This window comes from Rana temporaria, chromosome 13 (genome assembly GCF_905171775.1).
Source record: "Rana temporaria chromosome 13, aRanTem1.1, whole genome shotgun sequence".
Taxonomy (NCBI): Eukaryota; Metazoa; Chordata; class Amphibia; order Anura; family Ranidae; genus Rana; species Rana temporaria.
The window spans coordinates 88,974,396-89,046,484 of record NC_053501.1 but is presented as its reverse complement, the minus strand read 5'-3'; positions in this window follow the sequence as shown (position 1 = coordinate 89,046,484).

The window sequence follows — 72,089 nt, the reverse complement described above, 5'->3', positions numbered from 1 at the left end:
TTTATAATGAGTGTGTGGGAAGACCTCATGGCTCCCAGTTGGAGACAGCTCCTGGAAGAGACAGGAGGTCTCCAGGAATCAGAGAGGCTGTAGGAGACAGCCAGAACGGTGACTGCAAGAGGCAGAGCTGTAGACGCTGAAGGGAAGCGGTCTGTGTTGAGGAGTCTGCTGGTCTGGGTGACCAGGACAACAAGCAGAAGTACTGCTACAGAGAGACAGGTGCGCTAGCATTTTTCTGTTGTGTATTCCATGGAGAAGAACCCCTGCGTGGGAAAACATTTGTTTGGACTTATTTTTGCCTTTTTAATAAAAATGGGCTACCATGCCCTTAAACATAGTTCCTGGCTGGAGTGAATCGCTTAAAAATCGCATATCCCACTTGAGCTAACAACCCCCAACCTTACACTATATAGATATCAAATTTATTCATCGTTTTTCTAGGGGCACACTTTAAACCCGTGTTAAGGATATTGAGCTCTTTTGGGCTCAATATCACCTGACTTGGATTGTAAATTCCTGTGTTTATACATCCCTCATCCGTTTTTTGGGATTGTTGCCGTCTGCCTGCCCTGCATCCCTGTCTTCTCTTCGGTATGTTTCTGGTTCTCTGCATGGGGGATTCTGGGTGACATATTTGTCTCCTCCTTTGTTGTTCCTGGTATGTGGATTCCTCTTCGGAGTACCCCCTCTCCCTCCCCTCCCCCGATGTCCTAAAAAAGGCTGTTGAGAATAGTATCCATTGTGATAATCCTCTGCCAGGGGTTGAAATCTATTACTCATGTGCCCATAATCTGGACCTGGATAATATCCGGGAGGGGGGGATGGTGGGACCATTGTTGGTAATTATGTTGTGGAGGATAATTAAATTGGTCCTTTCTACCATAGAATTGGGGAGTCCGAGGAGACTGATACTGGTGGCCGTATTGTTGACCATTTCTCTCCTGTCGTGAAGGCCCAGGAGATGCCTGCTGAGAGACATATTGATCTTTTTTACCAATGTTAGCTCCACCTCCGCGGGCCTGATTAGATGAGCTCTGTTCAAGCTTCGCTTTCTTGTTGCTTTGTTTATTCGTTTCTTTCTTGGGTATGGCATCCAGGATCCTCGGTGGTTGTTGTGAATCCACAGCAATATCCACATCAGTGTCATCATTAATGATTAATGAAGCATAAATTCTATTATTTTTAAAATCATCAGAATCCCGATTATACTTTTTGACTTTCCTTTTCTGGGTTTCTCTGTCGATTTTTTTCCAGTTTCTTTTTCATGTTTAAATTAAAATCCTTTATCAAACTGGTTTCCTTAATTGGTTCCAATTTAGTCTGTAAAGCCTGAATTTTCTCATTCAGTATACCTAATTTAATTTCTTTCCTCTTAAGCACCAAATTCTGCAACTCATTCCCTACCCTATTAAAAAAGTTTAACCAATCGGTCATGTACTTAGTATCGGTTAGACCACCTCAAGCTTCTGAAAATGAGTCCCTCCTTGTTATAATGTTCAAAAGTGAACACATCCCACCAGGCCTTGACCTGTTTTTCTAGTATAAATATCCCTAAGGGACAATTTTTAAGAGTCCGTCGGAACTGTTCAGATGTCACTGACTATTTCTCACAAGCACAGACGCTGAAGGCGAAATTTGTTCAGAAGGGATATGATGAGCCAGCAATGAACACAATAATTGAAGAAATTGCTGTTATCCCCAGAGAACAGTGCTTTGAGAAAAAGGATGAACAACCTAATAGCAATCAACACCAATGGGGGTTCCTGTCGGGGTTTCACGCCCAGTATAGGGAAATAGAGTCAATCTTCAAAAACCATTGGCACATCTTGGGTAAGGATAGACACTTTGCTGAGATACTTCCTAGCCAGCCACGGTTTATTTATAGGAGGGCTCCAAACTTTGGCGACAAGGTGGTATGTAAAATTCTAGATCCTCCAGATCAGCAGGCCCTTAAAATAGTTTTTAAGGGCTTTTACTCGTGCAGGAAATGCATTTGTTGTAGAACTGTACAGATTAGCAATAGAGGTAAACAACAGGTTATGAGTAGTGATGGGAACATCTTTTCTGTTAAAGAATTCATCTCCTGTAACTCTTCTTATGTAGTCTATCTGATCTTTTTTTTTTTTTTTTTTTTAACCACCTCAGCTTTTGCCAAATTCTAGAGACCAGCTCATGATTTGATGCTTCTTACGTCTCTGTTTGCAGTTTGCATCATATGTGGTGTTTTTTTTCCTTTCTTTTTTTTACCCTTCATTTTTTATTTTATTTTTTTATGTATACTTATGGAAAAAGTTTGTATGTGTCGCCTTCCCACTAGGGTACTAAGAACTTGTCCACACACCTTTATATTCTCCACCCAACAAGGATGGCTGAGACATGCTTTCCCGTAATACATTCCCCCCGCGCCCCCCCCCCCCCCCCCCCCCCCCCCCCGTGGCTCCCAGGAGTCTAATGCTTATCCAAAAAAAAAAAAAAAAAAAAAATTTCACCAAAGTGAGTAAGATTTTGCAAATGACAGTCGGGAAATCGAACTTCGATCCGGGGCAGCATATATGTACTGTGTTATCCGGAATATATAAATTAGGGACCTCTTAATCTCTCTACATAGCTCCATGTTTTTTTGTATTCCTTCCACTTTTCCCATTTGACCTTAATGTCCCTATTTGTCTCCAAGAGGCTGTCCTTTAGCTCTTCTAACCTATAGGTTTCCTCCACTGCATCAACCCAATTCCACAAATGTGGGCTTTCCGTTTCGTGCCACCTTTTTGGGATCAGTCTCTTGGCTGCGTTCAGCAGATGAGGAATAAGGGATTGCTTGTATTTTTTTATACCCTCTTGACTCCCATGAAAGAGCACTACCCAAGGGTCTTTCTTTAACTCCTTGCCTGTGATCTCCTTTATTTGCTTTAAAATTGTGTCCCAGAAAATTTGTATTTTAGGGCATGTCCACCATAAATGGGCCATAGTTCCCCTATCAGGGCATCCACGCCAGCACTCAGCGGGCTGGTCGGCATTAATTTTGTTAGCTTTATCGGGTGTGATATACCACCCCGAAATGCACTTATAGTTTGCCTCGGCGGTTTGTATGTCTATTGCTGAGGAATGTATTAATTGCATAGTCCTCTGAAAAGTGTTAGTCCCTCTCGTGATTTTTAGCTCCCTTTCCCATTTTTCCAGAAACGGTGCCTCCCCCCGTGACCCTATCTTGACCAGTATCCCGTATAATTTCGTGATCGTGCCCTTAGAAATCTTAGATTTACATATTTTCTCCAGTTGTGTCAGCTCCGCCACCGTCCGCAGAGGGCAGGGGAGGCTCCGTGTAAAGTGAGACAGCTGAGAGTAATGCCACCTATCAAGATCCCAAAAATCTGTTCTAGACTTAAGATCTTCATAGGTCATTATCTCCCCGTCTTTTATAATATCCCCTAAGTGAACCGTGTCCTTCCTAATCCAGTTCCCTCCTATTTTTTTTTCCCCAGGTGCAAAGTAAGCGTTTTCTTTCAAGTTAATTAGTGGAGAATTGAATTCCCTTTCGAGTAGTGTCTGGGTCCGATCCCACATTCGTAAAGTGTCCCGTGTTATGTCGTATGCTTTGTGATCCAGTGCTCTGTATTGTGCAGGAATCCAAATAGAGTTGCTCAGCTGTGTGTTAGCTTGTGCGTTTTCAATTTGCACCCATCTTTTTTCTTTCCTATCACGCGCCCATTCCACCGCACGAGACAGAACCGCCGCCTTATGATAACTTTTAATATCTGGCAGTGCCATCCCTCCCTGAAGATTACCCTGTTTTAGGATAGATAGAGATATTCTGTGCTTTTTCTTTTTCCATACATAGTTTAGTAAGAGGGAATTGAGAATTCTCAAAAATTGCTGAGGCAAGGCAATTGGGATTAATAGAAATTTATATAGTATTTTTGGAACTACAACCATCTTCAGCATATTAATGCGTCCGATCCATGATATAGGTTTATTTTCCGTTCTTTTTAATTCATTTTTAATCTCATTTAATAGTGGCACATAATTTAGTTTATATATCTTCTGTACTGTGTTGGCAAGTTTAATACCAAGGTATTTTAATTATTTTTTCCATGGGTAAATACAAATTTCTTCGAGCTTCTTCGCTTTTACTTAGGTTTATGTTTAAGATTTCAGATTTTGTAGCATTGACTCTAAAGTTGGAGATAGCGCCATATTGTTGTAGTATCTTAGAGAGCTTGGCGATGGATTTAACCGGATTGGTTAAATAAAATAAAATATCGTCGGCGAAAGCCGAGAGCTTATGTTCCTCCTCTTTTATTCTAACCCCGTTGATTTCTGGGTCGTTTCGAATGGTGGCCAGAAGAGACTCCAAGGACAGGATAAACAAAAGGGGGGACAAAGGGCAGCCCTGTCTTGTCCCATTTTTCATCTCGAAGGAATCTGATAGCGTGCCGTTTATTTTAATTTTAGCAGAGGGATGATAATATAGTGTGTTAATCCAGCGGGTCATCCTATTCCCTATTCCCATAGCTGTAAGAGTCTCCATCATAAGCCCCCAGTCTACCCTATCGAATGCTTTTTCGGCATCCACTGATAGGAAAAGACCTGGGGGCGCATTCTGCCTTATGTTCTGGAGCAGGAGAATCACTCTTATGCTGTTATCTTTGCCCTCTCTGTTGGGGATAAAACCTACCTGATCGGGGTGCACCAAGAAGTGCATCACCCCTTTCAGGCGTTCTGCAAGGATTTTGGCAAAAAGCTTGGTGTCTGCATTGAGCAACGAGATTGGTCTATATCCCGAACAGAGAGAGCTATCTTTCCCCTCCTTCAGAATTATCGCCACCGTGGCCGCTATTGCTTCCCTACTGGCTTCGAATTCGGACCCTAGACCGTTGAAATATTTACACATCTTCGGTATTAAGATGTTGCTGAATCTCTTATAGTATAGGACCGAAAATCCGTCCGGACCAGGACTTTTCCCGCTCGTCGTGTTTTTCAGAGCAATTTTAATTTCTTCTTCAGTTATTGGAAAGTCCATATTTAAACTTTCTGCCCTCTCCAATCTAGGAAGACCTGCTTTCTCCAGAAAATCGTGAGTTTTAGCCTCTTTTTCACCTATCTGCCACCCTGACTGTTTTATTGTATATAATTCCTCATAGTAGTTTTTAAAGGTATCTGCAATTTCTCTAGTTGTATGTACCAATTTCCCATCTTTCCTTTTAATTTTTTCAATGTAGTTTCTGGTTTTCTTTTTTTGGGCCATTTTGGCTAAATGCTTACTGGATTTGTTACCCCATAGATACCTCTCTCTGGCAATTCAGTTTAGTTTGTTCCTTGCTTCTTGTTCCATAATCTCCTTGAGCGCATCTCTTTTCACAATTAGATTATGGTAATTCTCTTTTTGCCCCTGTTCCTTGTGTTTACGTTCTAATATCACTATCTCTTTGATCAGGGTGTCAGATTTGCGTTTTCTCTCTTTTTTTACCCTGGCACCCTCAGCGATTAGTATCCCTCTAATGTATGCTTTGTGTGTCTCCCAAAGAGTTGCACTTGAAATCCCATCAGTATCATTAAAGAGGAAAAATTGTTTTAGTTCCGCCTCCACCCTACTTGCCCCATCTTCATCGCGAATCAGACTATCATTTAGGTGCCACACTGACCGTTGGCTCTTTTGTATGGAGAGTTTAATTTTCATGGTCACTGGCGCATGGTCTGAGACAGTCATAATTCCAATGTCCGTCTCAGTAATCATGTCAAGCAGCCTGTGATCTACCAAAATGTAGTCTATTCTGGTGTACGTTCCGTGGGGAGGAGAAAAGAACGTGTAATCCTTTGTATTTGGATGGAATATCCTCCAAGCATCCACTAATTGACTGTCATGGATCTTGTGCTTAATTTTTTGTAACTGCACGTTCGTTGTCTCCTTCCCCCGGGACGTACTGTCTTCTTTCGGGTTCATAGCAAAATTAAGATCCCCCATCATGATTGTGTACCCCTCTGCAAAATTTTTCAATTTGCCCAGGATTCTGCTTAAATAATGGGTTGGATGTACATTCGGGGCATAGATGTTTGCTAAAGTGTAGGCGGTGTCACCAAATCTTCCTTTTAAAAATAAAAATCTCCCTTCCGGGTCTGTCAGCCTCGCCTCCAGAGTAAACGCAGTCTCTTTTGCGAAACCAATTGCTACGCCTCTAGAACGTTTAGAGATGGAATCCCCATAGAACCAGGAAGGATACCTAGGTGAATATAACTTTACGTTTGAATTTATCGACAGGTGAGATTCCTGGAGAAAGACTACATCCGCTCTGTATAGTTCAATCTCTGCTAGCACCTTCAATCTTTTAGTAGGCGAGTTCAATCCCTTCACATTGTAAGTTAAAAATTTTATTTCTGTCATTTCCTACCACTGAATCCTTTCCCTAAACTTTCTAAGAGATCTACTGGGAGCCACGTTCCCTGTCCCAACCCCTTTTTGAAAGGGGAGAGTGCCCTCTCTCCTTCCAAACCTCCCCTCCCCAACCCTCCCGTCTCCCCTCCCCCCCCTGCCCAGGCCTAAACATTGCCTCTGAACCGTAGGGGTTTTCACACCCCACTACCCGTCGGTTCTTCAGGAATGAGGTGAGGCCTCCCAGCGCCCAACCCTCCCATTTACCCTCTAGGAATAATCCCTAGGGGTTGTTCTTATCTGGGTAGGGTTGTGGACCTGCTCTCCTAACCCTCCTCTCTAGTCCCCCCCCCTCTAACCTCCCCCACTTCCCACAGATCCCACCCCTCCTACCCCCCTCTGATGAGAACTGGAAGGAAGGAAAAAAAAAAAAACAAGGAACAAAAGGAAAAGACAAAACAGAGGGCGAAATAGAGGGAGAAATGCCAGAGCAATCCGAGGCTATTCCACCCATCCGGGTAATTCCAGAGCGGGCATATCAAATTTGCGGCAAAAAGATGGCAAGTCCTCTGAGAATATTAATTTTGCTGATACCCCATCTTTGTAGCCAATCAGACATGCCGGGAACCCCCATTGATAGTTAATATTAAACTGGCGCATCTGTTCAAGAAGGGGTTTCAGGTGTCTTCTTCTGGCTAAAGTTTCCCAGGCTAGATCAGGAAAAATCTGGATCTCAGCTCCATCATGACTCAGGGGTGGCTTCCTTCTCAGTTTTGACCATACCTCAGCTTTGTCTTCAAAATATCTGAACCTTACTATAATATCCCTAGGCCATTTCCCTCCCCCCTCTCTAATTCTTCCTATGCGGTGGACCCGTTCAATTTTTAGGGGTTCCTCCGCACCGTTTTCCAACAGGGGGAGGAACAGATTGTTGAGAATTTTTCTCAGATCTTCACCTTTCTCCTCCTTGATAGATCGTATTCTTAAATTTTTCCTTCTATTTCGATTCTCTTGGTCTTCTAATCGATATTGTAGTTGCCTCTGATTTTGTTTCAGTGTATGGTATTGATTTTTTAATTCATTTAATTCTGAGTCCTGTTGTTCAATTTTTGCCTCAGCTTTCTCCACTCGCTCCAACATATAAGTTATGTCCGTTCTTAATGCGCTAATTTCTTCTCGTATTACATTTTCCAGTCTCTTTAACATCCCCTCCAATTCCACCTTTGTGGGAATATGGGTGTCTGTACGGGGGTCCTCGATTTGGCTGATTTCCTGTTCACCCTCAGTTGACGTATCTACTATTGGAGGGATCCCCCCCCCCACGCCCTTTTTAATTCCACCCGTTTTTTCTACCTTTTTTCCCAATGCTGGGCTTTTGGAGCTCCCATCCGGGGTCATGTAGTGTCTAATGGTGGAAGTAGGAGGGTTGTCTTTGGGAATTTTCGGGGCGTTTCCCCTTGTTGATTTATTCATATTGTATTTTTTTGTTACTCTGATACGTTTCCCCAGTTTGGACGGCGGGTATTACCCCTTTTGATTTTTAATGTCCGACCGTGACCCACCGTATTAAGTATACTGGGGTATAATTTATGAGCCTCCAGTGATTGTGATGTATCATAAAAAATGGTGGGTGTTTTGTGTGCGATTACCCTCCGCTAGTTTCTCTGCAGGGGCACCGCCACCAAATCACAAATTAACCTCCCTTACTGCGTTCTATTGCCGGGCTCTCTAGTCACCCCAAATACAGCTATCGTATTACAATGAGCTTGCCCAACAGTACATGCCCAGACAAACCGCGTGCGATGGTCCAGGGTAGGTTAAGGGTAGGTGTAGTATCTCTATTTAAAGTCTAAAATTCCCCACGGTAGGCCGAGCCTCCCCCGACCAGCGCCCTCCACGCGCACTGGACAATAACCCCCGGGCCGCGAAAAACCAACACCGCCAGAGAGCATAAAAAGGTATAGTCAATTTTATGCCTTTGCATGGGGGCTTGTCATCTGTGCCAGTTTATTGGAGGAATACTCTGGTATTCTCTGACATTCTGGTATGTTTATTTTCCTATTTAATTTATACTTGCAAAGTATCGCTGTGCTAGTTGCGGGGTTGGGATGCTTACCCTCTTGCCATACGCCTGAAATCCAGTCTCAAAACAAATTTCACAGCAGTAGACCAATTGCTGAGTGCTGTTCAGGGACTGGGGTGACAGGGGGGAGCGTTGCGATCCACAGGAGTAGGCACAGTACAAAGATAGGGGGTCATAAAACGAATCCTGCGATGTATTCCATCCATCAATTGCTCCCTTCTCAATAATAACCCGTCATCATTGTATCAGTGTATCAATCCTATTTCAAATACCCAATCTGTGGTGTATTTCAATTCCAAAGTATTTAGGAGGAGCACTATACAGTAAGCGATGATTTATACAACAGAAAAAGTTCTTACCGGTCCCATGTTGTTTACCTTGTTGGTCGTTCTGGATTTAAGCCTTCCCCGCAGCTGGAGCTAGTAAGGCATGAATATTACCTGACTGAGGCCGTGCTTCCTAAGAACAGAGGGGGGTATCGGCATCCGCGGGGGGGGCGAGGGACAGGGCACCCTCGAACACGTCCGCACTAAGCGGCGCTTCCTCGCTATGGCTTCCCAATCAGCTGGTGAGCGGGGGTAAGAGAGAGCGAGGGGGGGCCTCGGCTGGACGGCAGGAGGAAGACAGGAGAGAGGCACGCATGGGGTGTACCGTCAGCGGTCTAACGGCTCAGCAGTCTCACACCCTGCTTCGTAGCCATCACCGCTGGGACACCCTTGGATCCTCCGGCGTCCTCCATCTCCCGTCAGCTGGCTAGGTCCGTGGCGTGGGCTGCTCCTCCCTCAGCGTGCGGACCTCACGTACGCCGCGTCATGACCACGCGTGCCACGCTTAGTCTATCTGATCTGGTTCCCCTGTGGGTTACTTTATGTAGGGAGAACTAAGAGACTATTGCGGATACGAGTGGCTGAACACCTGGCAAACATGAAGAAGGGTTTTGACTATCACAGTTTGTCAGTCCACTTTAAAGAGAAACACAACAAAGATCCCTCGTTAGCCCAATTCTGTGGCATCGACTGTGTTCACCCTTCGTGGAGAGGGTCAAATAGGGTGAGAGACTTGTCGCAGCAAGAAACTCAATGGATCTTCCTTTTAAAAAGTCAATTTCCGAGGGGCCTTAATATAGAATTGGACGTAAACTGCTTTATTAGCAATGCGTAGTTTATGACAAGTATACTTTAAATTTATATAGATGTAGTATGTGATTGATCCTGATATGTGTTCACACAGGGGTGCCGGACAGCTGGGCCACCTATCATGATCACTAATTTTACATGACATCAGTTTTATTCTATGCATACAGGGATGATGAGGTTCACCCGCTTTTTCTGAACTCCTGCATGTTTAATTAATATATACATGTATACATGTCTTTCATACAGTCCATTTTCTAGCTAGAATTTTTGCCAGTTTTCATAGTATCATTTTTAATAATGGTTTTAATGAATTTATACATCTTTTTTATGGAATCGTATATTAGTATGCTTGCAACCTTTTAATTTTTGATATTTTTAATTATATATATAAATAATTTTTTTGTATATATTTTTTAAGATTTAAAGATTATAATCTTATATAACCATTCAGCATGCTCTCGTTAAAGAACAGTGAGCATTTTGTACTTTGTGTCTCTGATTTGTTATTGTTATAGTTTGTATTTATGCACCTAGAGGTGACTCGTGGTCATGGGGACACCCGATAATCTGATAGATAGAGCTTTGAGGCATGTGTCCCTTCAGCATGTAATGCAATCTATTTGGCACAGGTGCTGTTCACCAGCGTAACCACTGGGGACTGACGCTGTGTATCTAATACAGGCAGTGGGATCAGGTGTAGTACACCTACGTCACCACTGGGGACATTCGCCGCGCAGGCACGCAAGGGGAACGCCAGCTGATGTGTCACGTGGGTTGGTGCGGCTCTAATTGGAGAGCGCTGACCACACTCACGTCAGCATGGCTGAGGGAGACGCACGTCTACCCAGCTGTTGATAGTAAATATCAGAGGGCGCGCTCCAACCTGTGAGCGAATGGAACTTCTGGCAATTATATAAGGCAGTACCTGGCACCTAGTGACCAACCCCATGACTAAGTCCTTGTGACGAAACATGTCGGGGCGTGGTCACTAGGTCACTACCGCAATCTAAACCTGAACTAGCTGGACGTGGGACGGTCTGATCTGTTACCAGCTTCCATCCTAGCAGCTGCTCCAGCATACCATCACAGGGCTGTGAGTACACTTGGGCTGTTCGTTGGTCCGCCATGACCACTAGTTCAACTGGAGGAATTATTTTTGTTTTTGTGCCAACACCGTGATTCTTTGGATTTATTCACTGCTTGTTACAAGAGAGTGTTTTGTGAGTGCATTATTTGGAATATTTTTAGTGTTTTATTAAAGTTGTGTTGCAATATCACACTATTGTGCTCTTTCTCTTCATCATTTATGTGGCTATCATCTTGGAGTTTTTTTTCTCTAATACGGATTTCCATCTACTAAGCTGAGTGTTCCAGTTTAAAAGCCTTGTTGCCTAAACACGAGAGGGTCAGGCCATTTGTTGCGGTGAGTGCGCATTTCTGATGGGTGGTGGAATCACGCAGACACTGTGGTGTGGTGGAAGCACATCTTAAGGATCCTGAAAGAATTTTTTTTTCTACTCATGAACTTTATTTATGTCCACATATTCAGTTCACGGATTTAGATATTTTTTGCCATTTTGCTGATTTGGGTGTGAATTTATTGCACTTATATATTGTTTCACATATAGGGTGGATTATTCACTTATTTCACTGTGTTATTTATTTAACCATATGTTGATTTCAATTTTTTTTATTGTTCACTGATGTGAGTGCTGCTTAATATCACAATTGACACTTGATTCACATTAGGTAGCATTGTACATGTATATTTTATTTTCAGATCAGACATAGGGGCTGATTTACTATGCTCTGTGCGCTGCGCTGGTTCATGCCTTAATTAGTGCGCCGGGTGGAGGCTTAATTAGGCGCATGAACCAGCGTAGCAGCCGGCGCATTGAAAGTAATATAGCTCCCTATAGAAGTCTATGGGAGAATTCAAAAGTGTTATTATTAAAGGCTAATCTGCAAGTTTTGTCCTAAAAAGTGTTTGGGGACCTCAGTCCTGCCCCAGGGGACATGTATCAATGTTTTTTTTTTTTTTTAAAACTGCCGTTTTTTCGGGAGCAGTGAAATTAATAATTCTTAAAGTGAAACAATAAAAGTGAAATATTCCTTTAAATTTCGTACCTAGGGGGGGTGTAATGTCAGCATGTGAAATAGCGCATTTTTTCCGCACTTAGAACTGCCCCTGCACAAAGTGACATTCAGAAGGAAAAAAAGCCATTTAAAATTCACACGCGGCTATAATGAATTGTCGGCTCTGACAATTCTGACAGGATTAATTCATAAAACAAACAAAAAAATGTGTAGGGGTTCCACCAAATTAAATTACCAGGCCCTTCAGGTCTGGAATGGATATTAAGGGGAACCCCGCCGTAAAAAAAAAAAAAAAAAGACGCGCGGTTCCCGGCAAATATCCATTCCAGGCCCTTCAGGTCTGGTGTGGATTTTAAGGGGAACTCCACCCCAAATTTAAAAAAAAAATGGCGTGGAGTCCCCCTAAAAATCCACACCAGACCCTTATCCAAGCACGTTAACCTGGCCGGCCGCAGAAAAGAGGGGGGGGGGACAGAGTGCGGCCCCCCCCCTCTCCTGAACCGCACCAGGCCACATGCCCTCAACATGGGGAGGATGTCCCCATGTTGATGGGGACAAGGGCCTCATCCCCACAACCCTTGCCCGGTGGTTGTGGGGGTCTGCGGGGGGGGGCTTATCAGAATCTGGAAGACCCCTTTAACAAAGGGGTCCCCCAGATCCCGGCCCCCCCCCTGTGTGAAATGGTAATGGGGTACATTGTACCTCTACCATTTCACCCCCAAAAAAATGTCAAAGTGTTAAAAATGACAGTAGCCGGTTTTTGACAAATCTTTTAATAAAATCTTCTTTTCTTCTTCCATTCGGGTTTCTTCCGCTGCTTCTTTCTTGGGTCTTCTCGTCTACATCTTGCCCGACGTGTTCTTCTTCTATCTTCTCCGTCCGTCCTTCAGCCTTCTGGTCCCGCATCTTGCCCGTTGTCTTCTCCTGTCTTCTTCTCCGTCCGTCCGCCAGCCTCCTCGTCTGCCCGGTGTCTTCTCCTATCTTCTTCTCCTTCAGCCTCCTCGTCTGCCCGGTGTCTTCTCCTGTCTTCTCCGTCCTTCAGCCTTGTCGTCTGCCCGGTGTCTTCTCCTATCTTCTTCTCCTTCCGTCGGCCTCCTCGTCCGCATCTTGTGTGTTCTCCTGTCTTCTTCTCGGTCCGCCAGCGCTTGAATTTGAATTGGCCGCCGTGTTCCGCTCCTGGGACCCGCCCCCCTCTGACGCCACAAGTAAACTCCTTAGAAGGTCATGTGCGTCAGAGGGGGGCGGGGTCACAGAGCGTCACACGGCGGGGGAATTTGATTTGAAGCGCGACGTCCGGAGAAGAAAAACCCGCCGCAGCTTCCAATTGAAGTTCCCGCCGTGTCACACTATTGTGACCCGCCCCCCTCTGACGCACATATGCCACACGCGGACTTTCAGATGAGTTAACCTGTGGCGTCAGAGGGGGGCGGGTCCCAGGAGCGGGAACACGGCGGGATCTTCAATTTCAAGCGCAGCACCCAGAAGATCAAGAAGATGTGGACGTGAAGGTCGAGGGACAGAGAAGAAGATGGGAGAAGACGGCAAGACGGCAAGATGTGGACGAGAAGACCCAAGAAAGAAGCAGAGGAAGAACCCCGAATGAAAGAAGAAGAAGGAACCGCGGAAAGAAGATTTTATTAAAGGAATTGTCAAAAACCGGCTACTGTCATTTTTCACACTTTTGTCACTTTTTTTTGTAAAATGGTAGGGGTACAGTGTACCCCATTACCATTTCACACAGGGGGGGGGGCCGGGATCTGGGGGTCCCCTTTGTTAAAGGGGTCTTCCAGATTCTGATAAGCCCCCCGCCCGCAGACCCCCACAACCACCGGGCAAGGGTTGTGGGGATGAGGACCTTGTCCCCATCAACATGGGGTAGGGGTGTAACGGATCAGAAAACTCACGGATCGGATCGATCCTCGGATCAGGAGTCACGGATCGGATCATTTTTCGGATCAGCAAAAAAAAATACTAAACTTGTTACACCCAACAGAGTTTTAGATTCAGTTATTTTCAACACAAAACGGAGCTTAAATACAGAATATGTAAATCTGACGGACTGTTTACATGTTACATTTTAAAATCTGCAGCAAACCTTACATGCGTGCTAATGTGACAGAACACCTCCGATTTTCACATTAAGTTAAATATTAATATCAGAGAAGTTCTGTCACATTAGCAAGCATGTAAGGTGCCATTAAACGCAGCTATTCACAAAAAAAACTATTTGTTTTTTTACCAAAAAACATTTATCAGAGTACATATTGGCCTAAATATATGAGCGACACAGTACCGTATCGCAAAAAAATGCTCTGGTCAGGAAGGGGGGGGGGGGGGGAAATCTTCAGAGGCTGAAGTGGTTAAACAGGGACCTGGACAATGCCATACACAGTGTGTGAAGCAAAGGAACGGTGTACTGTGACATGCTGTGTATACAGTGGGGGAAGTGTCTCAGTGTAGCACACACACAGACAGTAGCGATGTACAAGCACACACTGACAGGTTAAGCCCTCTCCACCCCTCCTAAGGACTCTCATGATCCCCTCACAGCCCGGTGTGATTGTTCCAGCACGGCATTCCAAGCAGGCAGGTTAGGGAGAGGAGAAAGTGAGTGAGAGGAAGTAACAAGCTGAACACACACTGCTGGCTTAGTTTCTCACCTCTCTATACAGTGCACTTGTTCCCGATCCCTCACCTAACATTATCTTATCTGCAGAGCAGAGGCTGGCCGTTCCCCCTTCCAGACACTTACAGATTACTGTGTAATCACGGGTGAGTCGGTGACATCCATCGCTTCTGTCGGAGCAGCCAGGGGAATTCAGTCCCATGCTGTGAAGGGTCACTGGCAAGCACACGCTCTCCACTGGGCTGGAGCAAGATGGCCGCCAGCTCCGGAGCTAGGCCGAAGCCGGGGACTTTCCTACGGCCGAGGCTCCGGAGCGATCCGCGGATCGTGTGGTGTGCCGATCCGAACGGGGTGGCCCGTTCGGATCACGGATCGGTGACGATCCGTTACACCCCTAACATGGGGACATCCTCCCCATGTTGAGGGCATGTGGCCTGGTGCGGTTCAGGAGAGGGGGGGGCCGCACTCTGTCCCCCCCTCTTTTCTGCGGCCGGCCAGGTCAACGTGCTCGGATAAGGGTCTGGTGTGGATTTTTAGGGGGACTCCACGCCATTTATTTTTTAAATTTGGGGTGGAGTTCCCCTTAATATACATTCCAGACCTGAAGGGCCTGGTAATTTAATTTGGGGGGACCCCCATACATTTTTTTTTTGTTTTTTTTTTTTTTGTTTTAATGAGCAATGACTGTAATCTTTATAGTCATGAGTACTTTAAACTTCCTTTTTTTTCACTTCAGAAATGACATCTTGTACAGGGACAGTTCTAAGCACGGGAAACATGCGTGTAAACCCCCTCCCCCCCTGTATGAAATTTAAAGGAATATTTCACTTTTATTATTTCACTTTAACCACTTGTAAACATCCCTTGTAATAGGACTAGTGTGTGACAGGTCCTCTTTATGGAGAGAGGCGGGGTCAATAAGGCTGGAAAGCATGGTATTGGAGAAAAAAAAAGATCTCATGCTTTCAGCTGCAATCATTTTCGTTCAGCACAGTGGTGTAGTGTATAGCACTTTGACCTAGCAGCAAAAGGGTCGCTGGTTCGAATCCCGCCCGTGACACCATCTGCATGGAGTTTGCATGTTCTCCCTGTGCCTGCGTGGGTTTCCTCCCACACTATAAAAACATGCTGTAAATCGGATCCGGTCTAAATAAGCCCTAATATGCAGTAGTATATTTAGGTTTTGTGCTGCCCTAGGCCTGACTACATTTCTGCACCTCCTAATAGAAAAATGACCCACCCCTTCCTGTCAAAGCCACACCCTGTTTTTGTATCACCCGCCCAGGAATTTTCAGGGCACACACTAGTTCTGGGGGGGGGGGGGGGGGTTACTGGGGGGGGGGTTACTGGGGGCGGAGGGGGTTACTTCACCTCTGCACTGCCTCCTGGCGTGGTGGCCATCTGTAAGCCAGAGGGGCCCCATAATCTTCTATTGCCCGGGGGCCCCATGAGTTGTCAGTCCGCCCCTGGTTCTAGCTTAAGCATAAATTTCATAGAGTTTTATTGAGAGGCCTAAGAAAATATAACCATGCCAATAGGCCAGGATACAGCGTGGCTAATATGTATGAATGTGTGTGTTAGAGCACCCCACCCAATGTTAACTAAAAAATTATTAATTTGCAAATAAGTATTATCTGCTCATTTTTTTGGGGATGTCTGCACCCCTGATAGTGACAACATTTGTGAGGTGTCTTCACCCTTTCTAATTCATTCACTTCCTGTCACATAGCCAAACAGGAAGTGAGGGTAAAACCTTACTAATATCTTTTCTTGGGGACACAGAGATCAATCTAAATAGTTTCCCATTATGTAAATTGCACTCTAGCATTTTGCTGTGTACACCCCAAATTATTAGGGATCTTGGACTTTGGGGTCCATTTACTAAAGGCAAATCCACTTTGCACTACAAGTGCAAAGCAAGGAAGAAAACAAAACAACTTTGCTTCTACAGGATTGGATGTTAAAACCATCAGTGCTTCCTCTCTGATTTTCAGCAACTATGCTTGTACTGCAGAGTGGCTTTGCCTTTACTAAACCCCAAACTAAATAATCATTTGGGGCAGGGATCCTCAAACTACGGCCCTCCAGCTGTTGTAGAACTACACATCCCATGAGGCCTTGTAATGCATTGACATTCACAGACATGACTAGGCATGATGGGAATTGTAGTTCCTGAACAACTGGAGGGCCGTAGTTTGAAGACCCATGATTTGGGGTGTACACAGCAGTGCTGGAGTGCAATTTGCTTAATGGGGACACTAGTTAGATTGACCTGTGTCCCCAAGAAATGACACTGGTAGGGTTTTAACCTCACGTCCTGTTCAGCTGTGTGACAGGAAGTGAAGCCAATTTTAAGAAAAGGGACACAAAGCTCAACCCAAAAAAAAAAAAAAACACAAAGCAGGGGTTCTAACACTCACTTGGCTTCCCTCAAACACCCACAATTTGAATAGGATTGCCTTGCGCTAGATTTAAGCACAGTGCTGTAAATCAGCACGTCAAGCCTGTCCACCAATAGCAAACCCCCCCCCCCCACAGGCCATGTTTGCAGGTTTTCCTTCATCTTGCACATGTGCTTTAAAAGACAGTCTGGACAGCAATTCTTGTTAAGAGAAATCCACAAAACATGTCCTGTCGGGGGTACTTGAGGGCTGAGGACCACTGCAGAAAAAAGAAAATACTTACCACTTTGTCTTTAAAGTCATGGAGAATAAACATGGCAAACATTTCATGATTACACACCAGGAAAGAAGCTTAGACAAAAATCACACATAATTTGTTAGGCCCAAACCGATTTCAGCTGCAGCTGTCAACATATGTAGCATGAAAAAGTAACAAAAGACAAACTTAAAAATTTTAAAGTAATTTTTATTGGTCAACAAAACAAGGAAAGCAAAAAAAGACAAACAAACAAACAAAAATACATTTCAAAAATCTAAATAACCATAGCTTTAACATCTTCACACATTTTTCATAAAATAAGGCCACATAGACAAATACATCAAAGTGAACATCATTTAAAAATAAACCAAAACCATTGGCAAAATAAAACAAAAACCATGCAACAAACCACATTTGTGTTTAGCAACAGCATTTCTGCCAGCCTGCCCCTTCTGAGGGCAGCTGAGGAATGATCGATCCCTGCTTTTTATAACAGTGCTAGTAATGAAGCAATTGAAATCACATGAACAAATTGCAGTCTCTAGTTTGGGTGAGCTTGTAATTGCGCACACCTGGTATTAACCCAAACCACGCTCTATGAGCATCCAAGTGTTTTTCACCTTTTAAAAAGAAAGGATAATTTTTTTCTAAGTGTTTGAGCATGCTCAGTTCATCACACATGTAGGAACCAAGCTGCAATGGCATGAGAGCTTTTTTTTTCCCCCTGATCTGATGCTTTCCAGCCTGAAGGGGAGGTGTTAAAGACAGAAGTAAACACGCACATTTAATAATCTATTTGTGGGAAAAAAAAGGTTGCCAGTTTTGTTTGGGAGCCACGTCGCACGACTGCGCAATTGTCAGTTAAAGCGACGCCGTGCCGAATCACAAAAACTGGCCCGGTCATTGACCAGCAATATGGTCCGGGCTCAAGTGGTTAAAAAATCACAAAACACTAAAGTTAGCCCAATTTTTGGTGATAATGTGAAAGATGATGTTACACCGAGTAAATAGATACCTTACATGTCACGCTTTACTATTGCAAACACGCCTGGAATGGGGCCAAAATTTAGTACTTGAAATTCCCCATAGGCGACCTTTTTTTTCTTTCAGGTTACCAGTTTATAGTTACAAAGAAGGTCTAGTGCTAAAAGTCTTGCTCTCGCTCTAACGCATGCGACAATACCTCACATGTGTGGTTTGAACGATGTTTATATATGTGGGCGGGACTTGCGTAAGTCCCGCCCACATATGTAAACACCGTTCAAACCACACATGTGAGGTAGTGACGCGTGCGTTAGAGCGAGAGTAATACTTTTAGCACTAGACTTTCTCTGTAGCTATAAACTGGTAACCTGAGAAAAAAAAAAAAAGGTCGCCTATGGGGATTTTTTTAAGTAATGAATTTTGGCCCCATTGCAGGAGTGTTTTCAATAGTAAAGCGTGACATGTAAGGTATCTATTTACTCGGTGTAACATCATCTTTCACATTATCACCAAAAATTGGGCTAACTTTAGTGTTTTGTAAATCTTTCACCACTTGAGCCCCGGACCATATTGCTGGTCAATGACCGGGCCAGTTTTTGTGATTCGGCACGGCGTCGCTTTAACTGACAATTGCGCGTGCGACGTGGCTCCCAAAAAAAATTGGCAACCTTTTTTTTTCCCACAAAGAGAGCTTTATTTTGGTGGTATTTGATCACCTCTGCGTTTTTTGAATTTTTCGAGCTATAACCAAAAATAGAGCGACAATTTAAAAAACCAAAAAGAGTAATTTTGACTTTTTGCTATAATAAATATCCCCTAAAATATATATTCTAAAAAATAAATAAATCCCTCAGTTTAGGCCGATACATATTCTACATCTTTTTGGTTCCCAAAAACTCGCAATTAGCGTTTTTGATTGGTTTTGGCAAAAGTCTCCAAAATATGGCATTTTTGTTGTATTTTTTATTTAACAAGTTATTGCGGCGATCAGCGATTTTTATCGGTACTGCGACATTATGGCGGACACATCGGACACTTTTTTGGAACCATTGGCATTTTTCTAGCGATCAGTGCTCTAAAAATGCATTGCTTACTCTAAAAATGCCACTGGCAGGGAAGGGGTTAACACTAGGTGCGAGGGAGGGGTTAAATATGTTCCCTGGGTGTGTTCTAACTGAAGGGGGGGGACTGACATGGGTAAATGACAGATCGCTGTTCATGAAGGGGAACTCCAGACCAAAAACAAAAAAAAATGTGGGTTCCCCTTCAGGTGCATACCAGGCTCTTAGGCTTGGTCTGGAACATAAGGGGTTAAACCCGCGCCGAAAACCAGCGTGGGGTTCCCCCCAAGATCCAAACCAAGCCCTCATCCCAGGCACGCAGTCTGGCCGGACAGGAATGGGGGCGGGGACGAGCGAGCGCCCCCCCCCCCCCTGAGCCGTACCGGACCGCATGCCCTCAACATGGGGGAGTGTGTGCTGTGGGGGAGGGGGGCACTGCCCCCCAACCCCAAAGCACTCTTGTCCCCATGTCGATAGGGACAAGGGCCTCTTCCCGACAACCCTGGCCGTTGGTTGTCGGGGTATGCGGGCAGGGGCTTATCAGAATCTGAGAGGCCCCTTTAATAAGGTGGCCCCCAGATTCCGGCCCCCCACCCTATGTGAAGGAGTATGGGGGTACATCGTACCCCTACCCATTCACCTGGGGAAAAAAATGTAAAGAAATAAAACACCACACATGAATAAATTAATTTATTAGTCTGCCGGGGGTCTTCTGCCGGGGCCCCCCACCACCACCCCATTAGGCCCCGGGCTTCGCCGTCTTTCACCGGGACCCCCTTCACCAGTGAGGCTCCTGCCTTTGGGGGAGGGTCCCGGGCTTTGACGGTTTCTGCGGGGGGGGGGGTGCACTGGCACCCCACCCCCGTCTTCAGCGCCGTAATTCACCGGGACCCCCTTCACCAGTGAAGTCTCTTCCTCAGCAGCTTTTATCAATTTAGTTTCTTCTTGTTCTGAAAGTTGAGATATGTCTTCCCAGTTTACAGGTTCGTTGATACTGGCAGTACTTGCTTTGTATGAGAGACGTATAGGTGGTTTACCTTTGTTTTCTCTTGTTGATCGTCTCGTTTTTGTGTCTGAGCCTTCTTGTATCTGCTCTTCAATACTGGTTGAGTCTACACTCACTTCAACTGTTTGTTCGGAAGTTACAGAGATGGGCTGGTCAATGTCAGTTTTCTCTTCCATTCTTGCTTCTACTGTTGTCATTACATTGTCTCTTAAATCTTCAACAAAAGTTACGCTGTTGCTAATGGTAACCTTGGCTGTTTTGGGATTTAGGATTCTGTAACCATTGACATTATCACTGTATCCAACGAAGATACCTTCAAATGCTCTGTTTTGGAGTTTGGTGCGTTTTTCTTCAGGTATGTAGACGAATGCTTTGCATCCAAAACCTCTTAGGTGTTTTACACTTGGCTTCTCATTGTCCCATAGTTCATATGGGGTTTTCTCCACTGTTATGGAAAGAAGTCTGTTCTGCAAGTATGTATCTGTCATGGCTGCCTCACCCCCAGTATTTTTGTGGTAGTCCAGAGTCTGTCAGCATACATCTGATCATTTCAGTCAGAGTTCTATTCTTTCTTTCAGCTACTCCATTTTGTTCTGGTGTATACGGAACTGTCTTTTGATGTTCTATTCCATGCCTTTTTAAGTACTCTTGTATCTTACCTCCTGTGAATTCACCTCCATTATCGCTCCGACGTATGAGAGGCTTCCTCTGAAACTTGTTACTTGTCTTTGTTATATAGTCTTGTAATTTGTCGAAGACTTCACTCTTGTGTTGCATTAGGTAGGTGACTGTATATCTTGAGTAGTCGTCTATGAAAGTCACTATGTACCTGTTGCCTCCAGGTGTTGGTGGGTTCAGGGGACCACACAGGTCACTGTGAACTAAGTCAAGTGGTCTTGAGGCTCTCTTCTGGCTGACTTTGGGAAATGTTGCTCTTGTAGCTTTGGATTTAATGCAACATTCACATTTAACAGTGACTGGACAAGAGGATACTGTTAGATCCCTTGTCAGATTCCTCCTCTGTAGTTCCAGTATGCATTCCGGGTGTCTGTGACCTAGACGTCTGTGCCATATATGTATACAGTCATTGTGCTTGTGTGTAAATAGTCTCACCTTTTCCTTCACTGTGTCGAGGCGATATAGATGATCATCCAGCTTGGCGCTTGCTATTGTCTGTTTGCCCTTTAGAATGGAACACTTGTCACCTTGGAATTTCACAGTGAGTCCTCTGGCTGTTAGACGCTTCACAGATAAAAGTCCTCCTTCTAGATTAGTAACATAAAGCACATCTTTCACTGGTATGGTTAAATTGTGTCCCGCATCATCAGGGCATACAAGGGTTCCATGCCCACATCCTTCTGCATGTATTTTGCTTCCATCTGCAAGGTAAATCGTTTCTTTGTTGTTCAGATCAAGTTCTGTGAAGAAATTTCTATCACTCGTCATGTGACTGGTTGCCCTTGAATCGATGCACCAGTCTTGGCATTTATTGTTGCCTGTCGCTTTAAATGTGGCATTCCAGTTGCCTTCCCTTGGGTCATTGATTGTGGTTTCGACCTTTTGTTTAGCATAAGAGGGACGTTGTCTCATTTGCTCTGCTCTCCATATAGTACAGTCTTTCTTTATGTGTCCCTGTTTGTGGCATCTGAAACACACTCTGGTTTCTTTCCTGTGTAACCTTGTAGCTTTAAGAGCGGTGCTGGTTTTGGATTCTGAGGAGTCATGCACTAATTCCTTTCTTCTGTGATACTCATCTATGAGCCTGGTTTTTACAAATGCTACTGTCAGATCTGTTTCAGGTCGTGTCTCCAGTGCATTGATTAGTGCAGTGTATGTATTTGGTAAACTGCATAACGACATGGCTGCTATGTGACTGTCTGTTATATTCTCCCCGATTGATCTGAGTTGCGCAATCACTTCCAGCATTGCGTTTATATGCTCCTGCATGTCCTGTTCTCTGTCAAGTCTCATTTTGTAAAGTTTCCGCAGCATAAACAGCTTGTTGTTTAAACTGGATCTTTCATGCAGTCTTTTCAGTACATCTCACATGCCTTTCGCTGTGTACTCATTGCGTATATGAATGAGCTGATCATCTTCTACTAGTAAACTTATTGTGGCATGTGCTTGTCTGTTTTTCTTGTCCCAGTCCTGATTATTATCCTGTGGCCTCTCTGTAGTGGTAACCTCCCACAGGTCATCTCTGGATAACAGTATTTCCACTTTAAACTTCAATAGCTGATAATTGTCATTGTTCAGCTTTGCCACTGAGAGTTTAAGCTCTGAGTTTCTGGCCATTTTATCCCTCCTTTATATATAAACAGTCTTACTTGTCTATAGGAGATGTCACTGGAAAGCTTCTTTATGTCGATCTCCGCATCAGCCACGCTGTCTTCCGTTCAAGGCTTTGTTCTGCTTAGGCCGCACCTGGTCATAAGACTTTATCCGGACTCTGGGCCCATAACCTGTTGCAGAGTATGATTGATAGATGCAGCGGAGTTTAATTCAGATCAGACATTGGGGCTGATTTACCAAGCCTTTACTCCATGACTCATGGAGTAAAAGCAGGAGTAGCAGCCGTTTGGCCATTTACTAAAGAAATACGCTGCTAGTGCAGTGTATTTCCCTAGTTACTAATGTGCTCCGTGCGCCCAGGAGAGGGTGCATTGTGCACCAGTACAAACCTGGCGCACGGCACATTGAACTGTAAATTGCGGGGGTTTGGGCGGGAGTTTATTAGGGGGGAAGGTGGGGGGATGCAGGGGAAGTGAAGTGACATGTGTTTTGAAGTGTTTGGCGGGCCGAATTGAAAGGGAAAGTGTTTTTTGAAAACAGATCCCCGTACGCTTGCACAGTGCGCCTGAACCTCGGGAGGTTCATTTGCATACTGGGCATGCGCAGAGAGAAATTTCGGCGCTTCCCGCGCGCCTTGTCAGTACGCCGTGAAAATCTTGGTAAATACCAAGCGGCGTACCCGTGAATGCGCTGCGTGACGCGGCGCACGGGAATCTCCGAGCTGTTTTCAGCCCTGAAGGGGAACTCCGCGCCAAATTTCAAACTTGAAATCGGCGCGGGTCCCCCTCCAGGGCTACATTAGGCTCTTAGGCTTGGTCCAGAACGTGAGGGGTCAAACCCGCGCCGATTCGGCGCGGGGGTCCGCCCCAGATCCAAACCAAACCCTCATCCCAAGCATGCAGTCTGGCCCGGACAGGAATGGGGGCGGGGACGAGCGAGCGCCCCCCCCTCCTGAGCCGTACCAGACCGCATGCCCTCAACATGGGGGAGTGTGTGCTGTGGGGGAGGGGGGCACTGCCCCCCCACCCCACAGCACTCTTGCCCCCATGTCGATAGGGACAAGAGCCTCTTCCCGACAACCCTTGCCATTGGTTGTCGGGGTATGCGGGCGGGGCTAATCGGAATCTGCAAGCTCCCTTTAATAAGGGGGCCCCCAGATGCCGGCCCCCCACCCTATGTGAATGAGTATGGGGTACATCGTACCTCTACCCATTCACATGGGGGAAATGTAAAGTAAAATAAAACACTACACAGAATAAAATATTTTATTGATCTTCTTCCGGAGCCCCCCCTTTCTTCTTTTGCTCTCTTACAAGGGGGGGTTTCTTCTCTCCCGATCTTCCGCCGGGACCCTGGGCTTCGGTGATTTCTGCCGGGGGAGGGCGCCATCCCTCGGTCCTCTCCGGAGCCTTCCGCCGGATGCCCCCACCCCATTTAAGCTCTTTTTCATTAGGGAGGGGCATCCGGACTTCGGGGTCTTCTGCCGGGGGATGGCGCCTATCCCCCGGTCTTTCCGGTGCCTTCCGCCAGGGTTCCGGTCTTCCTGGTCTTCTGCCGGGGGTGCGCCAACTCCCCGGTCTTTTCTCTGCTCCCTCTTCTGCCTGGCTCCCCCGCGGAGCCAGGGCTTTCTTCCGTCTTCTTTCTTCTCTCTTCCTTCTTCTGCCTGTCTCCTCCGGGAGCACAGGGCTTGTCTCCGCTGTCTTCTTCCTTCTCTTCCATTGGATGTTGACACGACGAGGTTCCGCGCTGACATGCCGCGTCAGCGGCGGGCATGGACTTATATAGGGCAATGCCACCATGTGACCTCAACCCATGTGACATCACATTCCCTGGGCATGATGGGAATGTGATGTCACATGGGTTGAGGTCACATGGTGGCATTGCCCTATATAAGTCCATGCCCACTGCTCAGACGGCATTCCAGCGCCGGACCTCGTCGTGTCAACATCCAATGGAAGAGAAGGAAGAAGACAGCGGAGACAAGCCCTGTGCTCCGCGGAGGAGACAGGCAGAAGCGGAAGGCATCGCAGAAGCCCGCGGGTGTCGCCCCCCGGCGGAAGACACCGTACAAGCCCGGGACCCTCCCCCAAAGGCAGGAGCCTCACTGGTGAAGGGGGTCCCGGTGAATTACGTCGCTGAAGACGGGGGTGGGGTGCCAGTGCACCCCCCCCCCGCAGAAACCGTCGTGGAAGCCCGGAACCCTCCCCCAAAGGCAGGAGCCTCACTGGTGAAGGGGGTCCCGGTGAATTACGTCGCTGAAGACGGGGGTGGGGTGCCAATGCACCCCCCCGCAGAAACCGTCGTGGAAGCCCCTGGACCCTCCCCCAAAGGCAGGAGCCTCACTGGTGAAGGGGGTCCCGGTGAATTACGTCGCTGAAGACGGGGGTGGGGTGCCAGTGCACCCCCCCCACAGAAACCGTCGTGGAAGCCCGGGACCCTCCCCCAAAGGCAGGAGCCTCACTGGTGAAGGGGGTCCCGGTGAATTACGTCGCTGAAGACGGGGGTGGGGTGCCAGTGCACCCCCCCCCCCCGCAGAAACCGTCGTGGAAGCCCGGGACCCTCCCCCAAAGGCAGGAGCCTCACTGGTGAAGGGGGTCCCGGTGAATTACGTCGCTGAAGACGGGGGTGGGGTGCCAGTGCACCCCCCCCGCAGAAACCGTCGTGGAAGCCCGGGACCCTCCCCCAAAGGCAGGAGCCTCACTGGTGAAGGGGGTCCCGGTGAATTACGTCGCTGAAGACGGGGGTGGGGTGCCAGTGCACCCCCCCCCCCCCCGCAGAAACCGTCGTGGAAGCCCGGGACCCTCCCCCAAAGGCAGGAGCCTCACTGGTGAAGGGGGTCCCGGTGAAAGACGGCGAAGCCCGGGGCCTAATGGGGTGGTGGTGGGGGGCCCCGGCAGAAGACCCCCGGCAGACTAATAAATTAATTTATTCATGTGTGGTGTTTTATTTCTTTACATTTTTTTCCCCAGGTGAATGGGTAGGGGTACTCCTTCACATAGGGTGAGGGGCCGGAATCTGGGGGCCACCTTATTAAAGGGGCCTCTCAGATTCTGATAAGCCCCCCGCCCGCATATCCCGACAACCAACGGCCAGGGTTGTCGGGAAGAGGCTCTTGTCCCTATCGACATGGGGACAAGAGTGCTTTGGGGTGGGGGGGCAGTGCCCCCCTCCCCCACAGCACACACTCCCCCATGTTGAGGGCACGTGGTCTGGTATGGCTCAGGAGGGAGGGGGGCGCTCGCTCGTCCCCACCCCCATTCCTGTCTGACCAGACTGCGTGCCTGGGATAAGGGCTTGGTTTGGATCTTGGGGGGGACCCCACGCTGTTTTTTTTTTGCGCGGGTTTAACCCCTTATGTTCCAGACCAAGCCTAAGAGCCTGGTATGCACCTGGAGGGAACCCACCTTATTTTTTTTGGGGGGGTCTGGAGTTCCCCTTCATGAACAGCGATCTGTCATTTACACATGTCAGTCCCACCCCCCCCCCCCTACAGTTAGAACACACCCAGGGAACATATTTAACCCCTCCCTCGCACCTAGTGTTAACCCCTTCCCTGCCAGTAGCATTTTTAGAGTAAGCAATGCATTTTTACAGCACTGATCGCTAGAAAAATGCCAATGGTTCCAAAAAAGTGTTCGATGTGTCCGCCATAATGTCGCAGTACCGATAAAAATCGCTGATCGCCGCAATAACTAGTTAAAACAAAAAAAAATAATATTTTGTAGACGCTATAACTTTTGCCAAAACCAAACACTAAACGCTATTTGCGATTTTTTGGAACCAAAAAGATGTAGAATACGTATCGGCCTAAACTGAGGGTTTTTTTCTTTTTTAGAATATATATTTTTGGGGATATTTATTATAGCAAAAAGTAAAAAAATGTTTTACATATGTGGGCGGGACTTATGCAAGTCCCGTCCACATATATAAACATCGTTCAAACCACACATGTGAGGTATTGACGCGTGCGTTAGAGCGAGAGCAATACTTTTACCACTAGACCTTCTTTGTAACTATAAATTGGTAACCTGGAAAAAAAAGAAAAAGGTCGCCTATGGGAATATTCACGGAATTAATTTTGGCCCCATTGCAGGAGTGTTTCCAATAGTAAAGCGTGACATGTAAGGTATCTATTTACTCGGTCTAACATCATCTTTCACATTATCCCCAAAAATTGGGCTAACTTTTGTGTTTTGTTAATTTTTAACCACTTGAGCCCTGGACCATATTGCTGGTCAATGACCAGGCCAGGCTGGAAAGCATGAGATCAGGGGAAAATAAAAATAAAACTCATGCCATTGCAGCTTGGTTCCTACATGTGTGATGAACTGAGCATGCTCAAACACTTAGAAAAAATCCTTTCTTTTTAAAAGGTGAAAATCTCTTGGATGGTCATAGAGCGTGGGTTGGGTTAATTAACCAGGTGTAAGCTCACCCACACTAGAGACTGCAATTTGTTCATGTGATTTCAATTGCTTCATTACTAGCACATGTTATAAAAACCGTGCATCGATCAGTCCTCAGCTGCCCTCATAGGGGCAGGCAGAAATGCTGTTGTGGAACACAAATGTGGTTTGTTGCATGGGTTTTTATTTTGCCAATGGTTTTTGTTTATTTTTAAATGATGTTCACTTTGATGTATTTGTCTCTGCTGCCTTATTTTATGAAAAAATTGTGAAGATGTTGCGACTTTAAATCTGTTTATTTTGAGTTTTGAAATGTATTTTTGTTTGTGTGTGTTTGTTTGTTTTTTTTCTTTCCTTGTTTTGTTGACCAATAAAAATTACTTTAAAATTTTGAAGTTTGTTTTTTGTTACTTTTTCATGCAGCTGAACTAGGTTAGGGCCTAACAAATTAGGTGTGATTTTTGTCTAAGCTTCTTTCCTGGTGTGTAATCATGAAATGTTTGCCATGTTTATTCCCCATGACTTTAAAGACAAAAATGGTAAGTATTTTCTTTTAACTGTAGTGGTCCTCAGCCCTCAAGTACCCCCGACAGGACATGTTTTGTGGATTTCTCTTAAGAATTGCTGTCCAGACTGTCTTTTAAAGCACATGTGCAAGATGAAGGAAAACCTGCAAACATGGCCTGGGGGTTGCTATTGGTGGACAGGCTTGAAGTGCTGATTTACAGCACTGTGCTTAAATCTAGCGCAAGGCAATCCTATTCTAATTGTGGGTGTTTGAGGGAAGCCAAGTGAGTGTTAGAACCCCTGCTTGTGTTTTTTTTTTTTGGTGTTGAGCTTTGTGTCCCTTTTCTTAAAATTGGCTTCACTTCCTGTCACACAGCTGAACAGGAAGTGAGGTTAAAACCCTACCAGTGTCTTTTCTTGGGGACACAGGTCAATCTAACTAGTGTCCCCATTAAGCAAATTGCACTCCAGCACTGCTGTGTACACCCCAAATCATGGGTCTTCAAACTACGGCCCTCCAGTTGTTCAGGAACTACAATTCCCATCATGCCTAGTCATGTCTGTGAATGTCAGTGCATTACAAGGCATCATGGGATGTGTAGTTCTACAACAGCTGGAGGGCCGTAGTTTGAGGATCCCTGCCCCAAATGATTATTTAGTTTGGGGTTTAGTAAAGGCAAAGCCACTCTGCAGTACAAACATAGTTGCTGAAAATCAGAGAGGAAGCACTGATGGTTTTAACATCCAATCCTGTAGAAGCAAAGTTGTTTTGTTTTCTTCCTTGCTTTGCACTTGTAGTGCAAAGTGGATTTGCCTTTAGTAAATGGACCCCAAAGTCCAAGATCCCTAATAATTTGGGGTGTAACTATTTAGATTGATCTCTGTGTCCCCAAGAAAAGATATTAGTAAGGTTTTACCCTCACTTCCTGTTTGGCTATGTGACAGGAAGTGAATGAATTAGAAAGGGTGAAGACACCTCACAAATGTTGTCACTATCAGGGGTGCAGACATCCCCAAAAAATAAGCAGATAATACTTATTTGCAAATTAATAATTTTTTAGTTAACATTGGGTGGGGTGCTCTAACACACACATTCATACATATTAGCAACGCTGTATCCTGGCCTATTGGCATGGTTATATTTTCTTAGGCCTCTCAATAAAACTCTATGAAATTTGTGCTTAAACTAGAACTATAATCAACACTTTTTATTTTCTTTAATTTTTGATAGAGTGAGGGAGGGTTATAGGCCCTGTCAGTTTATTTTGTATTATCTGTGTCCAATTGGGGAGATTTGCCTTCACTTCCTGCCCCATAGCCAAACAGGAAGTGAGAGAAAAACTATGCAAATTAACCACTTCCCGCCCAGCCTATGGCCGATTTACGTCCGGGAAGTGGTTACACAATCCTGACAGGACATCCTGCAGGATTTCATGCCGCGCGCGCCTGTGGGGGCACGCAGCGCGGCGATCGGTGATGCGGGGTGTCAGTCTGACATCCTGCATCTCCGATCTCGGTAAAGAGTCTCTCACGGAGACGGAGACTCTTTACCACGTGATCAGCCGTGTCCAATCACGGCTGATCACGATGTAAACAGGAAGAGCCATCGATGGCTCTTCCTCACTCGCGTCTGACAGACGCGAGTATAGGAGAGCCGATCGGTGGCTCTCCTGACAGGGGGCGTTCGTGCTGATTGTTTATCAGCGCAGCCCCCCCTCGGATCACCACACTGGACCACCAGGGATGCCCACCCTGGACCACCAGGGTGGGCAAAAAAACAAAAAAAATATGGAAAAAAAAAACAAAAAGCATTAAAAAAAAAGAAAAAAGATGCCAATCAGTGCCCACAAATGGGCACTGACTGGCAACCTGGGAAAATCAGTGCCACCCCACAGTGTCCATCAGTGCCACCCCACAGTGTCCATCAGTGCCACCCCACAGTGCCCATCCATGCACAGTGCCCACCTATCAGTGCCCACCTGTGCCACCCATAAGTATCCATCAGTGCCACCCATAAGTGCCGCCCATGAGTGCCCATCTGTGCCGCCCATGAGTGCCCATGAGTGCCCATCAGTGCCGCATACCAGCGCCGCCAATCAATGCCACCTCATCTGTGCCCGTCAGTACTACCTCATCGATGTCCATCAGTGCCGCCATATCAGTGCCCGTAATTGAAAGAGAAAAACTTATTTACAAAAAAATTAACAGACAAAAAAAAAACGTTTTTTTTTGTCAAAATTTGCTGTCTTTTTTTAGTTGTTGCGCAAAAAAAAAAATCGCAGAGGTGATCAAATACCAACAAAAGAAAGCTCTATTTGTGGGGAAAAAAGGACGCCAATTTTGTTTGGGTACAGTGTTGTATGACCGCGCAATTGCCATTCAAAGTGCGACAGTGCTGAAAGCTGAAAATTGGCTTGGGCGGGAAGGTGCGTAAGTGCCTGGTATGGAAGTGGTTAAGGGAATCCAGTGCCCCCCCAGAACTAGTGTGTGGGTCCCCTGAAAATTACTGGGCGGGTCATACAAAAACAGGGTGTGACCTTGACAGGAAGGGGTGGGTAATTTTTCTATTAGGAGGTGCAGATATGTAGTCAGGCCTAGGGCAGAACAAAACCTAAATATACTACTGCATATTAGGGCTTATTTAGACCGGATCCGATTTACAGCGTGTTTTTATATTGTGGGAGGAAACCCACGCAGGCACAGGGAGAACATGCAAACTCCATGCAGATGGTGTCACGGGCTGGATTCGAACCAGCGACCGCAAATACCGTTGGAAATCAAATAAAAAATGACCGCCACTTTATTCCCTAGGGTGTCTGCTAAAAAATCAGATATAATGTTTGGGGGTCCTGATTAATTTCCCAGGAACAAAATATAATTTTTACATGAAGGAGAGAAGTGCCAGAATAGGCGCGGTATGGAAGTGGTTAAAGTGAAATAATAAAAGTGAAATATTCCTTTAAATTTCAGACAGGGGGGGGGGGGGGGTACACGCATGTTTCCCGTGCTTAGAACTGTCCCTGTACAAGATGTCATTTCTGAAGTGAAACAAAAAAAAGGAAGTATAAAGTACTCATGGCTATAAAGAATACAGTCATTGCTCATTAAAAATAATAAAAAAAAAAAAAATGGGGGTCCCTCCAAATTAAATTACCAGGCCCTTCAGGTCTGGAATGGATATTAAGGGGAACCCCGCCGTAAAAAAACCCCAAAAAAATGGCGTGGGGTCCCCCCAAATATCCATACCAAACCCTTCAGGTCTGGTGTGGATTTTAAGGGGAACTCCACCCCAAATTGAAAAAAAATGGCGTGGAGTCCCCCTAAAAATCCACACCAGACCCTTATCCGAGCACGTTGACCTGGCCGGCCGCAGAAAAGAGGGGGGGACAGAGTGCGGCCCCCCCCTCTCCTGAACCGCACCAGGCCACATGCCCTCAACATGGGGAGGATGTCCCCATGTTGATGGGGACCAGGGCCTCATCCCCACAACCCTTGCCCGGTGGTTGTGGGGGTCTGCGGGCGGGGGGCTTATCAGAATCTGGAAGACCCCTTTAACAAAGGGGACCCCCAGATCCTGGCCCCCCCCTATGTGAAATGGTAATGGAGTACATTGTACCTCTACCATTTCACCCCAAAAAATTTTTCAAAAGTGTTAAAAATGACAGTAGCCGGTTTTTGACAAATCTTTTAATAAAATCTTCTTTTCTTCTTTCCTTCGGGTTTCTTCCGCTGCTTCTTTCTTGGGTCTTCTCGTCCACATCTTGCCCGACGTGTTCTTCTATCTTCTCCGTCCGTCCTTCAACCTTCTGGTCCCGCATCTTGCCCGGCGTCTTCTCCTGTCTTCTTCTCGGTCCGCTAGCCTCCTCGTCCGCATCTTGTGTCTTCTCCGGACCCAGCGTTTGAATTTGATTTGGCCGCCATGTTCCCGCTCCTGGGACCCGCCCCCCTCTGACGCCACAAGTAAACTCCTTAGAAGGTCATGTGCGTCAGAGGGGGGCGGGGTCACAGAGCGTCACACAGCGGGGGAATTCAATTTCAAACGCGCCGCCCGGAGAAGAAGATGCCGCCGCTTCCAATTGAAGTTCCCGCCGTGTCACACTCATGTGACCCCGCCCCCCTCTGACGCACATGACCTTCTAAGGAGTTTACTTGTGGCGTCAGAGGGGGGCGGGTCCCAGGAGCGGGAACACGGCGGCCAAATCAAATTCAAACGCTGGGTCCGGAGAAGACACAAGATGCGGACGAGGAGGCTGGCGGACGGACGGAGAAGAAAACAGGAGAAGACACCGGGCAAGATGCGGGACCAGAAGGCTGAAGGACGGACGGAGAAGATAGAAGAAGACGTCGGGCAAGATGTGGACGAGAAGACCCAAGAAAGAAGCAGCGGAAGAAACCCGAAGGAAAGAAGAAAATAAAATTTTATTAAAAGATTTGTCAAAAACCGGCTACTGTCATTTTTAACACTTTTGACATTTTTTTTGGGGGTGAAATGGTAGAGGTACAATGTACCCCATTACCATTTCACATAGGGGGGGGGCCAGGATCTGGGGGTCCCCTTTGTTAAAGGGGTCTTCCAGATTCTGATAAGCCCCCCGCCCGTAGACCCCCACAACCACCGGGCAAGGGTTGTGGGGATGAGGCCCTTGTCCCCATCAACATGGGGACATCCTCCCCATGTTGAGGGCATGTGGCCTGGTGCGGTTCAGGAGAGGGGGGGGCCGCACTCTGTCCCCCCCTTATTTCTGCGGCCGGCCAGGTCAACGTGCTCGGATAAGGGTCTGGTGTGGATTTTTAGGGGGACTCCACGCCATTTTTTGTTTCAATTTGGGGTGGAGTTCCCCTTAAAATCCACACCAGGCCTGAAGGGCCTGGAATGGATATTTGCCTGGAACCGCACGTCTTTTTGTTTTTGTTTTTTACGGCGGGGTTCCCCTTAATATCCATTCCAGACCTGAAGGGCCTGGTAATTTAATTTGGGGGAACCCCTACACATTTTTTTGTTTGTTTTATGAATGAATCCCTTTAGAATTGTCAGAGCCGACAATTCATTATAGCCGCGTGTGAATTTTTAAATGACTTTTTTCCTTCTGAATGTCATGTTGTGCAGGGGCAGTTCTAAGTGCGGGAAAAATGCGCTATTTCACATGCTGACATTACACCCCACCTAGGTACGAAATTTAAAGGAATATTTCACTTTTATTGTTTCACTTTAAGAATTATTAATTTCACTGCTCCCGAAAAAACGGCCGTTTTAAAAAATAAAAAAAACATTGATACATGTTCCCTGGGGCAGGACTGAGGTCCCCAAACACTTTTTAGGACAAAACTAGCAGATTAGCCTTTAAAATAAACACTTTTGATTTCTCCCATAGACTTCTATAGGGAGTTTGGCGCGGCTTTACATATTACTTTCAATGCGCCGGCTGCTACGCTGGTTCATGCGCCCAATTAAGCCTCCACCCGGAGTACTAATTAACGCATGAACCAGCGCAGCGCACAGAGCATAGTAAATCAGGCCCATTGTGTAGTAATCAGGAACTGGCTTATTTATTGGAACATCATCACACAGACAAAGATGTCACCACATCATGGTAAGAAGAACACACACAGGAAAAAGAAATTAACGAGTACATCACTGGAGATAGAAAATACAACACATATCATAGAGCATACATAGCATAGCATATCATTGAGCACTAGCGACATCTTGTGTTTTTTTTCTAAACTGCATCCAATATACAATTTGGCTAAGCTGTAGGTTTGTCGCATCTCCAACAGAATTTACCCCCTTCCTTACCAGTGCACTTTTTGCGATTCGGCACTGCGTCGCTTTAACTGACAATTGCGACATGGTTACCAAACAAATTTGATTGATTTTTTTTGCCCCACAAATAGAGCTTTCATTTGGTGGTATTTGATCACCTCTGTGGTTTTTTATTTTTTGCGCTATAAACAAAAATAGAGCAACAATTTGGAAAAAAATTCTATATTTTTCACTTTTTACTATAATAAATATCCCCCAAAAAATCTATAAAAAATAAAAAAATTCCACAGTTTTGATCGATACGTATTCTTCTACATATGTTTGGTAAAAAAAAATCTCAATAAGCGTATATTGATTGTTTTGCGCAAAAGTTATAGCGTCTAAAAAATAGGGGATACATTTATTGCATTTTAATTTTTTTTACTAGTAATGGCGGCGATCTGTGTTTTTTTTATTGTGACCATGACATTGCGATGGACACATCGGACACTTTTGACGTATTTTTGGGATAATTCAAATTTTTACAGCGATAAGTGCTATAAAACTGCACTGATTACTGTATAAATGTGACTGGCAGGGAAGGGGTTAACACTAGGGGGCGCTGAGGGGGTCAAATATGTTCCCTAGTGAGTGATTCTAACTGTAGGGGGAGGGGACTCACAAGGGGAGGAGACCAATCTGTGTTCATCTATACTGGGAACACACATCGGTCTCCTCACCTCTGACAGGACGTGGATCTGTGTGTTTACACACACAGATCCACAGTCCTGCTTTGATTGCGGGCATTAGCAGGTGCCCCGGCGGACATCATGGCCCCCTAGCGAACGCACCGGGTCCAGACCGAAGCCGCGCGCGTGTGCCCTCTAAGCGGTCGGGAAGCCCAGGACGTCATATGACGTCCACCCAGGATGGGAGATCCCATCTGTGGACGTCATTTAACAATGGGCGGGTAGGGAAGTGGTCAAGGGGCTCGTCAGATTTTTTATTAATTAATATTTCTCCTTTCATCTTCCAGGACAGCCTCTGAGACATAGGGCTCCTCCCTCCGGGACAGGAAATGCATTCACCCAAGAGCTTAAAGGTGGTCCTCCAGGCCACCTTCAGCTCTATGCTCAGGGCTATCCTGAAGAAGCCCCTGGCGTACCTTCTCCTCAGCCTGCGCAGCCCTTCATCCAGTCAGGGAGAAGCAGCTAGGGAAGATCAGGGCCCCTGGGGATTATCGAGGTCCCCACCGCATTATAGATGCAGAAGCTGCTCATAGTAGCAGCCATTCCAAACCCCAAGGGCTTACCTGGTCCAGGATTCTTGGAATCATGCGATGTTTCCTCCTCAGCCTGCTCATCCGCCCTGAGAGGTCTTCTGCCGTGGGCAGGGGAAGAGGGCGCCAGTTCACCGGGGGAGCTTTGAGTTCAGACAGGAAGTTCTTGCATGGTGGCGGGGTTACTGCACTCCAATCTGGTTCAGGAAGTGAGTCAACTTCCGGTGGAGCCACATCATCAGGGGGCGCCCTGAGACAAGGTTACAGTATCCTTGGCATGGCAGGCGGATGGTACATCCACCTGGGAGGCTGTGGGGGACACCAAGGAGCAATGGAGGGCACTGCTGCAGGTCAGGCAGTAGACTCTGGTTCCTCAGGCACCAGCACCTCCCAGGTAAGCGTGGGGAGGGGGTGCCCATGGCCTACTCTGGTGGGGGGGCCCTTACTTTCCCAAGTCCCTGGGTGGGGATTCACAGGTGAGGGGGGGCACTTTTTTCTGATAACCTCCAAGCACAGTGGTGGTGAGGGTCAGGAGCAGACACTTATGGGCAATTTTCTCTCAGATTTTGTCCTTTAGGTGCCAGACATGGGTGCCACCACAGGCTCTTATTTTGTCCAGAAAGGGCCTTATCTGACATAAGCAGGGTCTTGCGGGATAGGTCTGGGAGATCCAATGCTTGATCAACACCAGCTCAGAGGTCACTGTCATGGAGTATGACTTCTATGCCCAGCGGCTCGGGACTCGGGAACAACTGGACCCTTAGTGGCTATCCCTCAAAGGAGGACAATAACTTAGCTATCCTCGTAGAGGGTATCACTTGGGTGAGGATCCAAATTGAAGATGGTGGAGTGAGTGGTGACCTGTGGCCCAGGTAAGCTCTGCTGTTGTTCTGGGCATGAATGTACTGAAAGACTTGGACTTTCCACATTTGCTAGCCAGATTTGAGCATTCTGGGCAGTGTGTGTGAGGCTGTGGGCATTGAGCCTCAATGTATTTCGAGCCTGCAAGGCACATTGGAGGGCAGCTAGTAAACAGCCTCAACAGGCAGAGGTATTCCATACCCCTCCTTAACAGAAGTCAGTCCTGATGCCTCTCTGAGAAGTAGTTTTTTCACTACCCATCTGGGCCCATAAGACGCTTCAAGGGGCAACGATCATGACGGAACCCTGTAAGGACTCGGTGGCGACAGGAGAGCGGCTAGTTGTCCGCAACTTATCCAAAGTTCATTGGGGAAAGGTTCTGGTGCAGCTCATAAACCTAGGTACAATCCCGATCTCACTCCCCAGCCATGCCACCATAGCAGACCTCTACGTGGTACTTAGTCACTGCATCTAAGAGGTCCAACCAAAGGTGGAAGCAGTATGAGACCTTCTACAGGTAGCCACGGCTTTGTTAGACAAATCCTAATACAAAACTATTGCTGGAACAGCTGGATGTACCCTTCCAAGACTTCCCTCTACCGCAACATAGACTTGATCAATTACTGGAAAAACATCTAGTATTTGCAACAGACCAAAGCCATTGACCACCCAATCCGCACGGGGAATGCTCCACACATTAGGAAGCGGTGCCGCCACATTGTCCAGCCTTGTGCCAGGAGGTTAGATTCAGTGCCTTGCAAAAGTATTCACCCCCTTGGAATTTTTCGTGTTTTTTTTTTTTGCCTCACAGCCTGGAATTAACATGGGTTATTTAAGGATTTGCATCATTTAATTTACAGAACATGCCCACAACTTTGAAGATGTTTATTTTATTTTATTGTGAAGCAAACAACAAATAGGACAAAATAACAGAAAAAGTTCATGTGCATAACTATTCACCCCCCTAAAGTCAATACTTTGTAGAGCCACCTTTTGCGGGTATCACAGCTTCAAGTCGCTTTGGATAAGTCTCTATGAGCTTGCCACATCTTACCACTGGGATTTTTGCCCATTCCTCCTTGCAAAACTGCTCCAGCTCCTTCAAGTTGGATGGTTTGCGCTTGTGAACAGCAATCATTAAGTCTGACCACAGATTTTTTATTGGATCGAGGTCTGGGCTTTGACTAGGCCATTCCAACACATTTACATGTTTCCTCTTAAACCACTCCAACCAGTGTTGCTTTAGCAGTGTGTTTGGGGTCATTGTCTTGCTGGAAGGTGAACCTCCATCTTAGCATACAATCACACAGAGTGGTACAGGTTTTGCTCAAGAATATCCCTGTATTTAGCACAATCCATCTTTCCCTCAACTCTGACCAGTTTCCCAGTCCCGACTGCTGAAAAACATCCCCACAGCATGACGCTGCCAACACCATGTTTCACTGTGGGGATGATGTTCTTTGGGTGATGTGATGTGTTGGGTTTGCGCCAGACATAGTGGGCCGGATTCAGAGAGAATTTACGGCGGCGTATCCAAAGATATGCCGCGTAAATTCAAATCTGCGGCGGCGCATCTTCTTTCTGTATTCAGAAAGCAAGATATTAGCCTAAGATACGACTGGCATAAGTCTCTTACGCCGTCGTATCTTAGGGTGCATTCTCACGCTGGCCGCTAGGTGGCGCTCCCGTCGTTTTCAGCGTAGAGTATGCAAATTACCTAGTTACGCTGATTCACAAAAGTACGTGCGCCCGGCGGTAGTTTTTGTACGTCGTTTGCGTAAGTCATTTTCGTCGTAACATTGCTCCTGCTATTAGGAGGCGCAGCCAATGTTAAGTATGGACGTCGTTCCCGCTTCGAAATTTGAATTTTTTATGTCGTTTGTGTAAGTCGTTCGCGAATAGGGCTGGACGTAATTTACGTTCACGTCGAAACCAATACGTCGTTGCGCCGTACTTGGGAGCAATGCACACTGGGATATGTACACGGACGGCGCATATATTTACATAAAACACGCCCCCCCTTCCACATTTGAATTACGCGCACTTACGCCGGCCCCATTTACGCTACGCCGCCGCAACTTACGGAGCAAGTGCTTTGTGAATACTGCACTTGCTCCTGTAAGTTGCGTCGGCGTAGCGTAAATACAATACGCTGCGCCACCGTAACTAGGCGCGCAGCTACATGAATTTACCCCAGTGTTTTCTTTGATGGACAAAAAGTTAAATTTTTGTCTCATCAGACTAGAGCACCTTCCTCCATACATTTTGGGAGTCTCTCACATGCCTTTTCACAAACTCAAAATGTGCCATTTTGTTTTTTGCTGAAAGTAATGGCTTTCTTCTGGCCACTCTGCCATAAAGCCCAACTCTATGGAGCGCACGGCTTATTGTCGTCCTATGTACAGATACTCCAGTCTCTGCAGTGGAACTCTGCAGCTCCTCCAGGGTTACCTTAGATCTCTGTGCTGCCTCTCTGATGCCCTCCTTGCCCGGTCTGTGAGTTTTGGTGTGCGGCCATCTCTTGGCAGGTTTGCAGTTGTGCCATGTTCTTTCCATTTGGTTATGATAGATTTGATGGTGCTCCTAGGGATCTTCAAAGATTTGGATTTTTTTTATAACCTAATCCTGACTTGTACATCTCAACAACATTGCCCCTTACTTGTTTAGAGAGTTCCTTGGTCTTCATGGCAGTGTTTGGTTAGTGGTGCCTCTTGCTTAGGTGTTGCAGCCTCTGGGGCCTTTCAAAAAAAGTGTGTATATGTAATGACAGCCAGGGCCGGACTGGGAATAAAAACCAGCCCTGGAAATAATTTCATACCAGCCCCACAGCATTATTATACCAGCCCCACAGCATAATGTCAGAGAGAGAGAGAGGGATGCAATGCTCTGCAGGCCAAAACAATTATAAATGCATTTATTTTTACCTGAAAAAAATAAAAAATCCACAAGAGAGAGAGAGAGACAGAAAGGGGCTGCAATGGTGTGTGAGAGAGAGAGAGAGAGAGAGAGAGAGAGAGTGCATTGCTCTGTAGGCCAAAACAATTAAAAACACTTATTTTTTTTTTAATCAAACTTTTTTTTCAGGTACAAATAAATATGTGTTTATAATTGTTTTGGCCTACAGAGCAATGCACCCTCTCTCTCTCACCATTGCAGCCCTCTCTCTCTCACCATTGCAGCCCTCTCTCTCTCTCACCATTGCAGCCCCCCTCTCTCACCATTGCATCCCCTCTCTCTCTCACCATTGAAGCCCCCCCCTCTCACCATTGCAGCCCCCCTCTCTCTCTCTAACCATTGCAGCCCCCCTCTCTCTCTCTCACCATTGCAGCCCCCCTCTCTCTCTCTCTCTCACCATTGCAGCCCCCCTCTCTCTCTCTCTCACCATTGCAGCCCCCCTCTCTCTCTCACCATTGCAGCCCCCCTCTCTCACCATTGCAGCCCTCTCTCTCTCACCATTGCATCCCCTCTCTCTCTCACCATTGAAGCCCCCCTCTCTCTCTCTCTCACCATTGAAGCCCCCCCTCTCACCATTGCAGCCCCCCTCTCTCTCTCACCATTGCAGCCCCCCTCTCTCTCTCACCATTGCAGCCCCCCTCTCTCTCTCACCATTGCAGCCCCCCTCTCTCTCACCATTGCAGCCCCCTCTCTCTCTCACAATTGCAGCCCCCTCTCTCTCTCACCATTGCAGCCCCCCTCTCTCTCTCTCACCATTGCAGCCCCCCTCTCTCTCTCACCATTGCAGCCCCCCTCTCTCTCTCTCTCACCATTGCAGCCCCCCTCTCTCTCTCTCTCACCATTGCAGCCCCCCTCTCTCTCTCTCTCACCATTGCAGCCCCCCTCTCTCTCTCTCACCATTGCAGTCCCCCTCTCTCTCACCATTGCAGTCCCCCTCTCTCTCTCACCATTGCAGCCCCCCTCTCTCTCACCATTGCAGCCCCCTCTCTCAAACTTTTTTTTCAGGTAAAAATAAATAAGAAATCCACGAGAGAGAGAGACAGAGAGGGGCTGCAATGGTGAGGGAGAAAGGGGGTGCAATGCTCTGCAGGCCAAAACTATTATAAATGCACATTTATTTTTACCTGCTTTAAAAAAAAAAAGAAGAAATCCATGAGAGCCAGAGAGGGGCCGGGCTGCAATGGTGAGAGAGGGGGTGCAATGGTAAGAGAGGGGGGGTGCAATGGTGAGAGAAAGAGAGGGGTGGCATTATGAGAGAAAGAGGGTGCAACGATGAGAGAGAGAAAGAGGGGTGGGAAACAGTGAGAGAGGGTGCAACGGTGAGAGAGAGAGTGCAACGGTGAGAGAGAGAGGGTGCAACGGTGAGAGAGAGAGGGGGTGCAATGGTGAGAGAGAGGGGGTGCAACGGTGAGAGAGAGGGGGTGCAACGGTGAGAGAGAGAGGGTGAAACGGTGAGAGAGAGAGGGTGAAACGGTGAGAGACAGAGAGGGTGAAACGGTGAGAGAGAGAGGGTGCAACAGTGAGGGGGGAGGGTGCAACGGTGAGAGAGAGTGTGTGTAACAGTGAGAGAGAGAGGGTGCAACGTTGAGAGATAGAGCGAGTGCAACAGTGAAAGAGAGAGGGTGCAACGATGAGAGAGGGTGCAACAGTGAGGGAGAGGGTGCAATGGTGAGAGAGAGAGAGCGGGTGCAACGGTGAGAGAGAGCGTGTGCAACGGTGAGAGAGAGCGGGTGCAACGATGAGAGAGGGTGCAACAGTGAGGGAGAGGGTGCAATGGTGAGAGAGAGAGAGCGGGTGCAACGGTGAGAGAGAGCGGGTGCAACGATGAGAGAGAGCGGGTGCAACGATGAGAGAGAGCGGGTGCAACGATGAGAGAGAGCGGGTGCAACGATGAGAGAGAGAGAGAGCGGGTGCAACGGTGAGAGAGAGAGAGCGGGTGCAACGGTGAGAGAGAGAGAGCGGGTGCAGCGGTGAGAGAGAGAGAGCGGGTGCAACGGTGAGAGAGAGAGAGCGGGTGCAACGGTGAGAGAGAGAGAGCGGGTGCAACGGTGAGAGAGAGAGAGCGGGTGCAACGGTGAGAGAGAGAGAGCGGGTGCAACGGTGAGAGAGAGAGAGCGGGTGCAACAGTGAGAGCGGGTGCAACGGTGAGAGAGAGAGAGAGAGAGAGCGGGTGCAACGATGAGAGAGAGAGAGAGAGAGAGCGGGTGCAACGATGAGAGAGAGAGCGGGTGCAACAGTGAGAGAGGGTGCAATGGTGAGAGAGGGCGCAACGGTGAGAGAGGGGGTAGCAAAGGTGACGGAGAGAGGGGGGTGCACCATGCAATGGTGAGAGAGTCTGAGAGACTCTCACCATTGCATGGTGCACCCCCCCCCCCTCTCTCTGTCACCTTTGCTGCCCCTGCAAATTGTAATCTGTATAATAATCTCTCTCTCTCTCTCTCTCTCACACCATAGCATGGTTCGCCCCCCCCTGAGATAATTATACAGATTACAATTTGCAGGGGTAGCAATGGTGACAGAGAGGGGGGGGGGGGGGCACCATGCAATGCCTGGTGAGAGAGAAAGAGAGATATTGTTATACAATTTACAAGATGCAGGGGCAGCAAAGGTAGGTGACACTGACAGAGAGAGGAGGGGGGGCCTTGGGGGTGTACCGTGCAATGGTGAGAGAGAGATTCATTATACTGTAATTGCAATTCATGTGTTCACCTGAATTCTTTTGCTCCAACTCCAAGGGCTGCCGACGCTGTTCACTCCTTCTATGCCCTCACTTGTGACCGGCCTGCAGACAGACATTGTGGGCGGTGCTGGCGCCGCACGGGCCGATGGAACTTGGAAGGGGGAAATAGAGCAGAAGAACTACAGCGTTCTGACGTTCTGCTTGGCTCCTCCCCTCAAGGTTGACACGATCACGCCGAGTCCTCCGCAGGTGCCGGATCGGATGAGAGGAAAAATGCGGCGGCGATCATGGCGGCCGCAACCCGCCTGTCCGCCGCTTCCTTTACTGACATGAAACGGCCCCAGGAGCAACCCCTGCAATTGCGATGGCGGCTGCGGCTGTGGCGATGGTGGCCGCAGCGGCAGCCCGCCGCTGCTTTGTATTTGGCTTACAGCAGGCAAAAGCAGCCTCAGGGCACTGAATGCAGGCGGCCTACCGGGAATTTTCCCGATATCCCGGTAGGCCAGTCCGGCCCTGATGACAGCTCATGTGACACTTAGATTGCAAACAGGTGGACATCATTTCACTAAGTATGTGACTTCTGAAGGTAATTGGTTTCACCACTGCTTTTTATGGGCTTCATAACAAAGAGGGTGAATACATACGCACATGCCAAAATTGTTTTATGTATATGATTTTCTAATTTTACTTCGCCAACTTAGGCCCCATACACACGATAGAATCCATCCGCTGAAAAATCCCAGCGAATGGGTTTCAGCGGATAGATCCTATGGTGTGTACACTCCAGCGGATCTATTTCCGCGGATATTTATCCCCTGGGATGGATTCCAGCAGATAAATATTTGCTGATATGCTAAACAAATCTATCCGCTGGAATCCATCCCAACGGATGGATCCGCTGTTCTGTATAGACTCACCGGATCCATCCGTCCGAAGGGATCCCCCGCATACGCATGCGGGGGATCCCTTCGTAATGATTCGACGCATGCGTGGAATTCCTTATATGACAGCGTCGCGCACGTCGCCGCGTCATAATCGCGACGACGGCGCGACACGTCATCGCCAGAGGATTTCGGCGCGGATTTCAATGCGATGGTGTGTACACTCCATCGCATGGAAATCCGCTGAAATCCTCGAGAGGATTTATCCGCGGAAACGGTCCGCTGGACCGTATTCGCAGATAAATCCTCTCGTGTGTATGGGGCCTTAGACAATTGTGTTCTGATCCATCACATATACAGTAATTCAGATAAAAAAAAAACTGAACTAAAGGCTGTAATGTAACAAAATAGGTAAAAAGCCAAGGGGGTGAATACTTTTGCAAGGCATTGTATGCTCACCATTACCGCAGCCTTCCTGGCGTCAATAGCCTCCGAGATGGGTCAGGTAATTGCATCCGGAGCAATCTCCAGCTCTGAAGAAGTTGATGGGGAAGCCTCTTGGCCGTGCAACGCCGCAGCTGCTTTCTCCATCTTTGATGTCTGTGCAGGAGGCAAGATGGCGGAGGCAGGGAACGCTGTTCTTGCTGCACCGGCTTCCTGTTTTTGGGCACCATGCCGTTTGCATGTTCAGGATGTCCCCCATGCAGTCCTGTATCCTCAGAAGTGTAGTTCGGCAGAAAAGCTCCTAAAATCGGATTTGTTTCAGGAGAGTTGTGGAGCTCCAGAGAAACACTCCTGCCTCGTTCACATCCGGTCACGCCCCCCTTAAACAGTTCCTAACACAAATCGTTACAGTCCTCTTTGCTTCACTACAACTTCTACTTGTAGTTCTTCAGCCCCTTGAGCTCCTGGTCTCTCACTAGACCCTCTGAATCAATGAATCTGATTCCCTGGAGCTCCTTAACCACTTAACGACCGTCACCTGTAGATATACGTCCACAGAATGGCACGGCTGGGCAGATGGACATACCGGCATGTCCTGTACATCTACCCAGCCGTGGGTCGGGCGCCCCTGCGACCCGGTCGGAAGCTCCGGAACCGTGGGACCCGCGGACCGATTGCCGCTGGGGTCCCGCGATCGGTCCCCGGAACTGAAGAACGGGGAGAGCCGCGTGTAAACACGGCTTCCCCATGCTTCACTGTGGCGGCTGCATCGATCGTGTCATCCCCTTTTATAGGGAGACACAATCGATGACGTCACTCCTACAGCCACACCCCCTTACAGTTGTAAACACACAATAGGTGAAACATAACCCCTTCAGCGCCCCCTGTGGTTAACTCCCAAACTGCAACTGTCATTTCCACAATAAAGAATGCATTTTAAATGCATTTTTTGCTGTAAAAATGACAATGGTCCCAAAAATGTGTCAAAATTGTGCGAAGTGTCCGCCATAATGTCGCAGTCACGAAAAAATCGCTGATCGCCGCCATTAGTAGTAAAGAAAAAAAAATTAATAAAAATGCAATAAAACTATCCCCTATTTTGTAAACGCTATAAATTTTGCGCAAACCAACTGATAAACGCTTATTGCGATTTTTTTTTTTTACCAAAAATATGTAGAAGAATACGTATCGGCATAAACTGAGGGAAAAAAACATTTTTTATATATATTTTTGTGGGATATTTATTATAGCAAAAAGTAAAAAATATTGAATTTTTTTCAAAATTGTCGCTCTATTTTTGTTTATAGCACAAAAACTAAAAACCGCAGAGGTGATCAAATACCACCAAAAGAAAGCTCTATTTGTGAGAAAAAAAGGACGCTAATTTTGTTTGGGAGCCACGTCTCCCGTCCGCGCAATTGTCAGTTAAAGCGGTCCCGAATCGCAAAAAGGGGCCTGCAATTTGGTCCGGGGCTTAAGTGGTTAAAGCTTTGCGATGGTATCTCCCTCAGGCTTCTCCCACGCTTCCCTGCTGGGTCCCTAGCTTGGCGCTTCAGATACTTCTCAAGTTTCACCCCTGCTGACAAACTCAGTCCCTGGCTTGACTCACAAGGCTGCTCTGCAAGTGTCACCTCTGCTGGCTGGGTTCCTGACTTGATCACCGCCTGAAGTTTCCTGATTCTTCACCGTGCCCGTTCAGTGAGAATGCTGCTCCGGTACTTGCTTCAGTTCCTCACTGTGTTCCCTGGTAAAGGTGGTTGGTCCCTTAGTGGAGCTAGCTTTCCTTCTACCTCCGACCACGGTTTGACTGCAAGTCACAATCCCAACCCTGCGCTGCCCTATTGCTTTTGGATAGGCCCTCACACAGCCTGGCAGCTAGATGCCCCCGGGATAGGCCCAATCTCAGGCCTAGCAGCCCAGGGTGTACGACACATATCCACCCAGACAGCTGTCCAGGTGGCACAGAAAAGAGATCACCTGACCTCACCCAAAAACCCCTGCCCATTGGCTGAGATACCCCATATATCCATAACCTAACCTTGAGTTGTTCTCCTCAACCTAGTACCACCAAGTACCTGGTAGAAGAGAAAAGTACAAAAAGGCCAAACTTAGGGAGAAATAAATAGATCTTTAACAATTGACCAGGGTAACTTCTCCTGGCAAGTAAATTTGTAAGGAGCTCCCTGACTTAACCCCAGGGCGCTACATATACTATACTGATGGTGCTATATACTCTGCAATGGGGTCAATTCACAAAGAGAAACGTTATTGGTTTCCTTCAGTAGATAAATTACCGCCCCTTATTTAACAATAGCAAACATGGAAAAAAAAACAAAAAAACAATAGCAAACATGGTATTCACGAAAGCTATAATCGTTATTCAATATAGTCGTTATGGTTTTCAACTGACTAACGTTTGTAACATAAATGTCATTTAGACGAATAGTATTTCAACTACTCAATAGTTATTTTACCGTCCCAAAGCGTAATAATAACGTCTAAGATCGTTAATTAACGCTGGAGAAATGCATTCTGGGAGCAGAAGGGGAGGAGAACAGTTCTTCCTAAGTACGTGTTTCCGCTGCAATTGCGTCCTTTGCCCCGGATGTGGAAAAGAAACAAAAGAAAACACACGTGGAGATCGAGCACGTGATGTGCAAAACACAGCAGCAAACATGAAACCGAGTCTACGATCGCTCTTCCAAACCATTGTAAGTAATAGGCTTCGCGTTCGATACAAACGTATTTTAGACTCGAACATCGGTCGTTTGATCGTTCGTCGAAACTCGAACAAAACGGGTCGTTCGCGCCAAATTCGCAAAACGTCCCATAATTCACTGCGGCGTTGAGCGCTGATGATTGGCCAAGCATGCTGTATGTCCCGCATGCTTGGCCAATCACAGCGCGCAAAAAACGAAGAGCCATAATTGGCCAAAGCCAGGCTGGCTTTGGCCAATTATGGCTCAGGGGGGGTTTAGTACACGCCCCACACTATAAAAGGCTGCCTGCAAGGCGGCCTTGTGTAGTGTGTTCCGGCTTTGTGAAAGAGAGGAGCAGTCAGACAGTTAGAGAGAGAGATAGATAGAGACTCAGGGGCTGATTTACTATTGTCAGTGCGCTGCGCTGGTTCATGCCTTAATTAGTGCGCCGGGTGAAGCCTTAATTAGGCGCATGAACCAGCGTAGCAGCCGGCGCATTGAAAGTAATGTAAAGCCGCGCCGAACTCCCTATAGAAGTCTATGGGAGAAATCAAAAGTGTTAATTTTAAAGGCTAATCTGCAAGTTTTGTCCTAAAAACTGTTTGGGGACCTCAGTCCTGCCCCAGGAAACATGTATGAATGTTTTGTTTATTTTTTAAAACGGCCGTTTTTTCGGGAGCAGTGAAATTAATAATGCTTAAAGTGAAACAATAAAAGTGAAATATTCCTTTAAATTTCGTACCTAGGGGGGGTGTAATGTCAGCATGTGAAATAGCGCATTTTTCCCGCACTTAGAACTGTCTCTGCAAAAAATGACATTCTGAAGGAAAAAAGCCATTTAAAATTCACACGCGGCTATAATGAATTGTCGGCGCCCGGCAATTCTAAAGGGATTCATTCATAAAGGAAAAAAAAAATGTGATGGGGGTCCCCCAAATTAAATTACCAGGCCCGAAAATATCCATACCAGGCCCTTCAGGTCTGGTGTGGATTTTAAGGGGAACTCCACCCCAAATTTAAAAAAAAAATGGCGTGGAGTCCCCCTAAAAATCCACACCAGACCCTTATCCGAGCACGTTAACCTGGCCGGCTGCAGAAAAGAGGGGGGGGACAGAGTGCGGCCCCCCCCTCTCCTGAACCACACCAGGCCACATGCCCTCAACATGGGGAGGATGTCCCCATGTTGATGGGGACAAGGGCCTCATCCCCACAACCCTTGCCCGGTGGTTGTGGGGGTCTGCGGGCGGGGGGCTTATCAGAATCTGGAAGACCCCTTTAACCCCCAGATCCTGGCCCCCCCCCTATGTGAAATGGTAATGGGGTACATTGTACCTCTACCATTTCACCCCAAAAAAAATGTCAAAGTGTTAAAAATGACAGTAGCCGGTTTTTGACAAATCTTTTAATAAAATCTTCTTTTCTTCTTTCATTCGGGTTTCTTCCGCTGCTTCTTTCTTGGGTCTTCTCGTCTACATCTTGCCCGACGTCTTCTTCTATCTTCTCCGTCCGTCCTTCAGCCTTCTCGTCTACATCTTGCCCGGTGTCTTCTCCTGTCTTCTCCGTCCTTCAGCCTCCTCGTCCGTATCTTGTCCGGTGTCTTCTCCTGTCTTCTTCTCGGTCCGCCAGCCTTCTCGTCCACCTCTTTTTCTTCCCCGGACGCAGCGCTTGAATTTGAATTGGCCGCCGTGTTCCGCTCCTGGGACCCGCCCCCCTCTGACGCCACAAGTAAACTCCTTAGAAGGTCATGTGCGTCAGAGGGGGGCGGGGTCACAGAGCGTCACACGGCGGGGGAATTCAATTTCAAGCGCGACGTCCGGAGAAGAAAAAGCCGCCGCAGCTTCCAATTGAAGTTCCCGCCGTGTCACACTCATGTGACCCCGCCCCCTCTGACGCACATATGCCACACGCGGACTTTCATATGAGTTTACCTGTGGCGTCAGAGGGGGGCGGGTCCCAGGAGCGGGAACACGGCGGGATCTTCAATTTCAAGCGCAGCACCCAGGAGATCAAGAAGATGCGGGGTGAGAAGGTCGACGGACAGAGAAGAAGATGGGAGAAGACGGCAAGATGTGGACGAGAAGACCCAAGAAAGAAGCAGAGGAAGAAACCCGAAGGAAAGAAGAAGAAGAAGAAGGAACCGCGGAAAGAAGATTTTATTAAAGGAATTGTCAAAAACCGGCTACTGTAATTTTTCACACTTTTGTCACTTTTTTTTGGTAAAATGGTAGGGGTACAATTACCATTTCACACAGGGGGAGGGGCCGGGATCTGGGGGTCCCCTTTGTTAAAGGGGTCTTCCAGATTCTGATAAGCCCCCCGCCCGCAGACCCCCACAACCACCGGGCAAGGGTTGTGGGGATGAGGCCCTTGTCCCCATCAACATGGGGACATCCTCCCCATGTTGAGGGCATGTGGCCTGGTGCGGTTCAGGAGAGGCGGGGGCTGCACTCTGTCCCCCCCTCTTTTCTGCGGCCGGCCAGGTTAACGTGCTCGGATAAGGGTCTGGTGTGGATTTTTAGGGGGACTTCACGCCATTTTTTTTTATTTGGGGTGGAGTTCCCCTTAAAATCCACACCAGACCTGAAGGGCCTGGTATGGATATTTGGGGGGACCCCACGCCTTTTTTTTGTTTTTTACGGCGGGGTTCCCCTTAATATCCATTCCAGAACTGAAGGGCCTGGTAATTTAATTTGGGGGGACCCCCATACATTTTTTTTATTTTTTTTTAGTTTTAATGAGCAATGACTATTCTTTATAGCCATGAGTACTTTAAACTTCCTTTTTTTCCACTTCAGAAATGACATCTTGTACAGGGACAGTTCTAAGCATGGGAAACATGCGTGTACCCCCTCCCCCCCTGTATGAAATTTAAAGGAATATTTCACTTTTATTATTTCACTTTAACCACTTCCATACCGCGCCTATTCTGGCACTTCTCTCCTTCATGTAAAAATTATATTTTGTTCCTGGGAAATTACTCAGGACCCCCAAACATTATATATAATTTTTTAGCAGACACCCTAGGGAATAAAGTGGCGGTCATTTTTTATTTGATTTCCAACGGTATTTGCGCAATAATTTTTCTAACGCTTTTTTTTTTTTGGCCCAAAAAAAAACACGGTCCATGAATTTAAAAATAACAAAACAAAACAAAAGTTAGCCCAATTTTTATGGATAATGTGAAAGATGATGTTACACCGAGTAAATATATACCAACTTGTCACACACTCATGGAATGGCGCCAAACTTCGGGACATAAAAATATCCATAGGCGATGCTTGTTTTTTTTTATACAGGTGACCAGTTCAGAGTTACAGAGGTCTAGGGCTAGAATTATTGCTCTCGCTCTAACGCATGCGTCAATACCTCACATGTGTGATTTGAATGGTGTTTACATATGTGGGGACTTACATGCATATTCGCTTCTGAGTGCGAGCTTCTATGGACAGGGGCGTTTTTTTTTTTTTTTAGCTCATATTTTTCTGCTTGCACTTTTTTGTCACTTTTTTGATTTTGGATCACTTTTCTTCCTATTACAAGGAATGTAAACATCCCTTGTAATAGGACTAGTGTGTGACAGGTCCTCTTTATGGAGAGAGGCGGGGTCAATAAGGCTGGAAAGCATGGTATTAAAAAAAAAAAAAAAAAAGATCTCATGCTTTCAGCTGCAATCATGTTCGTTCAGCACAGTGGTGTAGTGTATAGCACTTTGACCTAGCAGCAAAAGGGTCGCTGGTTCGAATCCTGCCCGTGACACCATCTGCATGGAGTTTGCATGTTCTCCCTGTGCCTGCGTGGGTTTCCTCCCACACTATAAAAACATGCTGTAAATCGGATCCGGTCTAAATAAGCCCTAATATGCAGTAGTATATTTAGGTTTTGTGCTGCCCTAGGCCTGACTACATTTCTGCACCTCCTAATAGAAAAATGACCCACCCCTTCCTGTCAAAGCCACACCCTGTTTTTGTATCACCCGCCCAGGAATTTTCAGGGCACACACACACACTAGTTCTGGGGGGGGAGGGGGTTACTGGACTCCCTTAATTTGCATAGTTTTTCTCTCACTTCCTGTTTGGCTATGGGGCAGGAAGTGAAGGCAAATCTCCCCAATTGGACACAGATAATACAAAATAAACTGACAGGGCCTATAACCCTCCCTCACTCTATCCAAAATTAAAGAAAATAAAAAGTGTTGATTATAGTTCTAGTCAGGGGCGGACTGACCATTGAGTCACTCGGGCACTGCCCGAGGGCCCCATGCCACTAGGGGGCCCCATCAGGGTTGCCAGGCTCAGTAAAACCAGGGACAGTATGTAGAAATCTGTGTTTTTTTTAGATCTGTCCCTGATATGTCTGAAACTGACATGCTTTTAATGTGAATATCCCAAGATTTTAGCTGCCCTGCCTCTGCACTGCCTCCTGGCGTGGTGGCCATCTGTAAGCCAGAGGGGCCCCATAATCTTCTATTACCCAGGGGCCCCATGAGTTGTCAGTCCTCCCCTGGTTCTAGTTTAACCACTTCAGATCCGCGCTATAGTAAAAATACGTCTGCAGCACGGACCTGAAGTGCCAAGTGGCCGTGTTTAAACGGCCTGTCGTTTCTCTGCTGGAAGCGCGTCCCCGCGATCGCGCTTCTGCAGAAAACTGTGTTGGCCGTGTCCCTCGGACACAGCCAATCACAGATCGTGCTGAATGGCCAATCACAGCGGCCATTCAGCATTCGATCTAGCCGTCCAATGAGAGATGATCTCGAATGTAAACAAATGAGATCATCTCTCATCGCCGGCTTTCTCTCCTTACACACAGACCGCGTGTGAGGAGAGAAAGCCTTTTACAGTGCATCCATCGTTACAGTCTAAAAAAAAAAAAACAGTGAGTGACACAAACACTACCCACAGTCCCTGCCAGTGCCACCTTCCAGTGCCACCTTCCAGTGCCATCAGCCAGTGCCACCAGCCAGTGCATTTATCAGAGCCACCTGCCCCTGCCATCAGTGCCACCTGCCCCTGCCATCAGTGCCACCTGCCCCTGCCATCAGTGCCACCTGCCCCTGCCATCAGTGCCACCTGCCAAAAGTGCAATCTGCCAAAAGTGCAATCTGCCAAAAGTGCAATCTGCCAAAAGTGCCACCTGCCAGTGCCACCTGCCCGTGCCATCTGCCCGTGCCATCAGTGCCACCTGCCGCCAGTGCCACCTGCCCGTGCCACCTGCCCGTGCCATCTGCCCGTGCCATCAGTGCCGTCAGCCATCAGTGCCACCTGCCACCAGTGCCACCTGCCGCCAGTGCCACCTGCCGCCAGTGCCACCTGCCCGTGCCATCTGCCCGTGCCATCTGCCCGTGCCATCAGTGCCATCAGTGCCACCTGCCATCAGTGCCACCTGCCATCAGTGCTACCTGCCATCAGTGCCATCTGCCATCTGCCCGTGCCATCTGCCAGTCCCATTTGCCGTCAGTGCCACCTGTCAGTGTCATCAGTGCCACGTGCCATCTTTTGTCATGGCTAAAAGATCTTTTTCACTTACGGAGGCATACAAAATTATTGCGGCCGACGAGAGCAACGGGGAGCTCTGCGATTCGGATTCCTCCGCAAGGTCAGACGCCGGATCTGATGTTGACTATGAGCCGATAGTTAGCAGTGAAGAGGAAGAGGAGGAAGAGGAGGAAGAGGGGGAAGATGAGGAAGAGGAGGAAGAAGAGGAGAAAGAGGAAGAAGAGGAAGAAGAGGAGGAAGAGGGTCCGCCCGCCAGACGAAGGCGTATTGCTAAGGAGGCAGTGCCATCCACCAGCACTGCTGTGCCATCCACCAGCACTGCTGTGCCATCCACCAGCACCGCTGTGCCATCCACCAGAACCGCAACACCTCGTCAAGCAAGGTCACGTACCAGTAGGTCCCATGCCAGCCTTCCCTATTCCCTTCAGTACCCCTTGTGGCTTCCTCCTAATTCAGGAGAAGCCAACATTCCCCCTTTCACTGCCCAGCCAGGAGTCCAAGTGGACACAGAAAATTTTGCCCCAATAGATTTTTTCAGTTTAATTTTTACTGAGGACTTGCTTTCCTCAATTGTTTCCCAGTCCAATCTCTATGCCCAACAATTTATTTCCAGTCACCCCACATCCTATTATGCCCGTCCCTTCCAATGGAGACCCCTTACAGTGGAAGAGTTTAAAAAATTTTTGGGCCTCGTATTCTGTATGGGACTAAACCACAAAAACGAAGTACGTTCATATTGGTCAAAACGCCCCATATACCACATGCCCGTCTTTTCCTCAAAAATGCCCAGGTCCAGATATCAAATGATCATGCGATTCCTACACTATAGTGACAATACCCAGTGCCCTCCCCGAGATGACCCAAATTTTGACAAACTTTATAAGATTCGGCCACTACTAGATTATTTTTCCCAAATTTTCCCCCAGTTGTTTACCCCGGACCAAAACATCTGTGTTGACGAGTCACTTGTCAAATTTTCTGGCAGGCTCGGCATAAAGCAATTTATGCCCTCCAAAAGGGCCCGCTATGGAGTGAAGCTCTACAAATTATGTGACCGTGCCACCGGATATACCTATGCCTTCAACATATATGAAGGAAAGGACAGCCAGCTACACCCCCTAATTGCCCAGACTACATAGGAACCAGCGGGAAAATTGTTTGGCAACTCCTAAACCCGCTCATGGAGAAAGGCTACCACTTGTATGTGGACAATTTCTACACAAGTTTGCCCCTTTTCCGAAACCTGTATAGAAAGAAGACACCCGCATGCGGCACCGTACGGTCGAACCGGAAGGGCTTTCCTCAAAGCCTCGTCACCAAGAAGCTAAGAAAAGGGGAGACGGCGAGTGCACGCAATGAGGAAGTTCTGGCCGTGAAATGGAGGGACAAAAGGGATGTGTACGTGCTTTCTACCATCCACAACAATACATGCGTTACCATCAGAAGGAGGAATGGGCAAATCCAGAAACCTAAATGTATCCACGAATACAATAAGTTCATGGGGGGTGTCGATTTCAATGATCAAATGATCGAGCCCTACCTTTCCACAAGACGATCATACCAGTGGTATAAAAAAGTTTCAATTTACTTATTCAATTTGGCCATATACAACACGTACGTATTATATCGAAAATCCACTCCAAGACCCAAATCCTACCACTGCCCTTTTATACACCAGCAACCATTCGATCCGATGTGGTAAGCCGACTCTACGAGCGCCACTTCCCAGATAAAATCCCTCCCGGACCAACAGGCCGAAATTCCCCAAAAAAATGCCGGGTGTGCTCCAAAGATGGAGTGAGAAGAGACACTCGTTTTTATTGTGCCCAATGCCCTTCCCAACCAGGCCTCTGCATAGACGGCTGTTTCCGCTGTTATCATTCCTTACTAAATTATTAGTCACTTCCTGCCATTTACCTTTACACCCCTTATGCCTCTGCTTGCTCTGTATTTGACCCTGGCTTGTGATTTGACCACGATTCTGCCTACCGATTTTGTTTATACCTCTGCCTGATATGGAACTGACCCTGGACTGTTATTTGACCACGCTTTTGCCTACCGATTCTGTTTATACCTCTGCCTGATCTGGAACTGACCCTGGACCGTTTGACCATTCTTTTTGCCTGCCTCTTGGACTGATCTTTTACCCTGCCAGTGGACTAGTGGGATTCAAAGCACAGGGGTCTCACATGTGAGGGGCTCCAGAATTGTTTTTCTGGATGAAGAAAACTATTGTTTTTGTTTTCTCATTCTAGATTAGGGTCTGGTTGCCCGGAGGCTTCAAAGAGATTTGGGTGGGAGAAGCCTCTACCCCTGTCCCCATTCTGTCCTGAACGAGGCCCTACTTCTGCCTGCTGCCTGTAGGACCTATGCCATCATGCCTGTTGCCTGGACAATTGCATTTTCTTTTGCTGACCAAGTCTCTGCCTGCTGCCTGGACCAGTGCTATCGTCCCGTGGACAACTGCGCTACTAAAACCACAGGTACATTTTTTGTTTACCCTTTGCTTAGCATAATGTATTTTGGTGTGTAATTCTTGTCATGTGTATGCTATGTGTCCCTAGAACACCGGTTGGTCTTCCTTGCATGTTGGGCCTCTGTATGTGGTCAGGCTGTGAAAAAGTCCCACACATGTGGTATCGCCATACTCAGGAGGAGCAGCAGAATGTATTTTGGGGTGTAATTTTTGCTATGTACAGGCTATGTGTTGGCAATATCTTATAAATGGACAACTTTGCATAAAAAAATTGCGTTTTCATTTTTTTCCACATTTTCCAGAAACGTTTGGAAAAAAATGAATCGTTCAAAAGACTCATTATGCCTCATAGATTATACGTTGGGGTGTTAGCTTTCCAAAATGGGGTCACTTTGTGGGCATTTCCATTGTCCAGGTGCTCCAGGGCCTTCAAAAGTGTAATAGGTAGTCAACAAGTTAGATGTGTAATTTATGCTCCTAGAACACCTGATGGTGCTCCCTGCATATTGGGGCTCTGTATGTGGCCAGGCTGTGAAAAAGTCCCACACATGTGGTATCGCCATACTCAGGGGGAGTAGCAGAATGTATTTTGGGGTGTAATTTTTGCTATGTACAGGCTATGTGTTGGCAATATCTTATAAATGGACAACTTTGCGTAAAAAAAATGTGTTTTCATTTTTTTCCCACATTTTCCAAAAACGTTTGGAAAAAAATGAATCGTTCAAAAGACTCATTATGCCTCATAGATTATACGTTGGGGTGTTAGCTTTCCAAAATGGGGTCACTTTGTGGGCATTTCCATTGTCCAGGTGCTCCAGGGCCTTCAAAAGTGTAATAGGTAGTCAACAAGTTAGATGTGTAATTTATGCTCCTAGAACACCTGATGGTGCTCCCTGCATATTGGGGCTCTGTATGTGGCCAGGCTGTGAAAAAGTCCCACACATGTGGTATCGCCATACTCAGGGGGAGTAGCAGAATGTATTTTGGGGTGTAATTTTTGCTATGTACAGGCTATGTGTTGGCAATATCTTATAAATGGACAACTTTGCGTAAAAAAAATGTGTTTTCATTTTTTTCCCACATTTTCCAAAAACGTTTGGAAAAAAATGAATCGTTCAAAAGACTCATTATGCCTCATAGATTATACGTTGGGGTGTTAGCTTTCCAAAATGGGGTCACTTTGTGGGCATTTCCATTGTCCAGGTGCTCCAGGGCCTTCAAAAGTGTAATAGGTAGTCAACAAGTTAGATGTGTAATTTATGCTCCTAGAACACCTGATGGTGCTCCCTGCATATTGGGGCTCTGTATGTGGTCAGGCTGTAAAAAAGTCTCACACATGTGGTATCGCCATACTCAGGAGGAGTAGCAGAATGTATTTTTGGGTGTCATTTGTGGTATACACATGCCATGTGAGAGAAATAACCTATTACAATGACAATTTTGTGAGGGGGAAAAAAAAAATAAAAAAAATATTCATTTTGCAAAGAATTGTGGGAAAAAATTACAACATCAAAAACCTCATCATGCATCTTACTAAATACCTTGGAATGTCTACTTTCTAAAAAGGGGTCATTTGGGGGGTATTTGTACTTTCCTGGCGTGTTCAGGGCCCCAAGAAATGAGATAGGCACCGGTACAACAGGTGTGATATTTTTTTTATGATTTGCACCATAGCTTGTAGACTCTCTAACTTTCACAAAGAGCAAATAATATCCACTAATTTGGGTTATTTTTACCAAAGACATGTAGCAGTATAAATTGTGGCCAAAATTTATGAAGAAAAATTAATATTTTGCTAAATTTTATCGCATAAACTAAGAAAAATTCATTTTTTTTCAAAATTTTCCGCCTTTTTTCATTTATAGCGCAAAAAATAAAAAGTCCAGAGGTGATCAAATACCACCAAAAGAAAGCTATGTTTCTATGAAAAAAAGGACAAAAAATTCATTTGGATACAATGTTGTATGACTGAGTAATTAACATTCAAAGTGTGAGAGTGCTGAAAGCTGAAAATTGCTCCGGGAACGAAGGTGGTTTAAGTGCCCAGTAAGCAAGTGGTTAAGCACAAATTTCATAGAGTTTTATTGAGGCCTAAGAAAATATAACCATGCCAATAGGCCAGGATACAGCGTTGCTAATATGTATGAATGTGTGTGTTGGGCACCCCACAAACACCACCCAATGTTAACTAAAAAATTATTAATTTGCAAATAAGTATTATCTGCTCATTTTTTGAGGATGTGTGCACCCCTGATAGTGACAACATTTGTGAGGTGTCTTCACCCTTTCTAATTCAAATTCATTCACTTCCTGTCACATAGCCAAACAGGAAGTGAGGGTAAAACCTTACTAATATCTTTTCTTGGGGACACAGAGATCAATCTAAATAGTTTCCCATTATGTAAATTGCACTCTAGCATTTTGCTGTGTACACCCCAAATTATTAGGGATCTTGGACTTTGGGGTCCATTTACTAAAGGCAAATCCGCGTCAATACCTCACATGTGTGGTTTGAACGATGTTTATATATGTGGGCGGGACTTGCGTAAGTCCCGCCCACATATGTAAACACCGTTCAAACCACACATGTGAGGTATTGACGCGTGCGTTAGAGCGAGAGTAATACTTTTAGCACTAGACTTTCTCTGTAGCTATAAACTGGTAACCTGAAAAAAAAGATCGCCTATGGGGATTTTCAAGTACTGAATTTTGGCCCCATTCCAGGAGTGTTTGCAATAGTAAAGCGTGACATGTAAGGTATCTATTTACTCGGTGTAACATCATCTTTCACATTATCACCAAAAATTGGGCTAACTTTAGTGTTTTGTTAATTTGTAACCACTTGAGCCCCAGACCATATTGCTGGTCAATGACCGGGCCAGTTTTTGTGATTTGCACGGCGTCGCTTTAACTGACAATTGCGCAGTCGTGCGACGTGGCTCCCAAACAAAATTGGCAGCCTTTTTTTTGCCACAAAGAGAGCTTTATTTTGGTGGTATTTGATCACCTCTGCTTTTTTTTTTTTTTTTTAGAGCTATAACCAAAAATAGAGCGACAACTTAAAAAAAAAAAGAATAATTTTGACTTTTTGCTATAATAAATATCCCCAAAAATATATATTCTAAAAAATAAAAAAAATCCCTCAGTTTAGGCCGATACATCTTTTTGGTTCCAAAAAATCGCAAATAGCGTTTATTGATTGGTTTTGGCAAAAGTTATAGCGTCTACAAAATATGTCATTTTGGTTATTTATTTTTTTAAACTAGTTATTGCGGCGATCAGCGATTTTTATCGGTACTGCGACATTATGGCGGACACATCGGACACTTTTTTGTAACCATTGGCATTTTTCTAGCGATCAGTGCTATAAAAATGCATTGCTTACTATAAAAATGCCACTGGCAGGGAAGGGGTTAACACTAGGTGCGAGGGAGGGGTTAAATATGTTCCCTGGGTGTGTTCTAACTGAAGGGGGGGTGGGACTGACATGGGTAAATGACAGATCGCTGTTCATGAAGGGTAACTCCAGACCAAAAAAAAAAAAAAAAAGGGGGTTCCCCTCCAGGTGCATACCAGGCTCTAATGCTTGGTCTGGAACATAAGGGGTTAAACCCGCGCAGAAAACCAGCGTGGGGTCCCACCCAAGATCCAAACCAAGCCCTTATCCCAGGCACGCAGTCTGGCCGGACAGGAATGGGGGTGGGGACGAGCAAACGCCCCCCCCCCCTCCTGAGCCGTACCAGACCACATGCCCTCAACATGGGGGAGTGTGTGCTGTGGGGGAGGGGGGCTCCATGCTTCATATTTGGTGGGAATGCCCGAAAATTAGGGGATACTGGAATAAAATCTTCTATCTCATAAGAAAGATATCGGGCATACCTGTGGAGAAATCCCCCAAAATAGCGTTGCTTGGGGTTCACATCCCACAGGCTCCTAAGCATACTCAAAAATTAATAGCTTTCATGCTTATGGGAGCAAAAATCACTTTGGCCAGTGCCTGGAAGCAACCTCTGGTTTCGTTTTCGGCAGCCAAGAGGAAGATATCTTGGATTATGAATCAGGAGAAAATGGTTAGTTCAATCCTAAATACCACTAAACTCTTTGAAGCAACATGGGAACCCTGGGCCAGATATGCAGGAATATCCCTTAAGCCGGGAATCTTGGGGTCCTCCACGAGCGTTTGAAATCTACAGCTGGCAATGCTTTCTTCTCTTTTCTCATCTCTCTTTTCTTATTTCTAGCTTTACTTCTCTGTTATTTTTTTTTATTCTTATTTATTTATTTTTTACTTCATTGTTTGACAGCAGTCAGTTTAATTCACAACTCTTGAGTTAGAGAATGTTTCTTCTGTGGTATCATACCCAAGGGAGATATTTTCTGCTTTGGATATTATTGTTAGATCATCCCTGGTTACATTGAGCCACTGGAATCTAGGGGATGGTGAGGTACCGCCTGGATACAGGAGTTTTGTGACGATCTCTTCCTGGAATTGAAGGAACGTTCCATTCTGTCCTGAAGTTTTGTATAAGACAAAAGCATTCAGTAGAGTCAATTGAAATAAATATAGAGACACTTTTTTGTACCAGCGTCTCGCCTTTCGGGCAATATGATACAGCGCCATCAACTGGTCGTTGAGGTCCACCCCTCCCATATTTTGGTTATATTCGTGGACACAGAGGGGTTTCTCCACAACACCAGTCGCCGTATGAATTTGTACTGTCGTGTCTGCGTGAAGGGTGGTATGAACGTAAACATTCCTATTGTCCCGCCACTTCACAGCGAGCAAATTATTACATCTGCAGCAGGCTCTCGCCCCCAGCCTAATACGGGCATCTACAAGCCGCTGGGGAAAGCCCCGGCGATTAGGTCGCACGGTGCCACATGCTCCAATCTGATCAAACAAGTGACTAAAAAGTGGCACGCTGCTGTAATAATTGTCCACATACAAGTGGTACCCCTTTACGAATAAGGGTGACACCAAGTCCCAAACGATCTTGCCAGTGCTCCCCATGTAACCTGGGCATCCTTCCGGCTCTACCTGACTATATTTTCCCTCATAAACCCTAAAGCTCCATGTGTAGCCTGTTGCCCTGTCACAGAGCTTATAGAGCTTGACCCCATATCTGGCACGCTTGCTGGGAAGGAACTGCTTGAAAGACAAGCGGCCAGAAAATTTAATCAGGGACTCGTCAACGCATACAACTTGCTGGGGATTAAACAAGGCTGCATAACGTTCGTTGAAATGGTTTATGAGGGGCCGAATTTGGATGTGGACGACAAAGTGCATTGTCACTGAAATGCAGGAACCGCAGGATCGCCTAGTATCGATTCCTCGCCATGTGAGCAGAGAATATGGGCATATTGTGAATGGGATGTGTGGACCAATACATCCGCAACTTTGAAAATTGGTGTATGCCCATGTTGAGGGTAAGGGCCAGAAAGGTCTTAAATTCGGAAACCTCAAGAGGTTTCCATTCTTTGGCAAGGAGAGACTGGTGATTAGAGGCGATGTAGGTACCAGCATATAAATTAGTCTGGTCCACAATAGATCTATATCTCTATATAGAGATCTTCCGTGAAATACAGCGAATAAAAATCAAGTGGCATAAAATTTGCTGTATCCACCTGAATACCGGGTTGGCCAGTGAATGGGGGAAGTACGGGTGCTGCAGAAGTGGTGGGGACCCAATCAGGATAGGCAAATTCTGCAGGAAGGGCACTTTGGGCACGACGGGCCTATCTCTGTCTTCTTTTTCTTGGTGGCAGCGGGACACTACTTGTGCTTGCCACCTCGCCAGCTTGAACTGCACTTATGGGACTCGCCACGTCACCACGTCTTACTGCAGTGCTGGATGAACGACCAGGGTGTACTAGGCCGCTGGTGCTTGCCAATCCACCAGAAGGAATAACGTCGCTAGTACTTCTCGGCTCCATACAAGGGTCCTGCGGTTCTTGCTGCTCAACAACATCAGAACGGGGTCGGGTACGCCTGGCCTTAGCTCTGACGACGAAGTTGTGGTCCCTGCTATCTGACATGGAGCCGCTGTCGTAAACGGGTTCGTATTCTGAGCCTGATTCTGACAGATGCGTGACCTCCTCCTCTTCACTATCTGTCATGCTCAGAATCCTAAAAGCCTCTTCACCAGAGTACATTCGCTTTGCCATTTTGGGCTCTTAATTTAGTCGTAGACTGGTGATGATTCACAGGTAAAAAAAGCACCTGACTATAGAAAAGCAAATGTAGAAAACGCTTCCAAAAAAAACTGTTAGCGATCGCAGGGATCAGGCCTGTCTCTGCGAACGCTGCAGTTATGTGTCTTGTGTTTTTGAAGTGACATTGATCGATCGATACTGCACTTGGGTGGGTTGGGCTGGGCAGAGGGGGAAAACGCAGGTGCTAGCAGGTATCTGGGCTGATTCCGCTAACAGTGCGTTTTTGGGTACCCTAAACTGCTGGGTATAGCTAGTATAGATCTGATCAGATCAGGTATCGATCCGTTCAGATACTATACCACTAAGGGGGGTGTATGCTTTGCAAGTGGGTGTAAGCGTTACTGGCACTAACCTAACGCTGCCTGGGGCGACGCAGACCCCGACTGACGCTAACATTTTATTTATATCACCCGCCGGGCGATCAGGGGGTTAAACCTTTATTGGGTTATATACGGCGGGTGCCCTGATGCTATAAACAGAAAACTAACGAAGCAGCGTCAACCGTAACACTTATACGGTGATCACTGGTGAAAGGGTTAACTAGGGGGCAATCAGGGGGTTAAAACCTTTATTAGGTAATATATGGGGGTACCTGTCGCTTTCTAAAAACCTAAATAACTAAATAAATAACTGGCTAACCTGTGTCACCAGTGACACTTATACGGTGATCACTGGTGAAAGGGTTAACTCTAGGGGCAATCAGGGGTTAAAACCTTTATTTATGGGGGTACCTACCGCTATATAAACCTGGCGGCGAACCTCAAAAAAAAACTAGCTACCTAGTGGCAAAAGTGACACTAATACAGCGATCAGAAAACCGATCGCTTAGTGACACTGGCAATAGGGGGTGAAAGGGTTAATTAGGGCGGTGATCAAGGGGTTAAACCTTTATTAGGGGGGGTAGGGGGCCTAAAGCTAATGTCCCTAACACTTTTATCTGTCACAAATGACACTAATTGCAGTGATCAGAAAATAAATGATCACTGCAATAGTGACAGTTGGCTGGGGGGGGGGGGGTGATCAGCGGTGACTGGGGGGGGGGGGGGGGTTGTGTGCCTATGTGTAACGTGTCAGTGTACTGTTCGGTGCAACTCACGTTACAGATGTCCTCTCTCCTCTGGGTCCAGACGAAAAGACCCACACGAGGAGAGATGACATCACTTCCCCCTTCCTGTGTTTACACTTAACACAGGAAGGGGCTGAGCAGGACGCCCATTGGCTGGGAGCAATCGCGAGGGGGTGGCTGGAATCGAATAGCCGCCCCCTCACCCCGGATCGGTCGCAGCGGGGGGGGGTCCCGATCGGACCCCCGACGTAAATAGTCGTGCGGCGGGCATTAAGTGGTTAACTGTTCTAAGAAGTAGTGGTAAAAACTATGGGTGAGGGAGAGAAAAACTCAGACCTCTGTCGCTGTCCATTCCTGTCGCGTGACAAATATAAAATAATCTGTTTGTTTGTATGGCATTGTCTAGAAGCCAAGGGTGATATTGATTTGATAAGTGAATGAAGTGATTGTTTGTGATTATGTGAAGGTACATGAGAGTCTTGTACCTCTATGAGCCAAGGTGTTCTCTGAGTTAATGTGAAAACTTACAAATGCTGACACTCACTGTCAGCATTTGTAAGTTTTCACATTAACTCAGAGAACACCTTGGCAGGTTCACTCATCCTTTTGGTCTAGGGATGTCCATTGACCCTCACGGTCAATGGACATCCCTAGACCAAAAGGATGAGTGAACCTGCTTTTAACATAAGAGCAGGCGCAATGACAAAAGGTTATTGTCATTAAATTTTGTTATCAGTGGCTAATAGTTAATCGGTGTCTGGAGTCCATTGGCTAATACAGAAACAAAGCATTTGAAAAATGTTAAGTGTGAGTGAAGAGGAGCTCCTCCACAGAAGCCCCCACCCTCGGGGGTTCTCTGTGAGGAAATGGCCCCTCCTTTCGTACTTCGGAGTTTGGAACAAATTAAAAATATTCTGTGTGACCGGGTTGATTGAGCATGCCGGAATATTAAAAGGAACTTGTGCATTTATTATTTGTATTGTTTATATTGCTAGGTAAACATTGTATATGTACGAAGAGTTCCGTTTTTTTTTTAAAGAGATGGGTTGGAAATGGCAGAGCACTGATTTGAACATGCTAGGGTCAGAGCAGATGGGAGAAGAAGGATGCCAAGTCCGAAGTTCCCATAGACCAGGGGTGGGCAATTATTTTTTCGATGGGGCCACATGAGAAACTAAAAATATTTTGGAGGGCCGGGCCAAAAGGCTAAACTCAATACTGCATAAAATCAATTGTATTTCGTTATAAAAAGCAGTAAATATCATTGTTGGACAACTGGTACGAGTACTTGTTATAGACATGGCACAGGAGGGGGACAGAGGCTGGGGACATGGCACAGGAGGGGGACAGAGGCTGGGGACATGGCACAGGAGGGGGACAGAGGCTGGGGACATGGCACAGGAGGGGGACAGAGGCTGGGGACATGGCACAGGAGGGGGACAGAGGCTGGGGACATGGCACAGGAGGGGGACAGGCAGCCACTGTTTAATCAATAACAATTGATTAAACAGTGGCTGCATGTGATGGCACAGTGGCTGCGTGTGATGGCACAGTGGTTGCGTTTGATGGGCACAGTGGCGACAATTGATGGCACAGTGGCTGCGTTGCATGGCACAGTGGCTGTGTTTGATTGCACAGTGGCTGCGTTTGATCGCATGTCATAGTGGTGACAATTGATGGGCCCAGTGGCTGCCTGCATATGATGGGCACAGTAAGGCTTCAATTTTTTTGTTTGTTTTTTCGTTTGCGCCCCCCCCCCCCCCCAAAAAAATAAATTGAGCACCAGCCGCAGGCCACTGGACAAACTAATGCAGACAGACAGTGCACAGTACCATGAGGAAGTAAAAGCTGCCCAGGCCCCAGGCCCCCAGCACACATGCCACAGCTATACTTACTTTTCTTTCAGTGTCTGAGAGGCTGGCTCACACTGTCAGTCAGACTCAGTCAGGTCGGTGGTCGGCCACACTCAGCACAGTCAGCACTGCAGCTCTCTCACCTCCTTGTCCACTCCTCAGCCCTCAACTCCACACTTCCCTGAGTTCCCTCACGCTGTGGACTCGAGATGGGCGGACGCAATTTGCAATTTGGCGCGGAGGCGCGCTGTGAATGCTGGGGCGGCCGTGGCGTCCTCGGCTCCTCCTCCTGATCACTCTGCTTGCTAGGTGCCGGTCGCCGCGGTCGGCACCGCTCTGCTCTCCGCCGCAGCGCTAGTAGGGCAGCGCTAGTATTATAACTTTCTGCCGCCGGAATTTGCCGCTCCCTCCTAGGTGCCGCCTGGTCCCATTGGGTCCCATGGACGGGCCGGCTCTGGCCCGGAGCACTCGCCCCTCCCGCCCCTGCCTTGTACCGGCCCTGCCTACTGTTATCACCGCGGCGGGGAACATTAGACAGCGTTCGTTTGAACAGCTGTTTTCCCCGCTGCGCATAGACACTCCCCCTTGGACGGATCTGTCCAATCGCGAGCAAGGGGGAGTGTCTATGTGACTCCCCCTTGCTCGCGATTGGACAGATCCGTCCAAGGGGGAGTGTCTATGCGCGGCGGGGAAAACAGCTGTTCAAACGAACGCTGTCTGTAATGTTCCCCGCCGCGGTGATTAACGTGGCAGCTGCGGCGGCGGCGATTTCGGTGGCGGGGGGGCGGATTAAAAGGTCCGCCCAGGTCCGCCCAGTTTGCCCAGGTCTGCCCTAGACCTCAGGTGCATGCCACAGCCCATATAGAATTCCCCCCCCCCCCATTCCTGACAGAAACAGGACACCCAAGTGAGATAGGGGACAAGGAAAAGAGGCAGGATGAGCTGAGACCTGACTGTATATAGGACTCATCCAATGTACACCCTATAAGAGCGAAGTTTATTTTGGAAAACTGTTTTTGCACATTAAATAGCCACATATTAGGTAGGGTATCTCCGTGCAAAATATTGCCATTTGGCATTTGGTCAAAAATCACAGAGGGTTTTTATAAACACAGCATTTGAAGAACATAACACTTAAAACTCTTATTAAGCTTAATCGCTATTAGTGAGCGATTGTAGTGATGCTGACACCCTGTTCTGAGGCATAGTCAAAAAATGTATAGTTTACAATTTTTATAAGAGGGGATACAGACAGCCCGGAGCTAGGACCACAGGGAATCTGTGCAGGGCTCACATGACTAAGGGAACAGGGGAACAAGAAAATTAATGATTGGCTCTCCAGGGGCAGGGGGGGGCGGAGAGAGGAGTTGATAAAAGGTAGTCCCCACCCGGCAAGCACAGCGCGGAGGAAAGTTCAGGAGAGACATGTCGGAGCTTGCTAGCATTTGGGCCCAACTTCAGGCCGAGGCAGCACTTCATGGCCCTGAATGGTTACAGAACCAGCTGCGGCCTATTTGGGGGGGTCAGCCAGCGACAGGTACGGACGGGGGGCGCGAATCGGGACAACTTCGGAGGTCCCGGCCCCCGGAGCGCTTCTCCCCTGAGGTGTCTCCGAGAGCCCTGCGGCCAACTGGGAGTCCCGCTTTGCGGGCCCCTCCAGGCCCCCCCGCGAAACGTGCGGCGCTGCCAGAAAAGGGGGGGACTGGGAAGAATCCCCCTCGTGGTCGGGGCACGGCGGGTGGCCGCTCTGTCAGCCCTTGGGCGGCCCCTTCCCCCACCCAGCGTGTGGAGTCTGAGGTAGCGGGCCCCCCCTCCGCGGTGCCGCGCGGGGCCTCAGCGCGGGAGGTCGAGGGGCGCGTTTGTAGGGCCCGCAGCCTCCGCGGCCTGCAATCCGGCTCCAGGGAGGACGGACGGAGGGGTCGCCGGTACCAGCAGCGTTGGGGACGTCGGGGCTGGGGGCACCCCCCCGGCTCGCGGAAGGCGACGGGGAAGTCGGTGAACGGGTCTGGTGCCCGCGCCGGCGCCGGGCTTGTGGCGGCCAGGGATCCCTCTCCTGGCTGGCTGTCTGAGGAGGGTGAAGAGCCTGCTGCGGTGCGGTCTGAGGGCGAGCTGAGTGACTCCGATGAGGATCTCCCCCCCAGGAGGGGGGTGTCGGCGATGGAGATGGGACGATCGGCTAGTGGCCCTACCCATAGGCAGCATGGTAAGTCCATTTCACCTACAGTTTTAAATGATGGGTTGGATATGTCGGATAGGGGGTTATATGTGGGGGCGGCGGGGGGCGGTGCCTTGTCCCCTGGCTTGAAGGGGGAAGGGGGGGGTAGACGCGGGTGTGGGTGGGTTTGCGAGGTTTTTGGCTGGTATAAAAGCACTAGTGGGCAAGTTTGAGACTGCGGGGGGAGGGGCGGTGCCCAGTCCGGCTGCGGCTTGGGTCGCTCCCGCGGGGGTGGGGCCTGGTACAGTGTTGGCGGCAGTGGCGACAGCCCCGCCGGTGGTGGCGTCAGTGCCCCCGCCGGTGGCGGCCCCCGGGGTGGCTACTCCTAGCGTGGCAGCTACTTCTGGCACGGCAACGCCGGTGGCGACTGCGGAAAAAGGGGAGGCGGCTAGACAGGAGATAATCCGATTAGCGGACGCGGCAAAATGCGAGGTCTATGTTTGTTATGAGGCTTCGTTGGGGACCCATCTCAAGCCAGAAGTCAGGGAAAAAATATGGAAAGGTGAGTATGTGGAGATTTTCTCTCTTCTGCCGTTAGAGAAGTTCAATTTGGATAGGGGAAAGCCTAACGAGTCTAAAAAGGAGGAGGAAGAAAGGCGCAGGTATCGTCTGATCCCGCGCACTTTCAACTGGTTACAGGCATTTAGCATCCTAGCATGCGTGTTGGGGGAGAAGAAGCCGGAGTTCTGTTCGGGTTTATTTATTTACCAGAACACGATCGGAGAGGCTCACAGGGTCTATGGGGGTTCGGCGTGGCTACGGTACGACGAGCAATTTCGTCAGAGGATGGCGGTCAGGACTGACTTGTGCTGGAATCAGCAAGACATGAATCTATGGTTGTGCTTAATGACAGCAGCTAGGGCCCCGGGTCAGTTTTTTCAGGGGGGGGCCGGGGGTCCCTCTACCCAGGGGCAACCGGCCAACCGTGCAAAAGGGGTGTGTTTGGCAGTTCAACTCCGGCACCTGTCGATTTGGGGGAACTTGTCGGTACAAGCACGAGTACTCAGGTTGCGGCGGCTCCCACCCCCTTTCAAAATGTTTCAAACAGAGCAAGGGTTGTGCCGGGGACCCTGCTAGCAAGAGGGAAGACTCCGGTGAGGGTGGAAAGGATGCGGCCGTTTCTCGGTAGGTATCCGGACAAAGAGGTAGCGGGCATTTTGGAGAGGGGTTTTTCGGAGGGGTTTGTGATCCCGTGCAGGCTGGAGGGGGTTCCTCCGGTGCCGCGCAATTTAAGGTCGGCGTTGCTACATCCGGAAGTGGTTTCAGATAAACTGCGAAGGAAGTGGCTCTGGGACGCATGGCCGGCCCCTTTCCGGCGGCACCCTTGCAGGATTTGGTGGTCTCCCCGCTGGGGGTGGTTCCCAAAAAGGAACCCAACAAATTTCGGCTGATACACCACCTTTCGTTTCCAAAAGGTGGGTCGGTTAATGACGCTATTGATCCCGAGGCGTGCACGGTTAGCTACACGTTGTTTGATGCTGCGGTTTACTGGGTTCTGCGGTACGGGCAGGGCGCTTTGATGGCGAAGTCTGACATCGAGGCGGCCTTTTCGGCTGTTGCCAATGCACCCGGACAGCTTCCGGCTGTTGGGGTGTTGTTGGGAGGGATAGTTTTACGTTGACCAGTGCCTCCCAATGGGGTGTTCAATCTCCTGTGCGTTTTTTGAGATGTTCAGTTCCTTTCTAGAGTGGGTGGTTCGGGACGTGTCAGGTCTCAATTCAGTTATCCATTACCTGGATGACTTTCTGTGCGTGGGGCCGGCTTCATCCAGAGTGGCTGCAGTGCTCCTGGCGGCGCTGGAGCACGTCGCTGATCGTTTCGGGGTCCCCTTAGCCCCCGAAAAGACAGAGGGTCCGCGCACGGTCATGACGTTTTTAGGTATTACGTTAGATTCCGAGGCCATGGAATGCAGACTCCCAGAGGACAAGGTTGTGGCGCTCAAGGCGGAAGTTAGGGGCATGCTGGGGCTGCGCAAGGTTCGGCTTAGGGTGCTCCAGTCGTTGCTGGGCAAGCTGAATTTTGCGTGCCACATTTTGCCAATGGGGCAGGTTTTCTGCCGACAGCTGTCGGCTAGCACGTCCGGGGTGGTGTCGCCCAATCATTTTGTTAGCCTGCAGAGGATACACAGGGAGGACTTGCGGGTGTGGCATTCCTTTTTGGAATCTTTTAACAGTAGGGCGTTGTGGATGTCGGGCCCGGTCAGCAATTTTGACCTGGAACTCTACACGGATGCGGCGGGGTCCTCTGGTTTTGGAGCCTTCTTCCAAGGCAGGTGGAGTGTGGGGCCTTGGCCGGTGAGCTGGGTGGAAGCGGGCTTTACGAGGAACCTGGTGCTGCTGGAACTGTTTCCGGTGGTGCTGGCGTTGGAACTGTGGGGGTCGGATTTGAGGGACAAAAAAGTAAGATTCCATTGCGACAATCTGGGAGTGGTACAGGCGATCAATCGGGTTTCGGCCTCTTCGCCGCCGGTGGTGCGTTTGTTGCAACACTTGGTGCTGCGGTGCTTGCAATTGAATGTTTTTATTCATGCAGTGCATATCCCGGGAGTGGAGAATGTCATTGCTGACGCCTTATCTCGTTTCCAGTGGGACAGGTTCCGGGAGTTGGTGCCGGAGGCGGAGCAACACGGAGTACCTTGTCCCGAGGGGCTATGGAGGATTGCTTTGGCGTGATCTCTAAATGGCTCAGGAGGTCGGTAAGTGAAGCTACATGGATGGCATACAGCAAGGTATGGCAGGAGTGGGAGGCTTTGGCAGGCTGGGCGGCAGTGAAACCTTTTGGGCCGGACGGTCGGGCTTTGCTTTTTTACTTGGACATGGAGGAGGGGGTGTCAGTGTCGGCGTTAAATAAGAAGATGGCTGGGTTGGCATTTCTTTTTAAGTTACGGGGTTGCCAAGACTTCACCAAAGAGTTTTGGGTTCGGCAGGCTCTAAAAGGGTACAGAAAAGCCAGAGTGACAAAGGATTCAAGGCGCCCGGTTTCATTTTCGATACTGCAGGGTTAATTGGAACAATTACCGACAATCTGTTCGTCGGAATACGAGATGGTTTTGTTCAGGGTTGCGTTCTCACTAGCGTTCTTTGGGGCATTTAGGATTGGGGAGCTGGTCAGCCCATCTAAGAAGTCGCCCGGCGGGCTGGGATTTCATGAGGTGAGTTGTGGGACAGACAGGTTGTCAATATGGCTGCGCAGGTCGAAAACGGACCAGGCAGGTAAGGGGCGGGAGATTCTGGTATTTGCGCTACCCGGGTCCAAATTGTGCCCGGTTCAGGCAGTTCGGGCCTTCATTGATATACGCCCTGGGGTTCCGGGACCCTTTTTGATTCATGGTGATGGGACTCCTCTTTCCAGGTATCAATTCGGGTTCATTTTGAAAAAAGGGCTGCGAGCGTTGGGAGTAGACGAGAAAGGTTTTTCTTCTCACTCTTTCCGCATTGGGGCAGCAACGGAAGCATCCAGATGTGGTTTTAGTGTGGAGGCAGTTAAGCGTATTGGCAGGTGGGAGTCAAGGAGATTTCAGAGTTATGTGCGTCCCCACCTGCTCGATCGGTAAGTATTTCAGAGCAGTTGGTTACATGAGTGTGCATGGGTGAGGGGCAATGTGCGGGTATCCATGTTGGGGTGCTCAGTGTGTTACCCGGTTTGTGTTATATTTCTTTCAGGTGGTTCCCCGGCATTGGTGTGGATCCTGGGGCACTCATATGTAGTATGGGGAGCGAGGTGGGCGGATGTTAGGCCAGATGGTCGGCAGCTGGGCTTCCCGAGGGAGGAAGCCTGCGTTCGCTGGCTGGGAGTCCCGGGGATGCTGTGGGGAAAAGTTGTCCCAGAGGTACATCGTTATGCACGTCTGGACCGGGCACCTGATGTGCTGTTACTGCACGTTGGGGGCAACGATTTGGGAGTCAGGTCCATGTTAGAGATCACTCGGGATATCAAATTTGATATCCTGAGATTGCGCATGTCCTTCCCGGACACAGTCATTATCTGGTCCGACATTATCGCTCGGACATCATGGAGATTGGCTAGGTCAGTGAGCAGGTTAAACAGGGCCCGACGGAAGATAAACCGGGATGTGGGCAGGTTTGTGGTGCGTAATGGGGGGCTGGTAGTCCGCCATATGGAGATGGAAGAAGAAACCTGGAGGTACCTGCGGGGCGATGGAGTGCACCTGACGGATGTGGGCATTGATATGTGGTTCTTGGGTTTGCAGGATGGCATACAAAGGGCTGTTAGGGTGTGGAGGGGCACCCAAAGATAAGGCTTTACCCTTGGGTGCTGTGGCGTGGTTTTGGTCTCTGCGGGTGAAGGAAGAGCCGGTTTAAAGATGTGTTTTAGACCTGTCGGTGACAGTGGATATGATGGGCCCAGCTAACGGAGGTTAACTGGGGGGAATGAATATGGAGCACTGCGGTCGGGAGGGTCTTTGAGCCAGCATCGGCTTGAGGCCAGTCAGAAGGGCACGAGAGACCGCAGTGCTATAGAGAAGTTATTTATATGTATATAGAGGTATATATATGTTTATATATATATATATATATATATATATATACAGAGTGGTTATATTTAGAGGCCTTTTGCCTGCGGAGACCAACAGCAGTTAGTGTGACATGTTGTTTATTTTAAGAAAATGTTAAATAATTATTTACCTTTAATAAAAGCAGGCTGCTACGGCCTAATTTTTACCCAACAAGAATGGTGTGGTCTCCAATTAATGGGAAGAAGGTTGGGTGGTTTAAAGGTAATTTTGGTTGGTTTAATTTGGGACATCTGTTATACTATAGTCATGGCTATCACCCTAGAACACCTCTATAAACCCTGTAGCTGCTTTATACAGGACATGAGGGAAATTAATAATTTAGTTATACTTGGAGCACCAGTTTTTTTTACTTGATGTGCCATACCACAGCCACATCATCTAATGCTACCCATTTCACTTCATAGTGATTGGTTTAGCAAATATGTTTTAGCGTCCTGGTGGACGAGGAGAGGGCATCCCCTTGTGGACGCAGCCAATCTTTTGGAAATGTATCCTTCACGGCTGATGACTAACCTGGTGGATAATATCCTCAGGGTTATGTACCTTCGTTGTCTACGCAATTATGCTCCAGACCACATTGCAAGCCCACCTGCGAGACCACACCTACACACAGATCGGCCCTGCTACAGTATGTAGTTAATTCTTGGAGGCCGGTTGTTTAATTTAAAGGGCCAGAAGTTGTTTTACTTCGGCAGGTAAATCAATCAAGCAATAAGTTAGATTGATTGGCTGTTTTCAGCTTTCTAGGTTCTTGCTGAGGTAGCCATCCTAGTATTTGAGGCTCACATGTGGAAGCATACCAGGCGGCTAAGGATGCTGCATTACAGCCCCGGACACTTAATGGTTCTGTGCAACTCACAGATTCAACCTAGTTCTGGCCCAGTATAGCTAGGGAAAATAATGAAACTTTAAGGACCCCAGAACGAGAAGAACAAGTTGTCCACAGGGGGCATTTTCGGAATCAATGTGATCTTTTATGTCTGACAGCCACTCCACAGCCCCGCAGCCTGACACATGAAACGTGTCTTCAGTCACAAGCAGTTATGGCTGCCCTGGTAAATGAACATAGGCACCACAGTTGGTTTTATAATATACCACTTCTTGCTTTACTTGTTACCAAAGGTGTTACCAAAAGGCTGAACCTCCCTTCCGGAAAAATTAGAAATGTGTCCGGGTGCCCAAGTAAAGGTATCTGAATAGTGCTGTGGTTGTAGCACCCAGAGTTGGCCTCCTCGTTATGTTTGTATGCAGGGGACAATTGTAGGACTATGGCAGGTATCCTCACCAAAAAGAAAATGGTGGAGAGCTTTGCCCTGTGGTTTTTTTTCCAAGGGTGGTCCTGGTTCAGGTTCAGGGTATGCCTCCTGAGCGATGGTGGTAGGGGATGGCAACATCATTTACCCTGGGCAGACCAACTATAATGTTACCTAAAATATTCACACCTGTGTGCTCAAAGGTTGGGCGGATATGGAGTTATTCCAAAGGCTAGGATTTGAAATGCCTTTTTGGGATTAAATAGGAGAACAGGGTGAGGTAGTGTCACAGCATGACTGTATACATATTGCTTAACGGGACACTTGTCCCAGGTCATTTATGACTTCCACCGTTTTATCTGATGTACAGAAGGGTTTTGTAGATTCTGCTGTTATTAGAGTACATTTGCAGAGTCAGCTACTAGAGCAGCCAGCACATTCCCAAATGCCAGTACTAACACTATAGTACAATAGCACTGCTAGATCATTATTAGATCTCCAGACACATACCACAGAGAGAGATTTGAAGGTTTGGGCGGGAGATCACTTGGAAAAGTCATAAATGGACTTTTCCTCAAAGAGGGGAAGCCATGCATCCCCGCAGCTAGTCCATGAATTCCAGCTATTCCACCTTTGTTTATAGCCCAATACCATGGGGTATGTCATAGAGGTTGACAGAACACATGTGAAATTTTACTGAAAGATTTCTTTATCGCAAAGCTACCCAAGCTTGTTAAAGCATATGTGTACATCACATGAATCAGGAATAATCCAAATATACCACACAAGGTGAAACATGAACACCTCCCGTATCCCGTACTACACCTTTTACTCATCTGTTAATAGATTTCACCCACATGCAAAAAAATGGATGTGTTCTGACGATGGGTGGAATGGAAGCATTCAAATCCACAAGAGAAGACGCACAGACAGCGGTGTGCATAATCACACAGGAAATCATTCCTAGGTGGTGATATCCATTACAAATAGGAAAGCCACAGGGGGATATTTCCATAAATGGGTGTCATAGAAATATTGTTATCGCACGTAAATAATTAATCACTTAAGCCCCGTACCAATATCGCTACTAAATGCCCAAAGGCGTTTTTACAATTCGGCACTGCGTCGCTTTAACAGACAATTGTGCGGTCGTGCGACGTGGCTCCTAAACAAAATTGGCGTCCTTTTTTCCCCACAAATAGAGCTTTCTTTTGGTGGTATTTGATCACCTCTGCGGTTTTAATTTTTTGTGCTATAAACAAAAATAGAGCAACAATTTTGAAAAAAATTCTATATTTTTTACTTTTTGCTATAATAAATATCCCCCAAAAACATATATAAAAAAAATGTTTTCCTCAGTTTAGGCCGATACGTATTCTTCTACCTATTTTTGGTAAAAAAAATCGCAATAAGTATTTATCTATTGGTTTGCGCAAAATGTATAGCGTTTACAAAATAGGGGATAGTTTTTTTGCATTTTTATAAATTTTTTTTTTTTTACTACTATTGGCGGCGATCAGCGATTTTTTTCGTGACTGCGACATTATGGCGGACACTTCGGACAATTTTGACTCATTTTTGGGACCATTGTCATTTTCACAGCACAAAATGCATTTACATTGCATTGTTTATTGTGAAAATGACAGTTGCAGTTTGGGAGTTAACCACAGGGGGCGCTGTAGGAGTTAGGGTTCACTTAGTGTGTGTTTACAACTGTAGGGGGGTGTGGCTGTAGGACTGACGTCATCGATCGAGTCTCCCTATAAAAAGGATCACTCGATCGATACGCCGCCACAGTGAAGCACGGGGAAGCCGTGTTTACACACGGCTCTCCCCGTTCTTCAGCTCCGGGGAGCGATCGCGACGGAGCGGCTATAAACGAATAGCCGCGCCGTCGTCCCGGATCACTCCCTGCGGGAATCCGCCCGCCGCACGCAGCGGGGGGGGTCTCGATCGGACCCCCCACCCGCTAGAAGGCAAGGACGTATATATACGCCCTTCTGCCTGTCCGTGCCATTTTGCGGACGTAAATAGTCGTGCGGCGGGCGTTAAGGGCTTAAAATAAGCTATAAAAACCTTTTTGTCTATATAAAAATTAAAGCAAACGATAGGGGTGCGAAAAAGAGAAAAAGGATTACATTTATTGATACAGAGAAGACACTTGTATTAATCCAATATTTACAACCATAACATAAATGATATCACTTGTTAAAACAGAG